Below are 72,089 nucleotides of genomic sequence, written 5' to 3'. Positions count from 1 at the left end.
AATAGAGGATAAATGTGAAAAATGTAAAAATAGAATCAACAAGGTATGGAAACTGATTAGCCATGAGACTGGTGGTAAGGGATAGTAGCTTTGCTCAATTAATGTCTTTAAGAACAGGCTAGATGATTAGCCCTTATGGTATTAAGATTTTTTTTTTGTTCATGTTCAGGTTAGACTATATCAATGGTCTGCAAAGTGGAGGGACCGCCTTGGTGGTGGTAAAATGATCCCAACAGAAATATGGTTTAACCCATAGAAGTTATATGATCAACCAGTCAGTAGGCAGGAAGTTAGGTCTTATTCCATCCAGCTAAAGCTTGTCTCAAACATAAATCCTTTACCATCTTCAGCATTTTCCCACTTTACTCCCAGCCACTTTCTTCTTTTTGTAGCTGACCTGAATGTATTTACTTCTTTCCATCACTCTACAATTACCAAGTGTGATTACTTAGGGAGTCTCAAACACCTATACTTCCCTGAAAGCTCCTGTAGTATCTCTACCCCTATATCCTGATCACACAGCAGCCAATGGATAAGTCACTCTTTGAATACTTCTCCTCTTCTCCAACACACACACACACACACACACACACACACACACATACACACACACATGCACACACACACACACATACACACACATTTTTTTCTCATGAAAAAGAGCAAGCAGAACATGATGAACAGGTGTAGATGGTATCTGTAGGTTAGAGCTGATTCAAGCTGTCTTCTACTTTAGAGCCATGTTAGGATGAAAAGAGAGACAAAGGGTTTTTTTAATAGTTAAAAAAAGAGAGATATAGTAGCCAAAGTAAAGGGCCAGGATATTTAGCAAGGACACAATACAACTTCCTTGCCTTGGTCATGCAGGTCTGTTGGTCACAAGTCAGAGGGAGAAGCTTTTCATTTCCCATTCTCTGGCTTTTGTACTTAGGCTGCCACAAAGCTACATCAATAGTTCATGCCTTTGTCTTTTGGACCAATTAAATCTCAAAGATGATTTCTATTTCCTTTGTGACAGGGGACAAGACATTTGATATTGCTTCCATCATAGATGATCCCTTAATTATCTTTTCCCACAAAACTACCATCCTGCAAGTTTTTGTTGAGGGTGCCATTAATTTTCCAATCATGAAACCTTTGCATGGCAACTTTAACGCTCTTCTTTCCATCATCTTATAATCACCAAATTTTGTTTTTATTTTTGAAACATCTCTTGTATCTGGACTACTATTCTTTCCACTCACATAGCTGCTATACCAGTTCAGATCCTCATCTTCTTTCCCCTGTATCATTATAATGGCTTTCTAATTGGATGTTCTTAACTCAAGTCTTTACCCTCCCCAATTTATACCCCACACAGCTACTTAAGTCATTTTATTACAATATGGTATAACTACAACACTTCCGTTTGCAGAGGTTGCCTCTAAATTGACTCTAGAATGAAATATTATTTCATCTTTTTTCTTATAATTTTTATTTCTATTTTGTGTCAGTTTCATAAGGTACTATATTGTTAATACAGTGATATATGTAATTTATATATAAGTACTGCTAAAAAGTTTTTAACTGATGCAAATGTATGATAAAAAAATTGAGACCAAAAAAAAAACCAACCAATTAATTAATGATTTTTGTAATCTCTCCTAAATTTAAAATTCTGTGTAGTGACTGTGTAGTGAAGTGTAGTGACTTAAGGCAAATAATTTAGACCTTAGTTTCTTCATCTATATAATAAGAGGGTTCAATTAGATTGTGTTTATAATCCTTTTCATCTCTAAATTTGATGAATCTATGGACTAGATATGTTTAAACAGGAGAACTCTAAAGTTAGAAATTATCTTTTATAATTGTTATCTTAAAAATAGGTACTTTAAGAATTCATCTTAGAATCAGAGAACTAATTCAACAGAACAGACATTTATAAAATGTCTACTATGTGTTAAATTCCTGAAATGTAAAGAGAAAAATAAAACCACTGAGTATGAGAGTTAGAAAGGATCTCAGAAATGATCTGGCCTAAAGTCTTCATTTTACAGTTAGAGAAAGTAAGGCACAGAAACTGGGGTGAACTGCCTAAAGCAACATTAGTGAGTGCCAGAAGCTATATTAGAACACAAGCTTCCTGACTCTTAATTTTTGGGCTTTTTATTCTGCATCTTGAAGTATGTGCAACCTTCCAGAGTACAGATTCAGAACCAGTGCAAGGAAATTAAAAGAAACAGATTTTTGGTTCAATCAAAAAAAAGTTAAAAAAACAATTAGATATGTGAATCAAGGATACAACTGCTTTTGTGAGTAAAAAGTTCTTTTTAGATATAAGGATTCAAGCAGAAACTCAATGACACTTCTTCAGATATCATAGTTTCTTCATAGACAGTTGGACTAGATTAATTTATTGATTGATTCATTTACCCATTCACTCATTCTAACATATATATATATATATATACATATATATATATATGTATATATATATATATATATCTCAACAAAGTTTAGCATTATGCCTATTTATAGAGTAAATGGATGAAAATATGAATAAAAGTATCCTAATATTATAAATCACTTGATGTGTCTTTTAAAGTTAACAAAATATTTTGAAGTTGTTTATAACTAATAGAATTAAATTACATAAATATTAATTCATGTTGAAAATGGTGTGATTCATTTTCAAGAAGTCAGCCACAAATATACAAGTATAGTTTGATGGCTGCAAATCATGCTTAGTCTAAAGTCGTTGTCAGAAGGAGAAATACTGTGGTCTATACCTCATCATCTTGGCCTTAATGTTGATCCTGGCTCCACCAGGCCTTCCTCAGCCTGAGATTATTTAACAAATATCTGGAAATCAGTTTCCATGACCCTGAGTTCAGAATTTCCAATGTTAGGTTTATAGATAAAGAGTTGTAATAGACCAAAGGGGCTAGCTAACTCTTTTATTTTCCAGTTGGAGAAAGTGAATCCCAAGGTTATTTGTTCAAGATCACACAGAGAGTTGGAGGCAATAACGTAATTAATAAATATTTATTAATCAAACACTATGTGCAAGGTCTATTACTCAGTGAAAGGAATTCTTTGTATGGAAATTCCATCCACCAATGGAGAGTAGCAATTCATCTATACTCTATAGTTTCAGAGATTAATAGACTTGCCCTTTATGATACAATTAGTATGTGTCAGAGGCAGGGTTTTAAATTAGATTTTCTTGAATCCAAGTCCAACCTTTTATTAAGTGGTCATGTTGAACATCCTTATAAGAGATAAAAATCAATGTTAATCTTCCTTCAAAGGAAGTACAGTTTAGGTGAGTAGCTCAGATATATACAAGACTGGATTTGATAGATGCTCTTTAAATATTACAGCTGATGCTACAAGAAGGAACAATATCTTTCTTTTCCATTCTTTGTTTAACACCTTTCCTTTTCATTCATTTTTTAAGCCTCTTGTTCCTTTCTTCTCATTTTGTTAGAGACATATCTGTGACTTCATCAGTGTGGTTACTCTATCCACAGGTTGGATCTTTTAATATTTCCTTTTCCCACAAAATTGACTGAATACATTCAGTAATATTTTATTCATAGTAAATATGTAGACAAAACATGTCCTAATTGGCTCTTATTTAGTGAGATATTCTATAGTTAATTCTCAGCATATTCACAGAGGTTTAATTTTATAGTGATCAACAACATGAGAGGCTATCAGTTAGTGTTTCCACAGAGTAGAGTTTTCTAGTGTCCTAGTATCAACACTGAAGCAAACCATAATAAAGTCCAACTTTTCTACACTGAAAATATATGTTGAATGGGGAAAAAGTGTATCCTAAGAGAGTTTTTGAAATATATAGTTTGGCTCCAAAAAATCTCTCATCACTTTAGTATAGTATATATAGTATATATATTTATATTTAGTATAGTATAGTAAATGTAAGTAGGACTTGTAGAAAGAAGTTTGTGCAACTATATTTTTATACAGATGTCAATTATATTGAAACTTCCCAAAAGGGGCACTAACTTTATTATTGACATAGTAATAGGAGTTAGCCAACTACTATAATTAGCAATCAATTTTACTGTTAGATACATTTGTAGGCCAACCAAGAAGACACAAGACTGTACTTTTGAGCTATATTTTAGCTTTTCTGCTAGACAAATTCATAAGGTGAAAAAAAGAAAACTTTTAAAGGCATAAAAAGCCCTTAAAATCAATTTATTATTTAAGAGCATATATATATGGAAATTTTATTACAAATGGCATATTACCAAATGAATTCATATTCTATCGGTTAAAAGTGAAAAAAATTGAGTTGATGGACAGGAGGAAGAGAGGAAAAAAAGTATCTATTTTCCTGTTTTTTCTCTATTCTCTGAAAGATAAGGTTAGAAAATTATTTTCCAGAGACTTGTCATCATTTCTGAATATTATCTAGACAAGCCAAACAAATGCAATGTAAATGAGGAAATTTCAAATCATACAGATCCTGGGGAAATCAGGACTCTGATTGTCCAGTTTCCTTTCCATATTCTGGATGTATATAATTAGGTTTATTTTAAAAGAGGGAGTATGGTGGAGTGCTAAAGTTTTCAATATTAACAGTTTACATCACATGGCACTTTAATGATTCTGAATCAATTTTACATAAATATCTTCTTTGAATTTCATGATAACCTTGGGAAGTAGTTACTATAGATATTATTATTTCCATTTTACAGATAAGGAATTTGAGTCCTGGAAAGGTTATGGTACTTTCACTAGGTAATTTTACCTAGAATATTTATTCAGAGATTAGAAAGAGAAGTTTACTGCCTCTGGGAATCCTTGCCTTTATTTAAGGTTCAGATTAAGAGCTACTTCTAACACTAAATCTTGGGAGTCCCAGATTTCTACTTCCCTCATTACTATGTACTTGAAATGGCTAGATAGCATAATGAGTAAGTGTCCTAGACTTTGTGTCAGGAAGTTCTGAGTTAGAATCTTGTGTTAGACCCTTAATAGTTATGTAATCCAAGGCAAATCACTTAATCTCAGTTTTCTCATCTGCAAAATTGTTACTGGGTTGTTGTGGGATCAAGTGAGATAATATGTTTAGAACTATGCAGCTAGGTAAGCTAGGTGGCACCATACTGTATAGAGTGTTGGGCCTGAAATCAAGATTCATGTTCCCAAGTTCAAATCTGGCCTCAGACACTTCCTAGCTGTGTGACCCTGTGAAAGTCACTTAACCCTGTTTGACTCAGTTTCCTTTTCTGCAAAATGAACTGAAAAAGGAAATGGCAGACCATTCCAGCAATCCAAATAGGGTCACTAAAAGTCAGATATAACTGAACAATAATAATGCTCTCCATATCTTAAAGTGCTATGTAAATGTTAATAACTATTACTATTACTGCTGGTGGGGCTACTACTATACTACTGCTGCTGCTGCTGCTGCTGCTGCTGCTGCTATTACTACTATGATATCCTCCTTTTCTCCTCCTTTCCTGCACCGTTCTGGTACTACTTCCAATAAGCCTTCTTTCCTGATTTCCCAGTTATTAACTATGTCTTTTTGTATATTGACTTGTGTTGATATTGTATGACTCAATAGAACAGGAGCTCTTTGAAGAGAGGGAATATATATATATTTAAAGTATACATATATATATAGAAATATATATATATATATGTATATATACATATATATACATATATATATATATATATATATTCTTTAAATCTCCAGAGTCTGGTACATTGAAAGTACTTTAAAAATGTCTATTGAAATTCTTCCTGACTCTATTTATATAATGTTGACATTTTAGCTCAGCTCTCTATCACCTTTAATTGATGACTTAAGGATTAATTTGGTTTGTAAAGTGCTTTGAAGTTTATAACTAGCTTTTCATTCATTATCTTATTTTTCTCCTCACAATAACCCTGTAAAGCAGACAATGTATACCCTCATTTTAGGCATGAAAAAATTTAATGAGAGTGCTAGATGATGTTTGGTGGATTTGAAATCAAGTCTTCTCTGAGTCCAGCTTTAATGTTTTGTTTTATTTTTTTCCCTGTTATTCTATGCTATTCTCTAGCCAACACTGTGAAATCCATTAAAATTTACAAAATATTTTGATGCATTATCTTATTTAATACTTATAACAATTTTGTGTAGTAGACACTATAGGCATTAACCACATTTTATAAATAAGGAAGTTAAAGGTCAGGGATTTAGAATCATTCAATTCAATTAAAATTGAATTTTTTGATTTTATACAAATTGATTATTTATATTAAAAGTGTCATATTGGGACAAGCACTGGCTCTGACATCAGTGAGTATAGGTTCAAATCCTAAGTTTGTCACCTACTTGTGTGACTTTGGGCAAATTAACTTCATGTATCTCAGGTTAGTTTTTTAATAAAATTCATAAATTTTAAGAGGGTCTCCAAGATGCTTTCCCTTTTGTAAATCTATGCATCTAGGAATTCAATTAAAATATTTAATAAGCATTGCTATAGTTAGTTGTCCTTTCTATCAACATTCTTTCAGGTACCTAGGGTCATACATAGCTTCAGAGTTAAGCTTTATTCTTTCACTATCATTCACTGTTCAAACAGTTGCCAAATCTTGTTAATTTCTACAAAATATTTCATAATCAACTATTTCTTCCTATCATACTCACATTACTATTTCAAATCCTCATTATCCATTTCCTAGACCATTACAATGGCTTCCTAGTCTTCACTCTATCCTCTACACAGCTTCCAAAATAATTTTCCTTATGTATATATTTGACGATGTCACTCCCTTATGCAATTCTCCTATAGATCTCTATTGCCTCTAGGAAACACTCTTTCTGTCTCTGTCTCTGCCTCTCTCTCTTTCTGTCTCTGTCTCTCTCTGTGTGTGTGTCTTCTCTGTCTCTGTTTCTCTCTCTCCTCTCTCTTTTATTTTTTTCTCTTTCAATTTCCCTACTCCTCTATATACACCCATATAAAGTATATATCTATATGTGTGCATATATACATTTGTGTGTACATATATGTATGTAAGAAAAGAGAGGAAAGACAGAGAGACAGAGACAGGAGGGGGAGGGAGAGAGAGAGAAAGAAAGTGAGTGAGACAGACACAGATTGACATACATAGAGAAAGAGAGACAGAGAGATAGGAGACTGGATTTTAAAAACCATTCACAACATGGTCCCAATCTATCCTATTAATATCATTTTATATTACTTCCTTTTCTACATTCTACAATCCAGGCAAACTCATCTTTATTATGTTTTTTCCCTCCCCCCACATTACTCTTATTTCCTGTTTTTAGGCCCACTTTTGTCTTGTAGGCCCACCTTATTTTTTCTTCAGAGACTCTTTCTTTAAGACGGAGCTCAAGCTTCTACATCAGACCTTTTCTGATCTTCCTAGTTGTTTGTGTTGTACCTTCTTAATTATATTATATTTATTTTACATTTCTTCGGTTTATATTTCTTCTGTACATATTTGTATATGAATATATTGTCCCCCTTAAGAGAATATAATCTTGAGAGTAAAGATTGCTTTTTTTTTTGTATTTGCAATCTTTAAGCAAAGTGTCTGCACATAGCAGATGCTTGGTAAATCCTCATTGATTGTTCAGTATACTGGGGCTAGGAACTCATAGGCAAGGCCTAAAATAAGAATTTAATTTTATGTTATAATTTTACTCTAAAAATCTACTCACAATTCTTTTCTATAGCAGGGATTTCATATGAGACAAAGAATTTTTTTTTTTTCTGTTCTCATTTAGTTGAGAATGAGTACAAAAGGGAGTAACTGAAGATAGCAATTGAAAGGTTAGCTTATAAGATTTTTTTGTTGTAACACTTGGGGTACATTATGAATGCTATAATAGAAGACTTATTAATTATTAGCTAATTCTGGTGGGAGGATAGCATAATATTGTAACTCATGACACAATTTGATTACCACTGGAAATTTGAAAAATAGACTTGATAGTATGCATGATCTAAATGAAAGACTAGTCTTGACTTGGTAGGTAATACTTTGGAATATTTCATATCTAAACATTATTGAAGTTGCTCATAAGGGACAGATAATTTAATATTGACATAACCTTAAATAAATTGAAAAAGCATAAATCAGAGTAATGAGATTCATAACCCTGTTAATATTAATGGGGCAACCTTTTGGGAAGCATGGTAGAAAATCAAAGAAACTAAGAACTCTAGATGTAAATGATGAGATGAGTTAATGAATAAAAGATTGAGTATTTTGTTTCAGTCTCTTCCTAAGTTAGAGCTACTATTAGAAATTGTGCTTATATCAAATCAGAAAATAGAACATAAAATTCTAAGGAAAAAATTACAATTTCCTGCTCAAAACATCATGACCTGATCTCTTTAGTCTTTGTATAGAGGAATAGAATTCTTTTTAAATTAATCTTTGTGTTCATCTCAAGTGACAAGGTTAGAAATCTTTATTTTCAAAGACTCCTGTATCGCAGAAGCTGTTCTATTGCAATGATTAAAAATCCCTTTAACAATTGGTAGCATTTATGTGTACATGTTATTTCATTTGATCCTCACAACTTGATGAAATGACTGTTATTATTATCCCATGACTTGCCCACTGTCACACATCTAGTAGATGTCTGAGTTAGAATTTGAACTCAGATCTACTGAATTTTCATATTCTATCCACTGTGCTACCCGGATAAATCATTATCAATTGCTTTATCAGTCTATAATTTTACCAATAATGTAATGGCCATCATTTTAGCCTATAAAATGTTGAAGATCAAGGAATGAAAAAAGAAAGGAGGGGATGTTTCATCAATATCGATATAAAGAAAAATTTCCTTGTAGCAAACATTGATGAGGATGGGAACAAATTGCTGAGCAAAAATACCCAATTCCTCCCTCAGATAAGCCTGAAAAGGCTCTTAGCTAAATGGGTCTACTTAGGAATAAATGGTTCTTTGCTTTCTAGATTCAAGGAACATTCCTATAGAAAGTTCCATTAGTATGAGGCCCAAAGAACTATTTATAAGATCAATTGGATATTAAAAAGGTAGTTGGGTTTGGCCAGTTGGGCAATTTGAAAAGTAACTGTTTATCACACCATTTTCTTTACCATTTTTTTTTCTTTTACCATCTTGGTTTTCAAACTGATTTGTTTGTCCACCATTTATTGGAGCTGGATTTTTTAAAAGTCAGAATTTGAAAAGGTTTTCTTTCATTTTATAGACTCATACCAAGATAAAACATTAAGTTCTTACTATGCCTCAAGTGATATGCTAAACATGGTGGGGTTGGGGAGGTGAGTAAGTGTTATGGGCCAGAACTCTGAACTTGAAACAAGGAGTTAAGTCAGTGGAATTGAGGAGACAATGTAACCATCTAGTTTAGCATGGTTCAGTATGATAGATTTAATCTTACACCAAATAATGGTTTCCTAGTGATATAATGATTGGCTTATACTCAGTGTAGAGCATATAAACTAGAATCCTCAGCTAGATAGATTTAGAGAGATTCAGAGGACAGAGAAGAGAGGTGAGAGCTCAAACTCTTGTAAACAAGGAGAGAGATAGGCCTCCAAGAAAGCTAACCACCTCCAGGAAAGGAAACAAGATTTTGAAAGAAATAATAAAGGATTTGGACTTTAACCCCTGGCTACTTGTGTGGTAATTACTGAACTGAACCAAAGGCTGCTCCCAGAGACCCCAGGAAAACTGAAAAAGAGAACATTACAGGTGGGGGAATGTACATAAACAAGTAAACAGGATAGTCTTCATTCTCAAGGATTTTATGTTTCAATGGAGGAAAACAACACAAGAAGGAGGGCTGTTTGTATAGTCTATAAATTAATGATCTCTTAAGTATTTCCCTGCTCTAAATCTGGGATCATGAAGTGGTGACTATCCAGAGGAGGAGCAGGGGATAAACACAGTTATATTTATGTGATCCTGGACTATTCATTAAAGTATATAAAACTTATGAATTCAAGCCAGGTGAGGGAGTAGGATAAGAGATACTATTCCTCAAAAGATGGAAGAGAAGGTGATGATGTGTTAGTTATTGGATGGTCTTGAATCCTGGGTTTAGCTATAGGCTAAAGAATATGGCCATATGAAGAATTATTCCCAGATAATGAATGGCTATGTGTTAGGAATTTGAATATCCTGCAATTACCAGGTGTGTAGGAATGGTCATGTTGTATAAGGAAGAAGAAATAGAGAAATAAGAGGTAGCTCTAACAGCAATTGCTAGATAATATGATAATAATCTCTGATATTTTTGTGTTGTACTTTTCAGCGAGGTAGTTCAGTGGATAGACTTCCTGGCCTGGAGTCAGGAAGATCCATCTTTTTTTATTTCAAATCCATCCTTAGACACTTAACAACCATATAACTCTGAACCTCATTTGCCTCAGTTTCCTCATATGTAAAACAAACTGGAAAAGGAAATGGCAAAATATTCAGTATCTTTGCCAAGAAAACTCCTAATAGGGTCAAAAAGAGTTGGACATGACTGAAAACAACTGAGCAGCAACATGTTTTGTCATATCCATTTTACAGTTGAAGAAACTGAGACTCATAGAGACAAGATGTCAGAGTTAAGTGACTGTCACTTTTTGCCTCCATATCTGGAGTATCCACTTTCCTTCTCTCTTCCTTAGAGAGTCCCTCTCTTTCTTTAAGGAACAGCTCTGTGTGAAACTTTTCCTGACTTTTCCTCCCCAGTTGCTAGAGCCCTCCCTTCACAACTACCTTGTATTTAACTATTTTGCATAGATTTTTAGTCATTAAATTTGTATTCATATTAAAGATATGTTTTCATATGTTTGTTTTCCTGGTTAGAATGGGAACTCATCAAGAACAGGGATTGTTTCATTCTCTATACTTATATCACTGGATGCCTAGCACACCAATTCCTGATGCATAGTAGGTGCTTAAGAAGTACTTCTTATCCAAGATTAAAGGATTTCTAATTCTAAATCCATTTCTCTTTCCATTATAACCTCACTCCCTCTTGACAAGAAACACAGAGGATTCCTATAGGAATATTATGCCTAGCACATTGGTAGATGCTTCTAAATATATTGATGGCTTCTTCAATTCCTTTTTCTAAAAGGTTATTTAAGTTTTTTATTTCTTTTTTCTGTTAATATGAGTAATTTATATTTTTGTAGATATTCATCCATTTCCTTGAGATTGTCAAATTTATAGACACATAATAAGACAAAATAGTTCCTAATAATTGTCTTAATTGCTCCTTTATTCATGGTGAATTGATCCCCTTCATTTTTGATAATAACAATTTGTTTTTTCTCTTATAAATGAAATTAATTAATGATCTATTTTATTGTTTTCCTCTTACAAAATCAGCTTCTAATTTTATTTATTAGTTCAATGGCTTTCTTACTTTTAATTTTATTTTCTCCTTTAATTTTCAGTGTTTTCATTTTGATGTTTAATTGGGGATTTTTAATTTGTTCTTTTTCTAGTTTTTTTTGTAGTTGCATGACCAATGCATTGATTTACCTTTTCTCTATTTTATTGATAAAAGCAATTAGAGATATAAATTTCCCCCTAAATACCACACTGATGGCATTCCATAAAATTTGGCATGTTTTCTCATTGTTTTCATTTTCTTGATTTGTTTTCTTAATTTGTTCTTTGACTCACTTTTTAAAGAATTAAATTATTTAAATTCCAATTAATTTTTAATTTCCATTTCCATTTTCCATTATTGAATGTCATTTTTTATTGCATTATGATCTGAAAAGGGTATGTTTATTATTTCTGATTTCTGCATTTGGTTATAGGATTTTAAGTCTTAATTTTCATGTAGGTGTCATGAACTACTAAAGCAAAAGGTTATTATTTTCTATTCCAATTCAGTTTTCTACAAAGATCTATCATATCTAATTTTTCTAGAATTTTATTCACCTCCTTAATTTCTTTCTTGTTTATTTTTGGTTAGATTTGTCTAATTCGGAGAGGGGAAAGTTGAAGTCTCCCAGTAGCATTGCTTTATCATCTATTTCTTTCTGTAATTCATTCAATTTTTCATTCAAAATTTTAGATATCATATCATTTGGTACATATGTGTTTAGGATTGATATAACTTTATTGTTTCTGGTAGCTTTCAGCAAGACATAATTTCCTTATCTATTTTAGTTAGTTCTATTTTTGCTTTTGCTTTGTCTGAGATCATGAGTGCCACTCTGCTTTCTTTGCTTCAATTGAAGCATAATAGATTCTGCTCCAATCCCTTATCATTCCTTTGTGTGTATCTCTCTGCTTCAAATGTGTTTTTTATAAACAACATATTGTAGGATTCTGATTTTTAAATTATTCTGCTATTCTCTTCTGTTTTATGAATGAACTCATCCCATTCACAATTATAGTTATGATCATTAATTGTATTTCCCTCTCTGATATTTTTTACTTGCTTATTCCCCATTTCGTATCCTGTCCAATTCTCACAAGTATGCTTTTATTCATTGCTTCTATCTCTGATCATATAAATTTCAATCCCTTCAAATGTCCGTATAGATAAATAATATGAAATTGGTTATCTTGATCATAACAAAGCTTTCTTAATGAAATCCACCATTATTTTTAATGGGTTGATCTAATCAGCCAGACTGAATTAACAAAGAGAATGAAAGATGCATACTTTCAAGTAATGACAATCAGTCATTTGGATTTGGAGGGTTTTTTTCTTTCTCCTTTCATTCCTTTCTCTCTTTTTCTCTGAACTCACTTCCTCTCACATATACACACATACATGCCCTGCAAATATGCATGAATATGTTGGCAAATTCTACACAATGATTGGCACAAAGTTGAATACAATTAGAAAATGAAAGCAGGTTGCACTTGGAAAATTCTGCTTCTGACTTATGTAAAAGCCCATCTCTTTTATACTAACATTCTCCTGCTTATTTCTTGATGACTTTATATCATGGAAAAATACCATTTTGGAGACAAATTTCAGATTATCCAAGCATAGTAGAAAGATAAATACTGACTATTACTATCCTGTAGAACATTACCAATGATGAGGAATGAAATCTGAGAATCTGAGAAATGGAACAAAAGATTTATCTCTAAGGACTATAAAAGGAGATATAATTAATAATCAAGTAGTAAGATAGAGAAAATGTAAAAAGTGGAATTCTGCCTGAGACATTAAAATATCTGGATAAAAGTCTCCTGTATGTTGGGCAGATCAATGAAAATGGTTGGAGAGAGAATTAAATGGCATAAAAATTGATCTAGGTGCTTTTGATCTAGATGCAGGAAGGTAGTATCATACCTAGGAAATCAAAATAGATGAAAATATAAAAATAAAGATTTACATATTTACTCAGAAGACTACATGCTGGCATATTCACATATATAGACATAAAAGCAAAAAGAGACAGGACAGAAAGACTCTTAGAGGAGGAGAAAGAAAAGAAGATGAAGATAAAGGAAGGGAGGAGGAATATGAGAGAAGAAGAAAAAGAGAATTTTTCTGCACAAGGAAACTTCATACTTTTTAAGGAATAACTTCATCAACACCAAAATCACCTTGAAAGGAGAGCATTGGAAGTATAGAAGTGGAGAGTTGGTATTCATAACATTAAGGGTGATAATGAATTTTAAAATTTGCTCGCTAAAGACCATCCATTTTATTTTACACAATTGATTTTTTACGTAAGAATGGGTGTACTTTTTATAATGAAATTCATTTTGCCAATATATTTACTAAAATTTATTAAGAAATAAAGCAACAGGACTACTTCTTTTTTTCAATTTTAAAATTGTTTAGTAGTACTAATAGCAACCTTTATTAAATACTTACTGTAAAGGGAAGAATGTTTTGAACAATGAAGGCTTTGAATTTTGTAGATATTTGGATAGCCTTGATTGATGAATGAGAGTTAAAAGAACCAGAAAAGATTTAAAGGCTTAAGAATTCATATATAAACAGAAAAAAATAAATGATCACAACTTTATCAATATAGTTTTGCCTACACTAGTGAATTTGTTTCTTATAACTACCCTGTGAGATAGCCTTTGATTAAAAAAAAAAAAACTATAAGGAAGGAAGGAAAGAAACAGATATTTATGAAAATATTATTTTGTGCCAGGCATTATGATGAATTCTGGAAATTACATATACATATGTATATATGTATATACATATATATTTATTTATTAGACAAGACAACATGCAAAAGCTGGAGGACAGAGGGGAAGACACCCAGCATTGAGGCATAATTTCAAAATCTAAGAACCAGGAACAGGAACAGAAGATTAACGGGCTTGACTTCACCACAATATCAAGGATCCAAAAGGAACTCGCTATTGGGAAGAGGGGGCAGACCTTACAGAGGGGTGTTTTAGGAGAGAAGTCATTGGGTGGTTGGATGTTTCAGGACTAAGAGGATTTGGTTGCAAAGCTATAATAATAAAATAGTTTAAATAGGACAGAAAGAACATAGTCAGGCTCCTTCCTAATTCCACAAATAATCCCTTGATCCTAAAGGATCTTAGATATGCTGAATATTGAATTTGGATCTGAAGACAAAAACATTCTTTCTTTAAAACATTGGGTAAATAATCTAGAAAGTATTTTTATAGTTTTTTTTTTCTGCAAATAAAACAAGAAACAAAGACAATACTTACAGTAACTTGATTTTTTAAATACAAACTTTCTGTTTGGTCCAGGATTGAATTTCTGGCAATAATATACTCTGTAGCATGCTGGACTTAAATTCTGTCTAAGAAGTCTCTTTACTGCTTAGAACATCTGCAAAAATAATTGTATTTGTAATGAACTGGGAAGGGATTTGCCCCACCCCTTGTTGAAGGATGAGGGCTTTGACAGGGGTAAATTTCTTTGCCAGATTTTTCGTTGGTTTGGGAATTTGCCTTCATGTCACTAGAGAATGCTTCACCACTGTGGGAAGTCCTGAATTCCAGATTCTTGTGGATTGGGATTGGAACTTTATAATCTAATCCTTGAAAAGTCTGACTGTACAAAAAAGAGCATTTTGAGAGGCAGTAGGGAAAGATGAAATGTGATAAAGCAAACATTTGAGGAGGGACCTGGAATTCCTCCCTGTTTGAAAATTTGATTACTACAGCTGATGTTCCTGAAGGATACCTCTTCTCAAGATTGTTATTTGACTTGGAAGTCATTCTCCTATTATCTTATAATATCAAAGAAAGAAATGAATTTAGAAATGTAAATAGGGAAGAAAATTTTCTGAAGATGTTCCTAATTAATGGGCTAATGTTGCCAAAAAAAACCAAAAAACAAAAAACAAAAAAAAAACCCTGTGAGGGGAATAAACACATGTTATGGAACCCTGAAGGAGGGCCCTGGGGAGAATGTCAAATCTTGTCAGAGAACCTGGTTTCAATTTTTTGGGTTAGTCACTTATGATCTTGGGCAAATCTTCTAAGATATCTTCCAGCTCTGAATCTTTGATTCACTGATATAAGTACTCTCTGTCTCTATCTGTCTCAGCCTGCCTGTCTATTTGTGTGTTTCTCTCATACATATACACACAATACATGTGTATGTACATCACACAAATACTATTCATGAAGAATAAAATTTAGAATTGTCATCTTATTGAAACATTTTTTCTCCTCTCAGTTTGATGTGATTATTGTATAGTATATCATCAGATCTACTTAGTTTCTTTTATTGCATGTTCCTAAAGACTTATATTTGAACTTATAACTTAGGTTTCTAGAATGTGTTGCCTTGAATCCTAGAGGTAACCTATAGGTCTACACTTTTAATACAGTAATTCATGAGTCCTTACATCTATCTTGAATAAAACTAGCTCTTAGCAAAGGCATTTATTTAAGTAACATGCAATAGTAGTAATTACCAAGCCCTTCTCCATACATAAATGTGGGGTGTGATGTCCCACAAATGCATCTAGGAAGAATGACATCAAACTTGGAGTATAATGGTAGTGAGTATACCATGTAGACTGTATTTGTGGCAAAGGCACATGTTCTGGTATAGCAGAGCCAAGAATTCATTTCTTCTTTATAGAATCTTTTTTTTTTAATTAAAGCTTTTTATTTTCAAAACATATGCACGGATAATTTTAACATTGAGTATTGCAAAACCTTGTGTTCCAAATCTCCCCCCCCCCCCTTTTCTCCTCCCCTTCTCCTAGATGGTTTTATAGAATCTTTTCCCCATGTTCCTAAAATCTTTATCTGGTTTGACTGTAGTGGTTATATCTCTTCATGGCCTAATGGTCAGTACTTCCCTTTCAAAAATACATAACGTGGTAGACAGACAGAGAACGAGACATTTCTGCCTCTTTCCCTTTTAGGAGTCTCCCTCCTCCTAACCCAACATATACCTTGCAGTATTTTACTACACAATTGCTTTAAGTTTTGATTGTTTTGACCTTCTCAGAGTTTAATTACTTAAAGCCCCAGAGTCTCGGATAATTTGCTTTTGCAGTCAATCATATTGTTTCCATCTTAAGTCAATCAGAGAGGTGTTATACTTTCATAAAGGAATAGATGCATCATTTATAGTTCATTTAGCATTTCATTAATATCTTGTGATTACATTCTAAACCTTCTGTGACTACATCAATTAAGAGGTGTGTGTATGTGTGTGTGTGCATTTTGTACATGATGGTGGTGGGACCTCCCCTTTACTAGTTTAAAATACAATGCCATGTGAGGTCCAATGGGGGAGTTCAGGGAAGGCTGCATGGATATAATTGAATGCAATTTTTTTTTATATATGGTTTAATTGTCTGCAACCATGTACAGTGGTTTCAATAAAAAAAATTAGGAATTAATTCTTAACAATATATACTATTTAAATATTTGGTTTAAAAACACACATATTAACTTCTTTTATTTGCTTTTATTTAATTATAAAAAAATCCAAAGACAAATATTTCCTTTCTTTCTGAACAGATGAGAATAAAGACATGATTTGCAATGATTTAAGCAGAAAGCTATCCACTTTCAATATGGAATGATGGATCCAGGAAGGAGTAAATAGGGGGGAGCTCTTCTTTAGTCAAGCTTTCACAGTAGAGCTTTATTGTTTTATTTGGAAAGAGTTCTCAAAATATAAGCTGTATCCATATTCAAAAGTAAATACAAAAATACATTTCAAGAATAAATACAAATTAATTTTGGAGTTCTTTACCACTTTTATTATATAAGAAGGATTATTTATGGAGTTCAAATATGTCATAAAAACGTGACATATATAAAATTGGAGAGACAGTTTTTGGGTAATTAATCATTTTATTAATTATTACTAGTGGATAATTAATTAAAGGGGTCAATGGCATTCTTGAATGCCAAAGAACGCCCGTGGAACTCACTCAATGTTTACATGCTCTTAGAAAAATGGGTGTTCCTGAGAATGACATTTAGTTCTGATTGGTTAACCATTAATGAAAAAAAATGAATATTATAATGAGAGGTGGGCCAATTCTAATGAAGTGCTTGTCTACAGACTCTGATCACTGTCTCCTAAACCATCCCCAGCTTTGGGCAATCTAGACAATTGATCTATTTCTACCCAGAACAGAATATAATGGGCTTTCCTACTTGGGTAGCATCTAAACAAGATTGAGGAAAAAAGTAAATCAATCTCATTATCAGCTATGTCTTTCAGATGCTAGTTTAACCTAGAAAAGAATGCAAATCTAGGAAGGGAAAAAAAACAAACCTGAATCTCCCCAATAATTGGCCATTTAATAATTATTTCTTTCAGTTCCAAATTCTTTCTTTGTCATTTACTAACTGTGCTAATAAAACTGAGGCTCAGTTTCCTATATGTAAAATGGGGACAATAATAGTTGAGGTGCTTATATCACATGATTATTGTGAGCATAGAGTACTTTGTAAACATCTAAAATACCATGGAAATATATTTTATTATTACAAATAAATAAATGATTTAAGTGTAAAATAAACTATAAGAAGTAATAAATAAGTTGGTAGATCTTAAAACAGGACACGATAAAATATATGATCAATATCTAAGCATTTGCAAATCTCTCTTAAGTTCCATGTCTTACCTCATTCAGTTCTCAGCCTTGTTGGACAATTTTTTTTGAAAGAATCAAAGGTACACAGTGGAATGAGGAATAGTCAAAGGTATCATCCAATTCACTTTTAGATTTCTCTCAAGAATGAAGATGTGCAATAAGGGGAGAAGAAATCTTTGGCAAGACCAGTGAAGGAATTATACCACTATAGGAGCTCAAAGGGATGAGCTATACATCTGGTTCTGGAACAGATAAGAGAGATCAAGCTAAACACAAAAAAAGAGAATTAAATTTCAGGGCTTGCTCTACCTTGTATTGAGTTCAAATGGGAAATGGTAATCATTTTGTAATCACAAAACATTATATAAAGTACAATATTAGATTCTAAAATCAAGTGAACAAGCATTTATTAAGCACTTACCATGTGCTAGGTATTGTACTAAGTGCTAGGGATAGAAAGAAAAGCAAAAACTAGTCCTTGTTCTCAAGGTATTAATAATCTAGTTGGGAAAGCAATATTCAAAAAACAAAACAAAACACAACAACAAAACTATATAAAAATATATAAAGGATAAATTAGAGGTTAGCTCAGAAGGAAGGCACTTAGATTAAGGAGAATTGAAAATGATCTTATAGAAAGTAAAATATTAGCTGAAATTTGAGGAAAATTAGGGAGATCAAGAGATCGAGATGAAAGTAGAGGGAGATTCAAGTAGCAGGGTGGGGAGTGGGGGGAGTTCAGTGAAAATACTCAGAAATATATTAATAGATTTGCACGAAGATGGCATTTTGTAGACATATATACATGGGCAGGGAAGTAAATATTATAGAATGTTTTTCAATGATTTTGACTGGGATAGATTTATACATGTATAATCAAGACTAGCCAAATATTTATGCTGCTAAAGAAAGTATATAATTATGCTGACAAGTCTCCCCAATACACAGTGACATGTGAGAAATGAATCTAAGATTTGTACTTTAGAAATACTGACATCTTAACTTGTCTCCCAGATTGTTATGGGGAAAGTGTTTTATAAATCTTAAAATGCAGCAGACATATGAACAATTACTGATATTGATATTATAAACACAACTAATTATTTTAATTAAAACATTCAGCACAAAGTTTAGGCCAACTACTAAAATATCCAAATACATGTTAGTTATAAATTTTGAATAAGTACATATAAACTACATGAAAGCACTGTTGTTAAAAAAAAAAAAAGATCTCCTTATGAACCACAAAAAACAAATTGAACTTTAACATAATAGTGAAAATTGTAGATATCCACATTTTTATTCAGTCTTTAAAAAATCCCATAGTTAATTCTTATTCATGTGTAACTGACTACTGTACATCAATAGTATTTTCAATTCTCAAATCAATAGCCTAGATGTTTTCAGAAAAAAACTAATTAGTCTCACTGAGGGGTTACTGTGTTAGGCAGGGGAAAAACCCACTGCTACTGATGTATTGACTGCATAGTCAACTGGATGGAAGCAATTTTTATCCTCCCCCTAAGAGGTCAATTTAAGTGCTCTGGGCAATACATGAGAGGTATAGCAGCTTTAAGGACTATGTCTTCTGTTGTTATGCTTACTGCTGTTAATAGCACTTGGTTTAGATTTAGGAAAATTACATATTTTATTTTGGATGCAGATTTTGCCAAAATGCAGTGGGATTGTTCAAAAGTTAGGATATGTCTGTGGATTATATCATACAACCTTAAAATAGATCCCAAGCTATTAATGCTTCTTTAGAGCCCATAATAGAACATTCCCACTGAAATTAGAATAGGTGGGCAGATTAGATACAATTCCCACCTTAAATGTATTGAACACAGTTTGTCTCCTTTGATTCAAATATCAGGGCAACAGAATACATATCCACAAGTGTAGCAAAATGAAAGTTAAGTAAGCTCTTAGAGTCATATGACCAATGAATGTGTCAAACCCTTATTAAATACAATGATTTTAATGTTTGTGTGATTAATATTCATTTCTATTGGCAGCCAGACAACTAGTTCAATTTTTACTTATTTATTTTAGAATTTATTTCTAGTCAGACATAGCAAGTGATAGTATGATTAAAGATCATTGACTTTTGAGCTAGAAAGAAACTTGGAAGCCATTGGAAAGCCACTTTTCATTTTAAAGATGAAAAAGAGACTTGCCCAAGGTCACAGTTATTAGATGTCTGGGGTAGGATTTGAACCTAGATCTTTTTTACTTTAAATCCCTCTTTATTCACTAATCCCTGATCCCTCTTATCATGAAAGCCTAGAATAATTGCAACATGTAAATAGTAAATCTGAATCCAAATCAATGGATTAATTCATTTGAAAATAACAAAAACTTGTTATTCAGTTGTTTCAGTCATGCCTGATTCTTTGTTACTCCATTTGGAGTTTTCTTGGCAGAGACATTGGAATGGTTTGCCATTTTCTTCTTCAGCTCATTTTACAGATAAGGAAATTGAGGCAAATGGGATTAAGTGACTTGCCCAAGGATCACACAACTAGTAAGTGATGCTTTTGGGTTATTGAAATTCTGATTTAGAGCTGCAGTAAGAGGTAGAAGAAAGTCCTAGATAAAATCAGAACAACTGATGAGATTTGGCTCTTTCATTTATTAACTATGTAACTAAAGGAAACTCGCTGAACTTTTCTGAAGTTCATTTTCCCCATCTTTAAAATGAGGATAAAATATTTTTATAATTTACATCATAAAATTATTAGAAACAATTGATTTAACATTTATTTGATAAATTGCTCTCCAAATGTAGGCTATTGTCGACACGAGTCTATTTTGACCTATTTTGAACTATATTAAATATATGGCACCTTCAATGCTTTTGGAAGTAAATGGAATGCAAAATTATCGAATCATGCTGTTAAGCATCTTGTACTCCAAATTCATTTGTTAGTTCTAAGTTGATAAATGAGCTAATAAATAAAATGTTATTTTCAAAGATATGTACAATATTTATGTATACATATATATGACATATTTACTAATATATGTACAGAGATACATGCATATGCACACAGACATAAAGATACACATACATGCATCCATGCATAAAATTGCTACAACAATAAAAGAGGTTGTAAGATTATAAGATTCAAAACCAAGTAACATCATTGGTAGATTAATGCTATTAAAACAATGTTTGTGTACATAAGTGCTTGGGATCATGAACTGTGTTGTTTATCAAATACAAGCCAGAATCCTCTCTCCTCCTATTTAGAGACTAGACAAAGATGATATTGGAGTCCCAATGTCCATTGTTCAACTGTTGTCATACTTTTTAGCTGTGTGGTTCTGAGATACTGCTTTAATATCACTGATTACCTACTTATATATCCATAAAATGAGGATACATGTAGCAAAATTTACAAGATAGTTGTAATGATCAAATTACTTGTACATATAGAGTGCCTTGCAAAATTTAAAGCAATAGTCAATAATGATAAACATTCATAAAGTGCTTGTTATGTGTCAAGGATTATACTAAGACATGGGGATACAAAGAAAAAGTGAAAACACCACAGGGTGCTTCTATTCTAATGAGAGAGAAAAATGTAAGCAACTATGTACATATAAGATATGTACAATACAAATGGAAAGTAGTTCTTGTTTATCCTTCATTTTCAAAGAGGACCATAACATTAGAGAAGTGATATCATGACATAAAGTGAATTGGATTTCAATGAGGGAGGGCTGTGCAAAGTCACCTGCCTCACTTTCCCCTGCAGAGCTACCTGGGTTCAGTGGCCAGATATAGATCAGGATGACTGGGGATGGCCCTGGATACAATGGAAGACTTAAGTCTTTTTAAGTTAAAATCTTTAATAGATCTCAATTTAACTGAGGCAAATGCACATTTTGTGATTAAGTCTAAGTAAGAAAAGAGGCAAAGGATGTCTTTTTTATTAAAAACAAAAACAAAAACAAAACCTCAAAATAAAAAAAGAAACCTAGTAAAAAAAATCAGTCTGGGAGGGGAAGATCCTTAGGGTTTCTGGCCAAACAGAAACAACTGCCATTTACATTCATTATGAAGAAATCATCAATGGAAGACAGTCAGAGTAAATGGATTTAAGTCCTGGTCCTTAAGTAAGAAATCTAGATGTCTTCCAGAGGATTCAGAGAGCAAAATTTACATTCCTTTGGGCAGAGACCTGCAAAAAGGGAAAGGAAAGAAAAAGAAAAGAAAGGAAGGAAGAAAAAAAAAAGAGATATAGAAACACTTTAAGAGGGAAAGCACTGGACTGATGGTGATGGTGATAGGTGGAGGAGAAGGTAGGATTTTAGTTGAGTCTTAAAGGAAGCCTAGAAAAGGAAAAGATGACACAAAATATATAAATAGAGTTGCTGGAAAGAAAAATAAGTACAAGGCATTATCTGAGTGAGGGGAGGTGGGATGTGCATAAGGAAAAACTTTCTTTAAAAGATAAACTTTGAACTGAGTCTTGAAGGTTGCCAGGAAAAACAGGAGGTGAAAGTGAATAAAAGCAATTTAGGCTTGGAGATGGGGCAGGCAATAGAAAGACCTGGAGGCATGGAGATAATAGCCATAATTTCACTGATTAAATAATTGCTTTATTCTTGCAGATGATGACCAGTTCATGCCTTCTCATTCTGTTTAATTCTTATTAGTGACTTCCAATATTTTCAATACTTTCCTTTGGACTTTTTTTGTAATTTTTTAGGTATTAACACAAGACTTTGTCTCTGTTATAATTCACTCACACTAGCATAGAGTCTGCCATTTCCCATATAATTAGGCCATCTGATGAGTATGAACTAGTGTTTATATGTAAGACCTTCAGAATCAAGATATAAAGTTCAGTATATGAATAACTTTCATCCTTTTCCAGAAATGTATTTCCTTTATGCCTTTTCTTATATGTAGGTGATTGGTGGTATTATGCTATAGATCACTTATTCTCATCATATTTCTCTCATAAAATTCCATGATTCCTGGAAGATTTTTGTTATTAGAAAGCTAGATTTGTGTCCATTAACTTTGGAATCATGGGACAGATTGTGTAGTTTCTTTTTTCTTCTTAGTGAGTCTAGATATTCATAGATAATCATCTCCAGTTTTCTTGGAATTTTTGTTTTGTTTTGTTTGGTTTTATTATTAACTCTTTTGAGAAAGTGGGGATTCTGTATTTTATAATAATTTTTATTATAATTCTATGTAGAGAATTCAGAAATAGGAGAAAGAAATCTTATGTTAGATCCAGAGATGAAAGAAGATATGGGAAATTCTCTGAGATTCTTGATAGTAAGGATTATTTCATTAATTGTATGTGTATTCTCAGTGCCCTCCATAGTGTCTGGTATGTAGTAGGTGCTTAACAAATATGTGTTGGTGAGTTGATTTCTGGCATGATGTTAAACAGAATTCTCTATTAACCAGCACTTGTGACCATTTAGAGTTGTGTTGGATGCTTATAATGGTAATAAAGAGACACTTAGAGATTCTGAATTAAGAACTCTAAGAATGTGAGAACTTAAAGGGACCCCAGAAATCATTTCAACCACCTTGTTTTTGACCAGGAACCCCCTCTACAATATCCTTGACAAATGGTCATTCCTTTTCATTCTAAAGATGGTAAGTTCAGTTATTTCTGAGGCTGTCCTTCTACTTTTGGAGAACACTAACTGGGACATGTCAAGCTCAAAATTTCTCTCCTGTCCTTTCCTCTCTTCTGTTCTTATTAGCTCAGTTCTCTGGGGCAAAGCAAAATAAGTATAATCTTCTTTCATATGATTGTCCTTCCTTTAGCTGGGGAATAGTTATCACTCTCTGCCCAAGTCTATCCTCTATAAAGGCTAAAAATCCTTAATGTCATTAATAATTCTATGTCCAATTTTTCCACCATGCCATCAACTTTCCTAAGGGCACATTTTGCTTTCTAGATTACCTTTCTAAAATGTCTCCCTCCAAAATGAATATAACATTCCAGTATAATTCAACTGAGGACTAATAAAGTGGAACAGTTATTTGACTCTTACATAATATTATAGAGTTAAAACTGGAAGGGACCTGAAAGGTGACTGAGTCCAACCCTTTCACTCCTTCATTACTCTCTGGGCTTCTCTGAACTTCTTTGTCCACCATTCCCTAACAAGCTTCTCACCCTCGGTTCATCAGTCATTTTTTCAGTCATACTCAACTCTTTGTGACCCTGATTGGGCACAATGTGCCGAAACTCACAAAATATACTTGGATTTCAAGACTGTCTAATACAATTTAACAAATGTTGGGGAGTGAAGTAGAATCCCCAAAATTTGAGTTGAGTTTTAAAGTAAGTTGTTGTAAGGTATCTCAAAAGAATTTGTAGGCTTAGACCATCTTCAAATCAAGATGCAAAGATTTATTATTATGTCATTGACTGGTAGACTGAGTTCTAAAAAGGGAATTTTAGCCACTAACATTGAGCTAAGTTACCTAGAAGAATTCACCATTAACAAGGGGGAACATGCCATTTAAGTCAGGCTGGAGTTCCTAATGAATTAGCTATTGTGCTGCTTAGTAAGCAATTATCTTATCTTTAAAATGAGGGTCAGATCTGGGTAGCACAATGGGTAGAGGGCTAGTCTTGAAGTGAGAAATATCTAAATTCCAGTCCTGTTTCAGAAAATAAGTAGCTATGTGATCCTAGACAAGTCACAACCGCTTAGTAATTTTCTAAACTAGAATTCAAATCAATTTTTATTCTGCCTCCAGTTTGTATCAACTTACCAACCTCTCTCAGACATTGAAATGAATTTTGCTTTCTAAAAATTCGAGAATGGAAATTTAGTCTAGAGATGAAATAGGAAGGAGATGATGGCAAGAGCTAGTCCTGACCCTGGCTTATAATAATGGTATATGGAGTTACTTTAATTATAAGGGTCTCATCAGGCATAGGGAGGCACATAGGTGACTCAGTGGATAGAACTTGGGCCTATAGTCAGGATGACCAGAGTTCAAATTGGGCCTCAGATACTTATCAGCTGTTGGATCCTTGGAAAATCACATACCCTCTGGAAAAGGAAATGGCAAACCACTCTAATATTTTTGCTAAGAAAACTTCATTGACAGCATAATCCACAGGATCAGGAAAAGTTGGACACAGGTGAATGCCCAAACAACAACATTAGGCAAATGGCAGACTAAGATACTAATGGAAGTAAGGGGTATAGAAATAAATGGCCAGTTGACAAAGATATTATCGATTAGACAGGTTGGTAGAAATTCATGTGATTATAGAATCCAGGTGAATATGGTGCTTAGTAATACATTAGACAAGTTATGGGTAACTTGAGCAGTTAGGATTAAGGCCTAGATTTCAGGCCATATGACATAAGGGTCAAGGCCTCAGTCATTGGTTCATGTGGATAGGAACTTAATAGGAAAGACAATCTTTTTATCAAGGTTAGGGTCCTCTGTACCTGGAGGGCTAAGTAGACTGGAATCTCATCTGTTTAAGTAATATATTAAAAACAGAAACCCTCTTAGGGGAACACAAGAACTCACATTGTAATGACTGAGGAACCAGGACACAGGGTCAGAACCAGATTGACTTGATATTGAGCAAGAGAACTACTGAATTATGATTCTTTCTCTCTCTCCTTACTAGTCTTAAAGCAAGACTAGGTCTTCAGGTGAGGGCTCAGCATATATCCTTGTCAGGTTTAGAGACACACAGAATAGCTCAAGAATCAAATTAGAAAATATGATATAAACCCATCATTACCCTTTGCAAGACAACTTAGCGCTTCCTGATGATAGGTCAATTCCATTCTATGTAGTTAAAAGAATGACCTCCATGCTAGATATTTATCTGCTAAAGGAGCAGAAAGAGATCTCAAAAAGTTCCTTATCTGGGATAATGTAGCAAGGCAATACAAACTAAAATTCAATAAGCTTCTGAGGATGTTGCTTTTTGTACAAAATCCATAATGGCTTAGATTTTTAAAAATTCCTTTGCCATCAGCTCTTTACCTGCCCATTAAGAGCACCTGTCCCTGTGGATTTTCCACACTGTAAAAGTTTCCCCATTATTCTTTAATCAGCATGTAGCAGCTAAAAACTTATTAGTTTTGTCTTTTTCCAGATACAATGGGGATGAATTCTCTTCTGGGCATCCCTGAAGTGAATCACAGTACGTAAACATCCTATAGATATTGATATATTGATTAAATAACGGTCTACTTCATATGACTTTGATCTTTTTCTTCTTTTTTAAAAACAACTCATTGTTTCAAAGGTTAAACTGGTGTAAAGAATATCAGTGCCAAAAATTTAAATAGTGATTTATATAAAAGAGATTAAGTATATTTCTGAATATTCTCAGAAAATAATTATGAAGATATTTTTAACACAATCAAGCAAAATATAAAACCTTCATATCCTACTATCCTAGAATACATATAGCAATGTGATATACCATATATATGTGTGTATCCATTTTATATTGCATATGTATATGCAAAAAGCCCAAAAGTTGTCCTAATATTCCTATGCAAAAAATTTCATAGATAATTTTTGAGAATACTCTTCATAGTTGACTAATAATAATATGATAATTCCTTTTTAATGGAACAAAATCAAGGAATTATAAAGGTGTAAGTTCTGTTTGAAGACATGGAAGTCATTTCTTTTTTGAACTATCCTGGTCATCATGTTGTTTTTATACAGGAAAATATAATTTGCAAAGAAATTATAGTTACATGCCACTCCATCAGAAAAAAAATTATGAAGAGGATTAAGAGAATAAAATCAACAACAACAACAAAACCAAATATGAACATCTGAGACTTTAAAAAAATTTTTTCTTAGCATATTGACAATGAGTTATAGATATTGATAGGTTGCCTTTCTGGAGAGTGATGAGAACTAATGCATTGGCTTAAGCAAGGTATGTACCAGAGTAATGTATTTACAATCAAGAAAATTTGAGTTCAAATCTTTCCTCAAACAATCAATAGATGTGTGAGACTCCTAGCAAATCAGTTAATCTCTCTCAGCCTCAATATCCCCATCTACAAAAGGGGAATAATAATAATAGGATTGTTGTGAGAATAAAAAATGAGATAATAAATATAAAGTGCTTTGTAATCCTAAAAGCACAATAAATACCAGCTGTTTTATCCTTTCTATTTTATTTGTTGGTGAAGCAATTGGGATTAAGAGAGTTGCAAGGTCACACAGCTAGTAAGTGTTAAGTGCCTGAAGTCAGACTTGGATGCAAATTCTCCTGACTTCAGGGCCAGTGCTCTAACTATTCAGCTACCTACCTATGCTTCTCCTCTTTTCCCCTCCTCCATTATTTTTTCTAAAGGAAATAGTGATTACCTTCTTCTTTGGAACATCATTATGGATTATTTTTAACTTTTATAAAAACACAAGAATTTCATAAAATGAATGTTTTCTTGATAGCACAAGAGAGAGCTTGACAACTTTTAATAGTTTTTGAAACCCAGTTTGATGTTTGACAGCATGATAATGAAATATCTATCACTGGTTGGTCTTTATTGACAATTTTTAGAAATAAAAGAGTCATTTAAAATAAGAGACAAAACAAATAATGGCTGGGAAAGTTATGCTATTCATTTTGGGGACAGGAGTGTGGAACCTACAAGCGTCTGTAATGCCCTATCCAACAGAAAATGATAGATGTTGATGGCGATCAGTGATAGACATGGACATGGCTTGGATCACTATTACAGCACATGTGAAACTTCAGGGTGTCCTCTTTGATGTAGCCCCATGGGGAAGGCCTACCTCTCGTACCAATAATGTAGTGATGATCTGCTAATAGGGAAAACATGTAACCCAATATGTCTATGTGGGAGCATTGGAAGAACTCTAGATGGAATTTAGAACATGACCTTTATAGTCAAGAAGTTAAATGAGCTAGTATGCATATTAATTTTAATTATCATTAAGTCTTAATCCTTTTAGTGTGTTAATAATTTCCCATTCTTAATTGTGAATGGATGGAGAAAGAGAAGATTTAAATAAAAAACTTTCCTTGGGCTTAAGGATGGAGTAAGAACTGATAATTTTAGTCCCTTGGTTGATTGTTTTGTCTATATCTGTATGTTTCAAGTAGGGCCTGTGGACCCCCATTGATTTACTGAAATTCTGCAGGTGTTTCTCAGGCTGGCAGGGGCCTGGGAAAAGGAGGTCAACATTCAGCTGGGTGGTCCTAGCAAGGGATAGTCAGAAGCAATAGATTTGGCTGGTGTGGAGAGGATTGTATGTGTAATTATGTGTGTGTTTGTGATGTCTAGGTATCTGTGTTGTACCTATAAATTTTTAGACATATTGTATGTGCCCACACTGGAAAAAACTGACCTCTGTCTTACTTTTCATTATGCTCCCATTAATCTAGTGAGAGGATGGGGGTATAGAGTAGTGTGTGAATGCCAATAAGTTGGGAGTGGATTCACAAGTATATATATTTTTTGAAATAAAGTCACCGTTTTCATGTTTTCACTGAATACTTGAAGCCCACTCACTGACTAACTATATTGTTCCATGGAGTATTAGAAAACCAAGAATCTTCTCTTTCACCTGGTCAAAAAAAATCTAAATAAATAAATTGCTACCTGGCTTTAATCATTGAATGGGTATCACTTCAGTCAAATGGAGAACTTTTGAAGACTTTAGCTTAAAAAGCCCAAGGTCTCCCTCTGTATCCAGGGCTATCTCCAGTTATCCTAGTTTATATTTGGCCACTGGTCCCAGGTGGCTCTGGAGGGGAAAGTGAGACAGGTGACCTTGCATAGCCTCCCTCACTGATGCATATCATGGCATCACCTCCCTAATACCACGGGACAAAAATAACAACAATGAAAAACAAAGACATATTACACTAAATATCAGGAGATCTATATTCTGGTCCTATCTATGCAGTAACCAGCTCTATGACCTTGAGCAAATGACTTCATCTTTCTAAACCTCATTTTCCAAATCTTATAAAAGGAAGGTTGTGGATTAATTTGTCTATATAGTCCTTTTAACTTTTTTCTTCTAATAGTCTAATTATCTGCAATCTCAAAAAAGTTTGAGAAACTTGAGATCTGTGTGATTCCAAGAAATTATTTCATTGGGAAATTATAGATACTGGTTATATCCATAAAGCTTCACTGCAATTATTATTAAAAACTTAAACAATCTCCACCACAAAACATCTGTAAGTACTGGAAACAAATATCTTTCCATCAAATTGCATTTCCTTTTTATTCCCAACTTGTTCTATTAACCAGCAAATAATTGAGAATTCAGTTAAGCCTAATAGTAAAATAAAAAACAAGAGGACAATCAATTCCCTTCCATTCATTTCCAGCAAATATTTATTAAGTGTTTATTATGCACCCTTTGCACTAATGGAGTACTGAGGATACACTGGCAAAAAATGAAATACCTCTGTTCTTAGGGAACTTTCATTCCATTAGGGAGATACAGCAAGTTTACAACTAAGGTGGAAGGAAATGACAGATGTTGATGGTGATCAGTGATAGACATGTTTCAGATCACTATTGAGGAACATCTGAAACTTCAGGGTGGCCTCTTTGATGTGGCCCCAAGGGGAGGGCTATGTGAGACAAAATGGTGAAGGAGGGCTAACAACTAGGATAACCAAGAAAGGCTTCACAGTAAAAAATTATATCTTGAAAAGGAAAGATGGTTTCTAGAAGCATGCATAAATGCTGGAAAAGGCTTCAAATGCAGGGCTTCTTAAAATTTTTCCATTTGTGACCCCTTTTATCTAAGAAATTTTTATGTATGGCCCTAGGCAGGTATATAAAAAAGTATATAAATTGAACATTTACTGATAATAAATCATTATTTTGAGACCTCCACATTCAGTTAAAACTTCTCAGATGGGGTCTCAAACCATAATTTAAGAGGCTTTAATCTAATCTAATCTCTCTGTTTTATAGATGAAGAACCTGAAGTCCAAATCTGACCTGGCCAGGGTCACAGCTGGAATTCTGACTCCAGACTAAATAATCTTTTGACTATATCACTGTTTCCCAAGACTGAAAGTCCAACCTGTAATGGGGTATGTACCATTTTTGTAAATGAATGGAGGAGGGGGCTATAACTCAGAGAATGAGCAGAAGCAGGTAAGGAAGGGGCTGGAAAAGTAGTGAAGAGCCAAAAGGAAGGCCTTAAATGGCAATCTGAAGTATTTAACTTATATTTGAGAGGCAATATAGAGCCCCCTGAGGATTTTGAGTAGAGGGGTGACATGATTACATCTATGTTTTATGAAGATTATGACACTGGTTTAGAGAGAAAATAATATTTATAAAGTACTTTGCAAATCTTAAGGAACTATACGAATGCTAGTATATTGTTGTTGTAGACTGGATCATAGATGGGACACACTGGAAGCAGGGAGACCAATTAGGAGACTACTACCCAAGGAAGGAGAGAAGTGATGATTGTCTGAAAGGGTAGAGGCTGTGTTAGTAGAGAGGAGGGATGTATCTGACAGGTTTCATGGAGGTAGAATCAATAAGACTTAACATCTGATTAGATATAGTAAGTGAGGGAGAAGGGAAAAAGAAGATGACTCTGAAGGTTTGAATCTGTGTGGTTGGGAAAATGATGATGCACTGAATGAAATAGAGAAGGTGGGAAAAGATGTACAGTTAGGGAGGGTCATCGCAACCTGGAAAATAAGCTTCTGAATGGTCACATAACTGGTTTTGTTGTCTTTGTTAGATTGGCTGAGACCAATAAAAATATTTTAAAAACTGGATTGAGTTGTTATCCTGTTGGCAGATTATTCTGATAATACCAGATACTAAGAACAATGATAATGACTCATATTTATGAAGTGCATTTAAAGCTCTTTCAAATAGAGTATCTCATTTAATCTTTATAACTATCTGAGCAGTAGGTATTATCACCCTATTTTATAGATGAACAAAATGACACTCAAAAGATGAAATGACTAGCTTAGGGTTACATAGTTAATTGGTAGCCCAGCTTTGACAGCGATTTAGCTCTTTGGACATAAAGTTCAGTGTTCTGTTATCATATTCCTCAAGAAGGCTGTAGGAAGTGTCCCAAAAGTCTGACCATAGTGTCACTATGAGCCACTAGAGCTAATTATTGTAATTATTAAAACTACTTAAACTATTAAAGCTTAAAACTACCCTAAGATTTTGGGGACATTCTATATTTCAAGCCATGTCAAATTCTGATTTTATTTGCACAAGGTAAATAGGGTGGATATATGAAGATCTCAATTACTATTCTTCTTTTATGTCTTTTTAACTTTGTAGTAGACACATATTCTCTCTATATCTATTTATATACAAATATTTATAGATACACACACACACACACACACACACACACACACACACACATATATATATATATATATATATATATATATATATATATATGTAGAGAGAGGGAGAGAGAAAAAGAGAGCCAGAGAAAGATACAGAGAGAGAATGAGAGGAGAGAGACAGAGAAAGAAAAGAGAGACAAAGAGAGACAGAGAAATAGAGAGAAAGAGAGATAGAAAAAGAAAGAGATAGAGAGAAAGGAAGAGAGACAGAGACAGAAATAGAGAGAAAGAGAGAGACACACAGAGAAAATATACATAGAGAGACAGAGATACCGAGGGTGTGTGTGTGTGTGTGTATGTGTGTGTATATGTTTGTGCATATGTGCAGATATCTCCTTCTAGTTTTGTGTTTTAGGTGTTTCTGGCTTCATGACATTTATCAATTGTGATTTTGTTTTGTCTACTAATTCTTTCTACTTCACTTATTGAATTAAGACTTTGTTTTAAGGCCAAACTTAGTGTACTTTGGAGGATGATTTTAGGGACTTGTTTAGTTTTTATGGATCAAGGAATGATGCAGTTAGTGCAACAAGAATCTTAGGGACAACTCAGTCCTGGACTTGTAAACTTTCTGTGAGACTTCAGATATCTGATCTGGGTTGTGATCTGATTGCTGCTCTTTCAGCCTTCACTTGGTAGAATCTTGACCCTATCATTAGTCCCAGTAATACAACTAGAGACTTGAGCCTGGTTGGAACTCTCATAGAGATTTGGTGATCCCAGTTTTTGGTCAGTTGGTGGGAGTCTACAGGTTCAAAGTGGGACCCTTATGCTTGCTTTGGGGTTGAAATAACACATTAGCAAGCTCTTCCCTGGTCTATATTCACTAGGCCATTGCATAGCTGTGGACCACCGGTCCCACCCTTGATGTGTGTGAAGGGTCCAAAATGTACCACAAAGTTATTTCTGTTTTTGTTCTTTGCCCTGTGACACAGTTGCTAGTTCCAGCCCTTTTAGAATTCTAGGAGGACCTTCTTCAGGTCTTTTTGCCTAGACCCATTGCCCAGTAACTGTAGGCCTTTGGTTGTTTCTCTGTGATGAGCTGGGCCATAAAAAATGGCCTAGTGGGATTTATTCTTCCATTTCAAAAAAACAAACAAACAAAAAAAAAACCCCAAACCACTCAGTGTGGTGTTCTTCTTTCATCTTTTTGAGACTAATTGTAAGAGAACTGGTTATACTATTTCTTCTTCCTCTGCCATCTTTTACAATCACTAGTAGATAGTTCATGAGAGTCCCTGTGACCAAAAATTCATCTCTCTGCAACTAATATGGTGGTGAGCCTCTCCAAGTTTTAGCTTGTCTTTGATTAACAGATATAGTCTATGACTTGGCCTATAACTAAAGTTTTCCTGCTTGGTAGAATCAGCAAGAGCTTAAATTCAGCTGACTGTGGTATAGTCATTAAGAACCTGGAGCCATCCCCATGATACAATGGGCCTTTAATTTGAGCAAAACTCCTGCTTCTTAAAATACCACCTTGGAAAGGTCATAAAAATGAATGACAAAATTGAATCCAGTAACTTCTGAGTACTTTGAAAAGGCAAAAGTTGTGAAAATAGGTTGCTTTCAGATAGACATTTGCAAAGACAATTTTTTAACGTTAAACTTCATGAACTCTCTGTGATACAGCAATATAAACTCTACATTACACAGGCTGTTGGTGGTAGGTAAACCTACCAGAGGTCAAATATTACCTTTAAGATGTTCAAAAGTAAAGGAGAGTTTACTGTGGGTTTCCTCTACCATAGCCTTACCAGCCTTTTTCACTTATTGGAACAATCATATAAATTGTTCTATTTTCCATAACCAATTTTCAGTAGGATCTGAAAAAAATATGATCTTTCCACAGATTCAGGGTGACAAATATTACATAGAAGCTATGTTTTGGTTAAGAAAGGTGTTGATGAGATGATTCAGGCCAGTTTGAATGGTCTTGTGATGAAGAAAGCCATCTGTACCCAGAGAGAAGACAAGGAGAATTGAATGTGGACCACAACATAGTATTTTCACTCTTTTTTTGTTGTTTGCTTGGATTTTGTTTTCTTTCTTATTTTTTTCCTTTTTGATCTGATTTTTCTTGTGCAGTACAATAATTGTAGAAATATGTATAGAAAAATTGCATGTTTAATACATATTGGATCACTTGTTATCTAGGGAGAAGTCAGGGGAAGGGAGGGAAAAAATTAGAACACAAGGTTTTGTAAGGGTGAATGTTGAAAATTATCCATGTATATATTTTGAAAAATAAAAAAGCTTTAATTAAAAAAATATTGTTGTTCAACCATTCAGTCTTGTTGATACTTCATGACCTCATGTACCAAAGAATGGCAGTCTGTTCTAGCCTTCATTATTTCCAAAACTCTATGCAAGCTCATATTCATTTCCTCTGTGACACTATCTATCAATTCCATCCTTTGCTGTAACTTCTCCTTTTGTCTTCAATCTTTCCCAACATCAGGATCTTTCCAATGAATTCTGTCTTCTCATTATGTAGTCAAAGCATTTAAAATTCAGCTTTACTATTTGTTCTTCCAATGAAGAGTCAGTTAATTTCTTTAGGTATGAACCAATTTAATCTCTTTGCTATCCAAAGGACTCTAAAAATCTCCCTCACCACAATTTGAAAGCAGTGAGAATAGGACATAGAAAAGAACTTGCTTGACAGATCAGTAAGGGTTTGAAGTTGGAGAAGGAGAATGAGCCAATTGTTGAAATCTGAGGTGAAAACCTGAATGGGTGAATTAGAATTATTTGGGGCGCTTATCATTTTCCCCTTAGGCTATTACAATGGTTCAGTAATGGGACTTCCTGCTGCAAAACTTTCTGTACTCCAATCAATACTCCACAGAATATACAAAGTGATTGAATCTCTCTTAAATACAGAAAGTACTCAAAAAACTCCATGGCTACCTCTTGGCTCTTAAGAAAAAAAAAAAAATAAACCACTCTATTTGCCTTCTAAAATCCTTTACAACTTGGGCCCTCATATTTTTACACCATTCCTTCAGTCTGTCTTCTAGCCAGAAAGACAACTCTCTTCATGACCCATAGCATTCCTGCTCCATCTCTGTGGTTCTGCAATGGCTATCTCCTATACTTGGAATACTTTCCCTCCTTACATGCCTCCTTGTAGAGAGCTTTTGTTCTTTCAAGATATACACAATTTTTTACAAAAGATTTTCCTTGATCTCTTCAACTTCCAGTGCCCTTCCCTTTCTAAAAGAGGCTAAATTTATGATTTCTTTGGTATAAGGAACTTCTGAGTGAGCCTTCTTCTTCTGTCAATGGAGGTCAGAATGACCAGAAACCCTGAGGGTTTTCCCCTTCTAGATTAAATTTTTTAGGGTGACCCTAGGTAAAAGAGATCCTTTTTGCCTGACTTCTTACCTATCCTTAGTCACTGATTGGGTATTGCTTCAGTTAGACTGAAACATGTTGAAGGCCTAGCTTAAAGAGGCAAAGGATTCCCACTATATCTGGGGCCATTTCCAGTTTTCCTGATCTACATCTTGCCATCTGGATTCAGATGGCTCTGAAGGAGAAAGGTGACTTTACACAGCCTTCCCTCACTTAAATCTAATTCATTTATATGTCATAGCATTATTTTATTATGTCATTATTATATCATTATTATGTCATGGTCCTCTTAGAGAATGAAAGACAAACAATAATAATTACAAGAAGATCAGTACCTGCTCTGCAACTTGTAGCTATAGAATGTTGTCTAGGTTAATGAGAGGTTAAGTGACTTGCCCAGTGTTACACAGTCGCTACTATATAGGAAAGTCTTCTTGATTTTTTTTTTAATTTTTTTTTATTTAATAGCCTTTTATTTACAGGATATATGCATGGGTAACTTTACAGCATTAACAATTGCCAAACCTCTTGTTCCAATTTTTCACCTCTTACCCCCCCACCCCCTCCCCTAGATGGCAGGATGACCAGTAGATGTTAAATATATTAAAATATAACTTAGATACACAATAAGTATACATGACCAAAACGTTATTTTGCTGTACAAAAAGAATCAGACTCTGAAATATTGTACAATTAGCTTGTGAAGGAAATCAAAAATGCAGGTGGGCATAAATATAGGGATTGGGAATTCAATGTAATGGTTTTTAGTCATCTCCCAGAGTTCTTTTTCTGGGCATAGCTGGTTCAGTTCATTACTGCTCCATTGGAAATGATTTGGTTGATCTCGTTGCTGAGGATGGCCTGGTCCATCAGAACTGGTCATCATATAGTATTGTTGTTGAAGTATATAATGATCTCCTGGTCCTGCTCATTTCACTCAGCATCAGTTCGTGTAAGTCTCTCCAGGCCTTTCTGAAATCATCCTGTTGGTCATTTCTTACAGAACAGTAATATTCCATAATATTCATATACCACAATTTATTCAGCCATTCTCCAACTGATGGACATCCATTCAGTTTCCAGTTTCTAGCCACTACAAAAAGGGCTGCCACAAACATTCGTGCACATACAGGTCCCTTTCCCTTCTTTATAATCTCTTTGGGATATAATCCCAGTAGTAACACTGCTGGATCAAAGGGTATGCACAGTTTGATAACTTTTTGAGCATAGTTCCAAACTACTCTCCAAAATGGTTGGATTCGTTCACAACTCCACCAACAATGCATCAATGTCCCAGTTTTCCCGCATCCCCTCCAACAATCATCATTATTTTTTCCTGTCATCTTAGCCAATCTGACAGGTGTGTAGTGGTATCTTAGAGTTGTCTTAATTTGCATTTCTCTGATTAATAATGACTTGGAGCATCTTTTCATATGACTAGAAATAGTTTCAATTTCTTCATCTGAGAATTGTCTGTTCATATCCTTTGACCATTTTTCAATTGGAGAATGGCTTGATTTTTTATAAATTAGAGTTAATTCTCTATATATTTTGGAAATGAGGCCTTTATCAGAACCTTTGACTGTAAAAATATTTTCCCAGTTTATTGCTTCCCTTCTAATCTTGTTCTGCATTAGTTTTGTGCAAGTCTTTCTTTTCCTCCTTAATTACTCTGTATTTAGTTAGCTTTTCATTATTTTATATCTGTTATTTGGATTTACCATATAGAATATGATATAAAATTATAAAATAATAATATAACAAAATAAGATATATCATATTATAATGAAATAATATTTATGTAATATTTTAAGGTTTGTGAAATACTAAACAATTATGATCTCATTTTATCCTCAATAACAAGACTGGGAGGTAGGTGCTAGTATTAGCTTCATTTTCCAGGTGAGGAAATTGAGCAACAAAGAGCTTAAGTGACTTGCTCAGGTTCACATAGCTAGTAACTGTATATATGCTTAAGTATGTGCATATTTAACTTCCCTTTTAGAAAAAGCTCCTCCAAGCCAAGAGTTGTTTCATTCTTTGTAGCAGTATCCCCATCTCTTAGCACCAGCGCCTGGTACATAAGAAAGTACTTAATAAATGTTCGTTGGTTTTTTGATTGATTGATCATGCTGCTTCTTCTTCATAGGAAGTTCCAGGAATTCCGGCTTCTGGTCCAATTGGGACCAGCCAACATAGACCTTAATCTCATAATCATACCATCCCATCTGAATAACTGCTCCCACCACAAAAATTACTTTCATCATCTGGAAAGACATTTTCTCTTTCTTGCTTTAGTGACAATGAACTGCGTTTGAGTGTGGAGATGGGAAAACTCTTGGAGTGGTCAAAACATATTGAGGGTCATTTTAATTATGGTTGATTGTTAAGAGGCATCAAGCCTTGTGTTAAAAAAGAAAAGGAAAAAAAAACTCATTAGAATTTGAGATAAAGCTGATTATAGATGAATGCACAGAATTGAATGTTAAGAAGATTAAGAGGAGCCCTGGCCAAGTGTTGTTATATTCCATTGGGACTACCCTAATGCGGACACCATCCCAATCAGTGGTACCCAAAGGCAATTTTTACCTCTGTGTATCTATCCTGCTGGAGAGTAAACTCTGAGTTTGGCCAAAGGTAACAATAAATATTAAAACCTTTATTATCAATGTTTGATAGAACCATGAAACATTTATCATTATGTACTGTTTCATTTTCGGCAAAGAAGCAGGTGATTTTTTTTTAAAAAAGATTTTATCATTAGGTTATTTAAAAAAGATCTAATTATCTTTCTACCAATTTCTCTTTGTTATCTTTTTCTATAGCAGGGTAAACAAAGAAATACTACCTTGGAAGGAAATAACACTTATTCACAGTAAAATAGTTTGTTCAAAATCAAGGTCGGTTGTAGAGAGTCTGTTGTGTTTTGACTCTTTTTAAATTTTCTGTTTAACCCCCTTCACTGTGTAGCTCTGAACAAGCTTTCAGTGGCTTAGAAACAAATGCATTCAGACATTTTTGCAGTCACAAAAGCCCAGTTTCCAGTGATAGGAAGAATTAACAAGAAAATTTCTTCAGCAGGCACTTAGTAACCTTATTACCTGGGGTGGTGGAGATGGTAGTGGGAATGTCTTTCTGTGAAATTAAAAAGAAAAAAAAAAACCCTTGAGCATTCTGAATGTAACTGCATATCTATTTGTTCCATTTTGTGTGGTCATATAAAGCAAGTAACATAATAAGTTGTGTTTATAAAATTCGATTAAGGTGAAATTTCTTAAAATATCTTTTACAATTAACCTTTAGAAAATTATTTTTACAAAAGTTGATGATGAACAGTTGGCCTTGGTCTTCCTTATGTGAAGAGAATGAAACACACGTTTTCTATACATGTATTTATTTTGATAAGCCACTTATTAAAAAGGTTCTGCATTACTCCAGCAAGTGTGGAATTTACTCTGTTTTTATTGGAATGTGTGAAGCTCAGGATAGATTGTAAGACCTCACAGAAAAATAGAATGTCAGTGATGGGAGATGTTAGCTGAAGTTCATTGGTTCTATGTAGGGGAGGTAGAATTGAAAAGGTGTCTACTACTTAACACAGGGGTTTGCACAGAAGTCTCTGCCCTGGACCCTCTTTTCTTCTTCCTTTATATAATTTCACTTGCTCTCATCAGCTCCCTTGGATTTGGTTATCATATCCATGCAGATGATTCTCATATCTACTTATCTGGCCCTAGTCTTACATGTCCAACTGCCCATTAAACATCTTGAATTGGGTGTCCTGTAGCTACATTAAACTTAATATCTAAAACTGAGTTCATTATCTTTTCCCCAACTTCCCCCTCTCACTTTCAAACCTCTATATTACTATTGGAGGACCATCATCCATCCTCCCCATCCCCTAGGCTCATGTTCTAGGTATTATCATCCTGATTCCTTCCTTTCACTATTTATATTCAATTTCTTGTCAAGGCTTGTTGCTTTTTCATTTGTAAAATACTCCCTTCTATCTTGTGATATTGAGATTTTAACTTTATTGATTAGTTGTTTTTCTTTCATGCCTGATTCTTTGTGATCCCATTTAATGTTTCCTTGGCAAGGATACTATAATGATATGCTATTTCTTTTTCCAGCTCATTTTAGAAATAAGGAAATTGAGGCAAATAGGGTTAAGTGGCTTGCCCAAGATCATATAGCTAGAAAGTTTCTGAGGCTGAATTTGAATTCAGGAAATTGAATCTTCCTAACTCTAAGCCTGTCATTCTATCCATTGTGCTGCTTAGCTGCCCTCTTTGTTGCTATTACTTCTGCACAATTCCTCATTTCATTGCAACTGAACTATTGATAGAATCCACTGGTTGGTCTGTCTGCCACAAGTTTCTCACCATTTTAATCCATTTTTCATTCAGCTGCTAAAGTGATTTTCCTAAATGCAGTTCAACTATATCACCCTCTTCAAAAAACTTCAGTAGCTTCCTATTGTCTCCAGGATTAAATATAAAATTCTCTGTTGATCATTAATGTCCTTGATAACTCCCCTCTCTGTCTCCCTCCTTCCATTATACAACACACATACTCTTCGAATCATTGACACTGAATACTATTCCATGAAGAAGACTCCATCATTTTCACTGGCTGTTCTTCATACCTGGAATCTCTTCCCTTCATATCTCCACCTTTAGATTTCCTTCAAGTCCCAGCTAAAAATCCATTTTCTATACGAAACATTTTTCTGATCTCTTTTCATACAAATTCTTTCCCTCTGTTGGTTATTTCCCCGTTTCCCTATATATAATTTGTTTGCATGTAGTTGTTAGGATATTTGTTGTCTTTTAGGTAGTGAGCATCATGGGGAAACAAAGAAAGGCAAAAAATAGTTCTTGCCATTGTTTTCCCAGCAATTAGCCTGATAGAGAATAAGGGACTTAAATGTTATTTGATTGACAAAATATGGTTTAGATTTAGTGAATATTGGTTCTTTTTTACATCATGCTTGATTTGCTGTTCCTCTATCATTTTGATTAGAATGCTGACCCTTCCCTTCCCACCTCATTCCCAGCCACAAGGATCTGGCAGGGCCATGACACAAGAAGTTTAGAGATCATTTAGCCCAATTACCCATATGTATGGGACATAACTAGGTAGTACAGTAGAGAGATGCTTGGCTTGGAATCAGGAAGACTCATCTTCATGAGTTCAAATCTGCCCTCAGATACTTTCTAGCTGGGTAACCTGATTAAATCATGTAACCCTATTTTCCTAGTTTCCTCATCTATAAAATGAGCTGGAGGAAGAAATGGCAAATCACTCAGCATCTTTGCAAAGGAAATCTCAAATAAGATCAGGAAGAATCAGATACAACAACAAAGAAAAAGAGAGGAGGAATGATTTACAATCATATGACCAGGGAATAGAAAAACCACAAAAAACAAAACTAAATAGAAAAACTTAGGTACCCAGACTTCACTTCCTAATCTCATTCCATTACACAAAGTAATGTAACAATATTAGCCAATAAATCCTCTTTAACCAGATTTTGTTGTATGAGACTTTTAAGCTTAATTGAAATAAAATCAACACAGTACACAAAATTATTTTAGTTAAACATTATCATTGTCATAATTATAATAATAATAGCTAGCACTTATCTAGCACCTACTATATACCAAATTAGCATTTATATAGCACTTATTATGTAGTAAACTGTTTATAATATTCTCTCATTTGACCTTCATAACAATACTGCAGGTGTAATTATTCTCCCTTTTACAGTTGAAGAAAACAGAAGCTAGTTGACTTGTCCAAGTTCACTCAGCTAGTAAGTCACTGAAGACAGATTTAAACTCAGTTCTTTTTGTCTCCAAACCTAGTTATCTACTCACTGGGCCACTTTCTGGCTCACTGGAGGAGGCAACATGGCTTCTTAGATAGAATGCTATCATTGTTATCAGAAAGAACTGGATTTGAAACTTGCTTAGATATTTACTTAGCTCTGTGATCTAGGACAAGTGACAAACTGTGGTTATTAGACTTTCATTTGTAAAATAAGGGAATGATAGGACTCTAAGGTCTTCTCTCGTCATTGGAAAATATGAATGAAGTATGAGTGCAGGCATATTACATCAATCATGAAGCATTGTCATAGCAAACAGTACCAAATAGTACATAGCAATTGCTCAATAAATGTGTGCTAATTTAATTATATAAGTCCTGCTAAAAGCAGGAAGAAAAGCATGGAAAAACAATCTAATGGAGAGGAGGGATTGTTGCATGTTTTTGTTTTACTCTTCCTGGCATTGAGCAAGTGATGGGCAAATGTTTGTTGAATTAATTCTACAACATAAAGGATACTATGATAAACCAGACTAGACCAGTAAAAAAATGAGAAGTGATTTAACATTGATCCTGATTCTCTGGATTGAGATGGAAAGAGATGATGCAGGTTTACATTAGGGCAGAACATGTCTTGATTCTTGAGAAAGATATTTTATTATCACCTGCCTGACTAGGTATTGTGCTTAGCTCCAAAGCCATAAACTTATTTGAGGTCATATTACTCCAGTGGAGTCAGATTGTTTTGAATTCTTTGCTATCTTAAGAAAATCTGTGGTGACTATGGACCAATAATTGCCTCCAAGGCAGTGAAGTATAACTGGATGCGTTGGAGAATCCATAGTAAATAGGAGAGGAGGAAGAAGGAAGGATACTCTTCTTCCCTTTATGATTTAGAAGACCTTGTTACAGTGCCCTCCTGAACTGAATGAAGAGAATTAAATATATTATTCTGCTATTTTATTTGGAAAATGTTATAAAAATGAAAATGGAAAGCAATTTCCTACCAAATATGAGCTGATGGTCCCTCCAAATGACACTGGTATTGGAAGACAATAGGATATGGTGGGATGATTTCTGAACTTGGGGTCAGAAAACAGGAATTTAAATTATTCTCTGATGCCTACAGGCTGTATGACCTTGGGCAAGTCACTTAAGGCTTAACTACCTAACATAATTCTTCAAGACCATTGAGTAGCACAGAAGGGGCTGACCTATATTGGTAAAAGAAGTTCCTGTTTGGGAGCTCCTGAAGAGCAGATGAAATCATAGATCTGTATAGAATAAAATAAAATGGCGTTGATTATGCTTATCCCATTTACAGAAGTGTGAGAATCAAATCAAATGGAGTTAATTCAATTCAATTAAGAAAGCACTCAAAATGTTTACACTTGCTGGGTATGGAATTATAAAAACAACACTAAAATAGTCCCCACTTTCAAAAAATTTCATTCTATTGCAATGTATTTTATTCTATTGGAATATATTCAAAATGATTTTAGCAGGATGGGAGTCTAAGGGAATCAGGCATGTTCCTTCTCAAGAGGTGGCTCTTGAATTGAGTTTTGAAGGTGTTTCAAGAGGTAAAGGTGGGAGACAGAGAATTCCAGATATGGGGCACAAACATAGGGCAAAGACACAGAAATGAGAGAGAGAATGTCACATAAGGGGAATGGTAATTAACTAGAACATTGAGAAAATGAGGGGAAATAATGTGTAATCAGCTTGGAAATATGTTACAGTCAAACTGTGAAGGACTGGAAGGACTTTATATTTTATTTCAAAGACAATAAAAAAGAAAAAAAAAAGAATATCATTTCAGCAACTGTGCGGAAGTTGAAATCATCTTCCATTGTCCCAGGGAGGCTTCAGGGTATAGATTTGATGACAGATTAATCCAAGCATATGTGAAAATCATTAGATTTATCTGAATTAATATGTGTATGTCTACGTATACAATATAATAAATTAGAACTCTCTATGTAACCATATATAAAACATAACATATTTTATGTATGCGAATATATATATACATATATATATATATATATATATATATATACACTTCAAATGCCAAACAGAAAATTTTATTTTATTGTAGGAGTTTTTTGATCAGAGAGGGACATGATTAGCTCCTTACTTTTGGATTAAAATTGGTTAGCTGCAAATATATATATATATATATATATATATATATATATATATATATATATAATATATATATATATATAATATATATATAATATATATACATACACACACATATGTATAATATGTATATATCTCTGTATATACATCTATAGGTGTACTCAAGTTACCTATCTGTCTATCTATTTATATATCTATCTTACTAGCTATGTATACATTTAAAGAACTGCCCAAATACTAGCAAGGCAGGTTGATGATGGTGTAGTGGATAGAACAACACGCTTGGAGTCAGAAGGATTTGGGTTCAAATCCAGATTCAGACCCTGGGCAAGTCACTTAACCTTGTTTGCCTGAGTTTCCTCATATTTAAAATGAGCTAGAGAGGGAAATGGCAAATCATTCCAGTTTCTTGTCAAGAAAACCCCAAGTACAATCATGAAGAGTTAGACATAATTGAAATGATTTGATGACAACTCAAATGCCACTTGTTATTATTTTGACTTTATATATCAAATGCAACATGAGAAAGTTAATAGAACCTTGAACGAGGTGTCAGAAGGCTTAAGGACTATTCAGTCAACAAGTATTTATTATTTTTGTGCCAAGCACTGTGCTAAATGATGAGGATAAAAAGAAAGGAGGAAAGAGACTTTGACCTCTAGGAGTTCACTTTCTAAAGGAGGAGATAACAAAGAGATAATAGATAAATACCAAGTAGATGCTAGATAATCTTGGAAGGCATTCCTTCACTCATTAATTATATGTCTTTAGGAAAATTATATTACTGCTTTGAGCTTCAGTGTTGTCACCCATAAAATGAAAGTCTTTGTTAGAATTCCTAAAAGTTTTTATAGTAGTATAACCTTTTGCTTCATAAAGAAAAATTTGGGGGAATCCTTGTAGTAAAATAGATTAAATGATTTAAAATCTATTACAAAATGTCCCAAATTGTATACATACATACAGACATACATATATATGTATATGATTTTAAAATCTTATCTTTCAGATCAATTTTATTTCAAATTTAACAAGATTACAGATTTACTTGGGGCTGTATATTGACACAGAAAAGCACAAATTAACATTATGTTGCATTGTATTTTTATTTTGTTAAACATTTTCCATTTCCATTTTATTTTGAGGAGCAAGTTTAACACTTAAATACAGGGGCATAAAAATTTAAAAAAATTCCTCAAAAGAGGAGGAGATATGTTCAATCAGGGAGATAATATGCAAATATGAAAGCATACATAGAATAAATATAAAATATAATGGTACCTTCACACTAGTCTGATTTGAAATTCATAGAATTTGGTATCCAATCCATTTTGATGAGGAAAAAAAATGCTTCAGCACTTAATGTTTGCTTGATACTTGTCTTGGTTGAACAATAAGCATATGAGGTTGCTCTGATGTACTGCCCAGTCCCCATTGCCCTCAGCCATGGACTACCTCAATGAAGGTAGTGGACAGGACTGCCAGGTTGGAGCCCATGATGCTGGGTTGTGCACAACGGCCTGCAGGTTATAGGGCAAATCCTGTAGAATGATGTGGCTGCTGCATATGGTCTCGGGGCTCTAAAAACAACTGGAAGGGGCACAGAACAGCCAGAATGCTCAGCAGAAGGAGAAGCAGCAGGAGCAGGAGTAGCTGGGGTCGAGTGAGCAGAAGCTGTGTAATCCAGAGTTAGGCAGTCCCTAGACTTAGTTGGCAACCAGAGTTCTGGGCAGGGGTGGTTGGAGGACCATAGCTTCTGACTCTAGGTTGCTCCCTTTTCCCCCAAGAACCTTGGACAGTATTGGATGGGGGGAGGGGGGGGCGGAGTATAAAGGTCATGGTTCCTCTCAAAAAAGTGAGTTGGTCCAAGAAGGGAGGAACCTGGCTGGTCTGAGCTGTCTTGTTTCTCTGCAGGTGGAAGCTTCATTTGCACCTTTGGGGAATTGGGTCAGCAGGGATGGTTAGACTATGGACTGGAGAGTTGCTCTTTATGGAAATGATCCAAGTACTTTTGGAATAAGAATAAGAGGTACAAATATAAATTGTTAAATATAAGTTTGTTAGAGAAGGAGCCACTAAGTGTTGGAGGGGATCAGGATAATTCATGTAGAAGGTGGCTTTTAACGTCACTTCTATGACGTGGCTGGGAGGAGATTATGCATTCTACACATGTCAGAGATTTAGGAACTGGGTACAAGGAACAATGTAAGCAAAGGAATGATGAAAAATGAGGCTGGAAAAATAGATCGGGCCAGGTTGAGAAGGATTTATAATGATATATAATGAAGATTATATAATGAAGGGTAAGTTTGGGCAACTGAATGGATTCAATTGAGGGTGCAATCTTTTGGAGAAGATAGGAGAGAATGGGATAGAGGACATATATCTTGTACAATTATTCCTTCCACATATTCAGGGTTAGAGATCACAGTACCATGATCTGGAAAAGCTGCATAATTTTTTTTGGTATTTTTGGGGGCGTCTGAATAATAATATAGTACCTTATTATAAAATTTGGGTTGATACTATAAAATACTCTACATATATTTAAAAAAGTTTTTCTGTCATCTGCTGGCCTTCACCTGTTGTTTGAGGTTTCCACAAAACTTTCCCAAAATTCTCATTTAATTTCTCATGCTGATCTGTGATACTTAGATCTGGAAAGTCAAAATGTGGAAGGGACAGCTGTAGTGGACCTTCACAAAAAGAGAGAGAGGGAGGGAGGTATGGAGGGAAGAAAAGACAGAGAGGGAAGGAGGAAGAGACAAACACAGACAGAGAGACAATGTCACAGAAACAGAGAGAGGGAGCGTGAAGGAGAGAGAGCTCTGAGGAGATGAAGGAAGGCTTCATGGAGGAGATGGCACCTTGAAAGAAGCTAAAAATTTAAAGAGATGGAAATGAGGAAGAAGCACTTCCAGGTATAAGAGATTTCATATTTGAAAATGAAGACATAAGGAATGCAATTCTGAGTTCAGGAACTAGGTCAATTTGACTGTAATATAGAAAATGTGATGGAAAATAATCTCTAAGAATCAAAATAGCAGGTTATCAAGTGTGAAGTAGAGACTATAACATTACTAATAATATAAACTATTTTCTTAAAGATTTTATGACAAAAAAAGGAAGTGAGTTGGCTAGTTGCATTGATATCTAAGCAATTTAGGTGGCATAAAGGATAAAACAGTGGACTTAGATTCAGGAAAACCTGACTGAAACCTTTTTCAGATAATCCTTTTTTACTGGCTATATGATCTTGGGGAAATAAATAAAGTTCTGTTTGCCTCATCTGTAAAATGAAGATAATAATAACATCTACTTTCCATAGTTCTTGTGAGGGTAATATAAAAATATTTGTAAATCTTTAAGCACTATATAAATATTGTTATTATTATAAATTATAATTAATGTTATTGGTGTTGTCTATATAATGTTAAAAGATCTTGAGTTGGAACCATAGTATATTGGATGGACCTTCTAAAAAGAACTTATAAGATGATACAGACATAAGTTAGAGAGAGCATGCTGTCATGGATAAACTGCTGGATTTGAAGTAAAAAAGGATCTGGGTTCAAATCATGACACAATATGTATGTGACTCTGGGAAAATCACCTATATCCCTTTCTGAGCCTTAGTATGCTTTGTAAGACTATAAATCACAGGTGCATTGCAATCTGTATTAGTGAATGTAGTTCCTAAATTAGTGTAAACATGTTCTTGACATGCTGACATATTGCCATGTTACCAATGATGAGGAAGTGTTCATGGATGGTAGTCTACACTAAAGAGATTACAGATTAAATGCTAAATAAAAGAAGTCATGTTTTGTTTTAAACTTTTAAAATTCACTATATTGTATAGTAATTTTTCAAATCCCATAGAAAGATTTTTTCCCAAGTTTGGTGATATTGAATATCCACCTGGATATCAGGTTCACTAGATATAAAATGCCAGTATTTAATAGCTATACAGAAATAATTAAATTGAAGCTGATTATTTTCTCTTTGTGTTTCTTCCAGAGGTGATATTTGGTTTTTAAACTAGGTGTATGGAATTAAAAACAAATAAATTTTATATTTAAAAAATCACTTCCATCTTAAAAAGTTACTGAAAATGAGCCTTGCTTCCCCATCCCAAAATTTGTCACCAAAAATGTTTAAGAATCTAAAAGGGACACTTGTCTCTGCATTCTATTGATTCATTCTGGCAATCAACAAATGGCACATGTTGTTATGCAAATTTGATGATTGACTCTGGATACATAAAGAATTCCTTTCTCAATCAGGTGATTTATTTCAATTAACTTTTGATTCCATATCATATCATTGATAATTGAAACAGACCTCAAAGTAGATTGGTTTATTGTGGGCATTTATTACATTAAAGCATTACAACTTTTTTTTTTTTTTATAGAACTTCTTGGACTGTTTTAATAGTATATCAGCATTTCACAGAACATAGCATAAGAAAAAACTATTCTCTGAATTTTCTTTCAAATATAAGATACTATTATATATCTATTTTATATTGCTCTCCTTGAAAACTCATGATTCATTCACATGGAAAATTTCATTCATCTCCTTTACATTTCTGTGAACTAAGGTCACAGATGATCATCCTCATTCTACAGATGAAGCAAGAATGAAGTCCAGTCAGAAGCATCATCAAAATTAACTAATGTAGCTCAGGTTTAAGCCACCTGTCCACTGTACTAAACTTTTCTGAATTATCCTTTTCTGGAAAATGATATAGAAAGATTGTCAATTTTGAAACAATTATATGAAGACCTCTGGTGAAAGACATCTGTGTCTTCATTTATTTTATGGTGTCATGAAGAATAATTTTTCTAGAAGGATGAAAAACTATTCCAATGTTTATGGAATCTTCAGTTGTCACAGATTCTTATCTTAAAAATGAATAATTTGATTGCAAAGGTAGCTTGTGATGAGATTATAAAATTCATTATGATAGAATAGTACAGATTTGTATGATCAGATGTGTGTGACCTTTAAAAAGCTAAGGCATTTCTTTTCTGCTGGCCACAGAACTGAGTATTCAGAGTGAAATGACTCTTCTCCCTGCTTTAATTTATCAAAGATTAATGGTACTGTTATGATACAAACAAAAATGGAGAGACAAAAAGGAAAATGGAGAACACCTGTTTTTGAGGTGATAGAAATTTCTCATTTCCCCCCTGGAGAAGTTATTCTTTGACATCAATCGCAGTTACCTAGTCTTATAAGAATTGATATTGTATCAAACCAGTTTCTTTTGGAGGAAGCTTTGCAATATCAGTCTGAGGGCAACAGGTCTTGATATTCAGTTATGGGAATGAAGGACAAGAATATTCTAATTTAATTTGGACCACAAAGAGAAAGTTAATTCCTGAAACTGCAGTTCTTCCAAAACTTTAAATTTCCTAGGACTCTGTGTGGTATGATTTCTCATAAATAAACCATTCAAAGAACTTTTAACACCCCTACTATAAAAATTCAGTCAACCCATGAATGCAAAATAGCTTTTTGCACATATTTAGATTAAAAAAATGCAAAATGCAAAATCTTATTCTTCTCCTACCCCCATAATACATCAAAGTGATGGGTAAGTGTCCAGTGGGATTCAGCAACTTGTTGAGGAAAGACAATCTTCATTCTCCCCTATCCCACTCTGTTCTCCTTCCCTGAAGGTGGGTAAATTCCTTAGTAGTGTTTACAATTGCTTCTTTGGTCATTAGTAGTTATCTCAATTTCACTGGTTTCCCAAGCTTTTGGATGAACTCATTGCAAATATTCTTGTCTTTAATTTTTTTTTAAACATGTTAGCTTGGTGGTTTGACATGTTAGAAAGAAATTTTGCCACTCTTCCAACTGTAAGAGAAGAAAGAGTCAGAAATTAACCGGGTGACCTAGAAAAAAATAGCCAGTGACACTGTAAATTAAGGGGTTCTGAGAAATTCTTTCTTAAGGAATTAGACAAGTATGTCAAAGGTTCCCCATAATTTTGAGTCTTCATGCCCCAAGATTTTCAATAAATCTTCCTAAACTCTATTCAATAGTAAAGAAAATAACTTCTAGAGTTTGCTATGTGTATGAACACAAGAAATAAAATGAAGACATTTTTATAAATTGAATTAAAGCCTTGTGAGCATATTTAGTAAGAAATGGTTATGATTTAGGAAAAATTGAATTATGTAAGTAAATTAAAACCAAATCAAAATTTCTCTTGCACTGCTTTCACAATCCTCTTGTTCCTGTGCAAACACATATACCCCAAGTTGGGAACCATTGAAATTGTTTTTGTTTTTCTAAGTTTCTTTCCATCTCTAAATCTCATGAGAGTCCATCAAATAGTCAACAAATGATTAGTTAAGTATATTTCAAATACTGTTATTTGTAGGTTAAAAAAAAAAGCCCCAAAGCCCCAAACAAACATGGTGTCCACCTTAAAGGAGCTCACATTCTGATGGGGAGGCAACATGTAAATAATTAAGAATACACACAACACACATAAAGTGTGGATGGAAGGTGATCTCAGTAGAAAGGCATCAGCAGATGTATACATCCCCCCACATTGTGGGGGATGTTGAGGAGATGAGAGAGATTTCATGTAGAGAGCGGGGTTTGAGTTTAGTCTTCTGGGAAGAAACCTTGAGGGAGAGGTGAGGAGAGAGTTCCAAGTATAGGGGATACTCAGTGCAAACACATAGGAAATGAATGTTGTGTGGAAGAACAGTAAGCAGACCACTGTTGCTAGATCATAAAATGTATAGAGGGAAGTATCTTGTAATAAAGCTTAGAAAGGTAGGAAGGAGCTAGATTATAAAGGGCTTTAAATGCTAGGTGATTTTATATTTGATTCTGTAGATGATAAGAAGCTCTCATGATATTCCTTGAGTTTTCTCTTCTATAGATTCAATATTCTTAGTTCCTTCAAAGGGGCTAGGTGGTTCCGTGGATAGAACTGAGCCTGGACTGAGGAAGACACATTTTTTTTTTTTTTTTTTTAGTTTAAATTTGACCTCTGACACTTACTAACCGAATGACTCTGCACAAGTTATTTAACCTTATTTTCCTCAATTTTCTCATCTATAAAAGGAGCTAGAGAAGGAACTGGTAAATCACTCCAGTATCTTTGGCACGAAAGTGCCAAAAAGGGTAATGAAGAGTCAGACATGACTGAAAGAACTGAACAGTAAGTTCAAGTCTCTTATCTTATAGGTGAAGAAACAGGTCTAGGGGAATTAGGAGAGTGGTTTGAGATCATTTAAGTAGTGTCAGAAGAAGAATTTGAAACTAGATTCTCTGTTTTCAGTCAAAGTTTTTTTTTTTTTTTCCTTTCATTTTTACCACATATTCAACTGTGGAGTTATATCATATGTTGAATTGAATAAAAACAGAAGTTTTGAATGTTTTAAAAAGGGAATTTTTGGAGAAACCACAGCAAATATTTAATACATTTTTGTTAATTTATCTTGGGTCCTCCAATTTTGAGTCATAGACTTTCAGTTGATTCTGATTGTCAAAAAATGCACGTATTATGTCTAAATAAGTGGGTCAGCATAAACTAAGGCTTAGTTCAACTAAACATCCTGATATGTGTTAATTTGATTAGGATAATGTTTCTCCCTTACTGGACCAGGGCTTACACTCTATTGAAATAAAACTAAGTCTTAAAGGTAGCAAGGTTTTAGCTCATATTATTTATAATGGCTTAAAAATACTATATTAATAGAAGCTTTAGGATTTAAAAAAAAATTGCCTTCACCTTTAAAAAGGCATCAGCACTAGCATACACTGTGCCTTCCTGGAATGCTCCACCATAAAGTTTCTGCAAATGTCCACAGTGTCCTTAGTGGAGAACAAATCTATTTGAATAAAACCAGTAATCTGAAGGTAATTAAAGTAGTTTGGTAAGGTGCAATAAACATCCATTGTTGGGTCTACAGTGCATTAGTTTATGCTATTGTAAAGAAGATGTCTTTTTAGGCTATGAGCTGTTTTGAAAAAAAAATGCAGAGACCACAAATCTAAAAAAAAAAAAAAAAAAAAAAAAAAAAAAAAAAACAAGGACAAGATAATGACTGGAGACACAATTAATCCCTACGCTTCTACATAGGACAAACTGTTACAACAATCAGGAGAAAAAAAAAAACTGTACAGAGGTTATAGGAAGCTAATGCATAATCTTAAAAAAGGTAAGATGAAAGCTTAAATGCTTAAATAGATGATAATGACCATGACAGAGAAATGAAAAATGTAGCTTAAGAAGAAACATTGAGTTTTAAGGAAAGGCAGGAAAAATGAGAATGTTAGTTGAAAACACGAAATAAAATTTGTGGGGATGTGCATTGAATATGAGATAGATTTTGTGTAAATAACTATATTTCTTCAGTAGTGACCTCAATGGTTATGTAGGCAAGGCTTGAACAGTACTGGGTAATGTCATGCATTCCCTGAGCAGAACTCAACAGCTTTCTACCTTGGGGATGTACATCACCATGTATCCTAAAAAAAGATTGCTTGCTTATTTGCTGAAGGTCAGTATTAAGTTTTGATTGGGGATTTGATTTGTATTTCTCTGACTCTTTCTCAAGCTCCCTTCAAAGGGATCTTTCTGCAAAGCCAGGCGAAAATAACCAGAAACCAGACTCTTCTTAGTAAATTGTCTTTTAGATGCAAGGGGGTCTGAAGAAACTCAGGGGTCTAGATGTTATATGTATTGCCTCATTTTAAAAATTCAAAGCACTTCAACACTTCAATTGAATATCACTCTATTTCCCCTTCCTTTGAATTATTTAAATGAGAGATCACAGCTGTTGTTTTTATTTTTTTATTAAGTGGATTCAGGCAGCATTTTAGAAAAAGAAGTAATCAGTCATCATTTCACAAAACACTTTAAAAATGAATATAGTCAATTAATCCCAGTGATCCCTTCCAGATTTGTTTGTTGTTTAGTAGCTTTCAATCCTGTCCAACTCTTGGCCACCCTTTAGGTTTATTTATTTATTGCAAAGATTCTGGAGCACTTTATCCCTTCCTTCTCTAGATTATTTTACAGATGAGGAAACTGATGTGGGGTCTCACAGATAATAAGTGTCTGAGCCTGAATTTAACTCAGGTCTTCCTGATGCCAGATCTGGCACGCTATCCATGGTGTCACCTTCAGATTTAAATATGGGTAATTATATTTGAACAAAATCACTAACTTTAAGAATTTCTTTTCCTGGACAGAAAGAAGATTGTAGACCACCTTCTTATCTCTATTAAAAGTATGTATTGATATACATATCTTGGATCTAGAAGGCTATAGACAGGATCCATGGTCTGTGTTATAAGTTTAATGTCGGGATTCATGTCCTCCTTAGTTGGAGGATTAAAATAAAGATTAAAGGGAATCCTTCTACCCCACATGAAAGAGCTGTAGCAGCCTGGACTACTGGCAAGAAGGAATTGGGTTTAGAAGAGGAGACCCTTGAATTAATCAAGTCTTTTCTACCTCTGACACAGAATGGCTTTGCCTAGTTTTGCAGAGTGGGAGCTTAAAAGGGCCAGAGAATTACAAATCTAAACCCCAATCAAAACTTAATATTGACCTTCAGCAAATAAGCAATCTCTTAGTTTCTCCTACAGAACATTCTATGACTAGACTGAAGAGATGGTGCTGAGATTCTATAGAGAACCTGTTCTCTCTCCAGAGGATGTCCATTCAGATGACATGATAGGTCCACTTCTTATATTGGAAAGCCATGGAAAGCTTTCAGGCCCCTTGACAAATTTAAGATTATAAATATAGAGTTAGACAGTATCTCAGAAGTCACTTAATCCAAATTCCTCATTTGTAGATAATGAAACAGAGGCCTAAGGAGATTAAGGGACTTGTATAAGATCTAGGTAGTAAGTATCAGAGATAAGATTTGAATTCAGCTTATTTGTCTCTAGACCCAGAGCTTTTTTCCTCCCACTGTAAAATTCTCCTCTTGAGATAATAGGGAGGAAATTGGCTTGCAATAACAGTAGGACAATGTAATTCCTCCACTTCATTCAGTTGTGATATCAATACATTGATCCACATTGAGTATTTCTTTCTTATTCTCACTGGTCATTAAAATTCTATACCCAAAGATGCCTTCATTGATTAAAATCACCCAGGGGCATCTTTCCTGCCCTATCTGCAGCATGATCAGGGAGGAATCTCAATACTCTTTTGCCCTAGGGGTGATGAATGATGGCACTTCTGCAAAATTAAGCTTCAGCTGGAAAAGGAAAGATGACATAGTTTGTCAACCTAAGCTTTGAAAACGCCATACTGGAATAGAACATGGATACTTTTTGTAGTCATGACAGGATGTGACACTTTTTACTGTGGAGGAAGCAGTTGTGATAAGTATTTTTAAAAAAATTCAATGATCCTCCTTATATCCTTGTGTCCTTGTTTTGAGCATTTCACAGGTTAGGTAACTGAAATGAAAAGATCCGAAATGTTATTCTTGCTCATTTGATAGAAATGATAACAATGGCTCAAATGTATAACTTATTTTAAGGTTTATAAGGTACTTTGAATATTTATTTTATTTGGCATTTTTGTGTTTTTCAGGGAGGACCAATCCTAGAAATTATCTGAAATGGAAATGTAAGAACTTTTCACTGAGTTTTCTCCATTAAATCATCAGTATGGTACACATCTATGCTTTTCCTACATTCTCCTTTCAAAAACATTACCAACAAAATTGTAATAAAGTCATTTACAATTAGGTAATATCGGAAAAGGCTATTTCACTTTAAAATAATTTTAATTTTAACCCAAAGGTGGATTACAAAAGGTACACTTTTCATCAGTAATATTTAAAGTATACATTTTTGGAGGGGGGGGGGCGGTTAAGGGGTTCTCTTGAATCATATACACCTTACACAAAGAAATTAATTTGGCTCTTAGAGGGTGCTTTTAAGATATACTATTGAGACAGATATTAAGAAATCCCTTAGTTGTCTTAGCTGTCTCTAGATAATTTGCTTTCTTCTTTCCCTTCTTACTATTTTTCAACCTATTCTTGACACCAGGTCCTAAAGTATCCATGTGGCTCTAGGATGAATTTGGTCTCTTTTGAGCACTGTCTGACACTTATAGAAAACCAAGTTGGATTTCAATAAAAGGGATCAGGTGAGAAGGAAGAAGGAAAGTTTTTCTGCCTAATACTTTTTTTCAGAATCAGAGTCCAAAATGTTATGTCCTCAAGGGTTCATTGTGTATCGTTATGGATAGGTCAACATGTCAAAGCATGTTGAATCAGCATTAATATATATGTGAGGATATAGGAAATAGATGCTGACATGGGGATTTCTATGTTAAAGTGGTCCAGATCAGAAGAAAGTCCCATGATATTTGGTGATATGGTATATTACTAGAGGATTCAGTTTAATGTAATATAAGGGACCAGGAATCAAGAAGATTATCATTCAATTTCTGCCCCAGACATTTACTGGCAGTGTGACCCTGTACAAGTCATTTAAATTCTATTTTCTTCAGTTTCTTCATCTGTAAAATGGGGAGTTGGATTTGAACATTTCTAAAGATCACTTCCAACTCCAAATTTATAATCCTAATATAATAATATCCTTCTTACAAATAGACTTGTTAAAAATGATTGAGACACTCAGTGTAATATAGCAGATAGAGGTCAGCCTTGGATAACTTGGTTCTTCTAATCTTGCTTCTGACATACTAAGTGACATCACCTAACCTGCCTCTGCCCCCTCCCTCAAATAAGCTCAAAGACTGAAAGATGGAAGAGTATGACAGTTTCTTAGGGGGAAAAGTTGATTATTTCAATCAAAATCAGGCAGCAATTGAACAAGGATTTCAGTATCTTCTTCTGAAACTAGGTAACTGCTGACCCTAGTATCTTTAACCTCTTGAGAAATGAAATATTTATATATTGTGGATTTAAAAATTTTTGGGGGGGAAATGGGTCTTAATAATTCAATTAATTTTTTAATGGTTTAAAGAGTGCATGTTAAGTACTTGATGGATTGATCAATCCATGGGTGGACATCTTCTCTACATATGGAAATTTGACAGATGTACTGAAATTCTTTACAGGATGGGATATTTTTTTATGACATTTCCTTGTGCACTGCATTTCAGGGAAGAAATGTGTGTGTGCACTTTATAGTGAGTCATTAACTATGAAAACAAACTTATTCACAAACTTGCTTTGATCTGGATTTCCTGTGATTTATCTTTGCTGTCTAAGCATGCACTGAATTCCTGATTGTTATTAACTCCCCAAATATTTATATCACTCCAGATAATCAATGCTTATCGCAGTCAATACAGATGTTACAAGTTTCTAGAAGAAAGGCAGTGTCAGCATAATAACAATTTAATTATCATAGCATGTGTGTTGAACGGCATCTTTTGTTTACAGTATCAATTAAAGGCAGCTACTGTATATGTCTAATTAATAGATGGTATTAAAAGTGATGGTACATGTAAATTATAGCTTTTCCCACCAAAGATTTGAAGCAATAATGCAACGTCTTCGAGGTATTAATGTTCATTTAATTAATTTAAATCGAGGCTATATTTTCACTCCCTGTTCCCTTGTGTTTCAGCTCTCTACAGGGTTAATCAACTGCTGGGTAAAACAAATTTGCTTGTGAGGCTTTTAATGATGCAACATACCTGACTTGAACTACTCTAACAATTCTACAAGTGGATTCACACACTGCAGAAAAGGAGCTCATCTTCTCTATTGTTTTTATTTGGAAGAACTGCTTTATTTGCGTTATATGTTGAATTCACTCAATATGAGACCAACATGAGATTCTGCAGAACCTGAGACATACTGACTTTCCAAGGTCTTCTCAGAATCTGGACAACTCCTGGATCTTCTGAGGTTAACACTGGGTCCTTAGTGAACCATCAAAAATGACCTGGGCTTTTGCGGGAAAGGTTTCTGCCAATAGAAATTTAGTTTCTCCAGGGAAGAGACTATTTTTCTTTCTTTCTTTTTTTTTTCTTTTTTGTCCTTTTTTACTCTCAGCACCTTTCCCAGAACCAGGCTTCTAGTAGTCACTCAATAAATGTTTGCTGAATTAGAATTTTTGAATTTGAATTGGACTACCTCCTTCTCAGTTTTCTTTGAAGGCTTTAATTTTGCTATTGGGTGTCCATACCCTAAAAATCAATTTCAATGATTGTTTGGAATGTATTTACATCTCAGAACATATCATCTTGCCTTTAAGTAAACAGCAGATTCCTGTGTGTGAAATATTTCTAGAGAAAATCTTGGTACATTTAGCAGTACAGTAACCCGCTACTGAAGCAATGGTGAACCTGGTTTAACAACACACATCTAGAATATTATGAAACACCAAAGACAGAGATCTGGTGAATGTTAATGGACAAAAGTTGTCTCCCCAGAGAGAATGTAAGTATTTTGAGTGCAGGAAATGTTTTTATAAAGCTATTTTTCTCCTCATGCTAACACTGTTTCTAATACATAATAGGTACTTAATAAATATTTGTTGATATTTTGATTGAATTTCTTGATAACAACAAAAAACCCAATCAAAAATGCCAATTTGTCTCTCATTCCTTCCATGTACATATAAATGTGAATACTTATATATCTGTATATGCATATGTGCACAATATGTTCAGATACTCATGCTTACACATGTCCACACATATAAACATATATATATATATATATATATATAGTATATATATATATAATCCACAACATATGCATGTGTATAGATAAACACATGAGTATAAACATGATTATGTGTGTGTGTAGTAGTAGTAGTAGTAGTAGTAGCAGTAATAGGGATAGTAGGCTATTAATTAAATAATTATTGACTGACTCATCGACTGGACTTATTTCATTTGTATAGGGAAATCCCAAGTTAGCAGTTTGACAGCGATTTGGCATATTCTTTGAAACTTATAGTTTTAAGGAGTTTTTATAATCCCTTAGGAGTTAGGAGGTGCTCTCTCTCTCTCTCTCTCTCTCTCTCTCTCTCTCTGTCTCTCTCTCTCTTTCCTCCTTCCCTGTTTCCCTTCCTTTCTCTTTCTCTCCTTCCCTCTCCCTTCTCTCTTTCCATAAATCTCTCTGTGTCACTGTTTCTTTCTGTCTCTGTCCTTCTGCCTCTATCTTTATCTGTTTATTTCTCCCATCTTTTTTCCTTCCCTCTTTCTCTGTTTCTCTAGTCTGTCTCACTTCTCTTTCTGTCTCTATCTCTCTGAATCTCTGTATCTCTGTCTCTGTTTCGCTGTATCTCTCTCTGTCTCTTTCTGTCTCTGTCTCTCTGTCTCTCTTTCTCCTTCCCTCCCCTGGGATCATTATGATAATCACTACTCCATCTATTTTTGCAGAGATTCTGATACAGTTAGGAAACCTTGGGACTCTATTTCAACTTCTTTTGTTATCTTGGGCAAATTTTTTCATCTAGGAAAAGTGATATCCACCTTGGCATTTGGCCATGGAAGCTCTGACTGGCTTAGGGATTCACTGATCCCAAGGTCCACTGCACCAAGTGGTACTGAGGTGAATTTTCCCTTTATTGGTAACTCTCTTTTAATTCAAAAGTGGTAGCAGTGATGGTATAGGGATTCATTCCAGTTGACTAGAAGGCTATTAAAAATACTGTCATAAATTATTAATTTGTCTTTCTGTTTCCTAAGCTGTAATATGATTCTATATATACAATATGCATATATCATAATACAGAATATGCACATTATATTTTCATATGCATGTATCATGAAATGTTATACAAATATGTAGTTTACATTTAATATACATGTGTATATATTTTGTGTAATGTTTGAGTGCAGTGAGATATCATTGGATTTTAATAAGGAAGTAGCTCCAAAAGATTTTTTGGCCCTAAGTCAACTCAACTATTGCTGAAAGAAGTGAATGGAACTTTTTAGTGAAAGACTTTTTTTTGGAAGTACAAATTATAAGTAATAAATAAAATAAATTTTATTTACATATAAATTTAATTTGAAAAAAAATTGAAATTCTCCACACGAGGAACTTCTTTTAGATATCTTAGATAAGTTTTTGACTATTGCCTTTAATCCAATTTTTTATTCTCCTGACTTGAGTACGAAGCTTGTATCTTCTTCCAATAGGTTACACTCAACTTTATGAATATTTTCAGAATTGCCACCTGAAGCTATGTTGAAAAACTATTGAAATATAGTAATGACTGTCAGAAATTACATACATTGTTTGAAGTTTAGAGGAAAAATGAAATTCAATCTTGCATTGCATTGTAAGAAATGAAAAAAATCATTCTAATTAATAAGATCATATGATATTTTATTATGGTATGCCATTTAAATAATCTATTCAATTCCTCAATCTGCAAATATATGGCAAGTCAACAAGCATTTATTAAGCACTTACTGTGTACCAGTATAAGAATACAAATACAAACAAAATATTTACCACCAATTTCATTCCTCAGATTCTACTCTATCATCATTCTCTCAGGACAAGTTCTTCACCAGGAAACTCATTATCTAAGATTGCATTGGTTTTGATACTTACATCTTATCTGTATCCTCTGCTTCTCTAATAAGTAGGCAAGAGGGTAGAGCAAAAAACAAAAAACCCAATAACTAAACAAAAAAAAAAATGCTTCTGAAAGTCTCTATATAAAGAAGACTCAAAGGACTTGCCATTCCCATTAAATTCTCTATCCTACTCCGCCCTCACCTTCTTCATCTCTAGACCCTCACCTCATATTATTTTTATATTGTTTTCTCCAGTTAGAGTGTAAGTTCCTTGAAGTCAGGACTTTTTTTTCCCCTTCTTATTTTTATTCACAGTGCATAGCAAAGTGCCAGAAATGGACTAGTTGCTTTATGTGTTTATCAAATTGAATTAAATGAAGGAACACAGATGTCAGCCAAGAAATGAATGAAAACAAAGATGGCCTGGGACACCAATAAAGAAGCACCAACGAGAGGGAGGGATCATATGAAAAGTTAGCCAATCAGAATCTGGCCAATCAGATAAAAGGGGCATCTTTTCAACATGTAAAATCCAGGGCTAGTGTGAGTTTCCAGAATGGTGAGTTTCTGGAACATTGTATATGAAGTCCTAAAGAGTCAGAACTGTAGCCTGGAGAGGAATAAGAAAGACCAAATAAAGTACATGATTTAGAAATTACTAGTGAAAATTGAACTGGATGGATGTACTCTTAAAACTCGGGCAACTTATACCGGAAGTCCATTTCGTCTCTCAATGTATATCGTATATCTATACAATTATAATGCAGAATCATGGATTCCATAAATTAGAATGCAATCTTAGAGATAATCAACCTCATCTGAACAGGAACACTGATGATTTATGAATGGGGTTGTCTTTTTTTTTTTTTTTTTTTTTTTTTTTTTTAGTGTGACTACTGATTTACTGCAACAATCACCCTTCCAGAAAAACATTTGTTGCTAAGTTGTAGAGAAAAGCAAGTGTCTGTTCTCAAATTCGATGACTTTCTTTTGATTAGAAATTCTAGAATTTTACCTAGAAATGACATCAGGTTCATGGGTTTGTAGTTAGCAGACTCCTTTCAAAAAAGGGTGGAGGCATTAACTCTCTATAAAGCACCTTGCTCTTCACAACCTTTTAAACATCATTGACAGTGGCTCAGCCATCACATATGGCACTTCTTGCACTTCTTTATTTCCCCCTTTTGAATACACTTACTAACTGTGTGACCCTGAACAAGTTTTTAATCCCTATTTGTCTCACTTTCAAAATCTGTAAAAAGGAGATAATAGTAGATTCTATTGCACCTGATTCTTAGGGTTATTATGAGGAACAAATGAGATCCTTTGTATTGTAAGTATTCCTTGTAATCCTTGTAAAGTATTTTATAAAACAAAGAACTATATAAGGGGCCAGAGACAAGACGGCAGAGAAAAAGTAGCTACTCACCTGAACTCTCCCCCGAATCTCTCAAAACACCTTTAAATAATGTCATAAAACAATTTTTAGAGCAGAAAAACCCAGCAAAAGTTGGGGACAAAAAATTTTCTAGCCAAAGACAAATAGAAGGTCTGTGTCTCTTGGGTGAGAGTATAGTCCACCACATGCAGTATTAGTACAGATCCAGATCCAATAAACCAGGAACATACCTTGGGATGCACAGAATAAGCAATAGGCAGCAGCTACTTCCCATGCTTTTAGCTCACAGACAGAAAAGGGGTTGAGAAATTGATTAGAGATTATTTGCTATCACTGAGCCAGGGTTCTGTTGCTTTGCTATAGTCTGGACCCCAGAACTTTTAGCCAAAATGAAACAGGGACCTTTTATCATAGTTCTAGGGTAGAAAAGAGTACTTTAAGTCACTCAAAGAGCAGAGGAGACCGCTTCCCCTAAAATTATGCTACCTTAGAAGAAATGAAAGTTTATAACTCTCTAAAAGTATCTTAAAACAGCTACCCTAAATTCCTGAAGCTTGGGACAGGGTGCCTTCCACGCTGGAAACAGAGCATTACTTTAACAAAGTTAAGAGATAAGAAATAAGCTGGAAAAATGAGTACACAATAGAAAAAATGTCTGATCACAAAAAGTTATTATAGTAACAAGAAAGATCAAAATACATACTCAGAAGATGACAAAATCAACAATCCAATACTCAAAGCCTTCAAAAAATGAATTGATCTTCGGCCATGGAAGAACTCAAAAAGAAGGTGAAAACCAAGTAAGAGAGTTAGAGGAAAAATTGAGAAGAGAAATAAGAGTGATGCAAAAAAATCATGAAAAATGAGTCAACAAAGGAAAAGATAATGATGAATGTTGGAGGGAATGTGGGAAAAGTGGGATGCTAATCCATTGTGGATGGAGTTGTGAACTGATACAACCAATTCTGGAGAGCAATATGGAACCATGCACAAAGGACTATCAAACTATGCATTTCTTTGATCCAATCTCTACTGGGTCTATATGCTAAAGAGACAATAAAAAAATGGAAAACGACCCATATGTGCAAAAATGTTTGCATTTTTATAATATATAAACCCTTTTTATAGTGGCAAAGAAATGGAAACTGAATGGATGCCCATCAATTGGAAATGGCTGAATAAGTTATAGTATATGAATGAAAGTGAATATTATTGTACTAAAAGAAATAATCTGCAGGATGATTTCAGAGAAGCCTGGAAAGACTGACATGAACTGATGCTGAGTGAAGTGAGTAGAACTAAGAGAACATTGTACAGGGTAACAACAAGATTATGTGATGATCAACTATGAGGGATGTGGCTCTTTTCAACAAAGAAATGATTCAGGCCAGTTACAATGGTACTGTGATGGAGAGAGCCATCTGCGCCCAGAGATAGGGTGGTGAAGACTGAGTGTGAATCACAACATAATATTTTCATTTATTTTGTTGTTGTTTGCTTGCTTTTTGTTTTATTTCTCAATTTTCCCTTTTTGATCTGATTTTTCTTGTGCAGCATGATAATTGTAGAAATATATATAGAAGAATTTCACATGTTTAATATATATTGGATTATTTGCTATCTAGGGAAGGGATGGGGAGAAGAGAGGGAAAAAATTTGGAACTTGAGATTTTGCAAAGATGAATGTTGAAAATTATCTTGCATATATTTTGAAAATAAACAAAGAAAACAAAGAAAAATAAAATTATTAATTAAGAAAGAAAAATGAGTCAACAGCTTGGTAAAGGGAACACAAAAAATAACAAAAATATAATACCTTAAAAAGTAAACTAGACCAAATGGTAAAAGAGGTACAAAAGGCCAATGAGAAGAAGAATGCCTTAAAAAAACCAGAATTGACTAATTAGAAAAAGAGAGACAAAAATTCACTGAAGAAAAAAAATCCTTAAAAGTAGGATTGACTAAATGATAAAGAAGGTACAAAATTTGACTGAAGAAAATAATTCCTTAAAATTAAAATTAAACAACTAGAAGCTAATGACTTTATGAAAAACCAAGAAAAATCAAACAAAAACAAAACTCTGAGGAATATTATAGCTAAATTCCAGAGCTCCCAGCTCAAAGAAAAAATATTCCAAGCAGCAGAGAGGAACAATTCAAGTATTGTGGAGCCACAGTCAGTATACACAAGGTTTAGCAGCTTCTATATTAAATGATCAGGGGGCTTGGAATATGATATGCTAGAGGGCAAAGGAGATGGGATTATATTCCATAAAATAGCATTCTTTCAAACATTGATAAAAAAACCAGAGCTGAATAAAAAAAAAATTGACTTTCAAATCCAAGACTCAAGAGAAGCATGGAAAGATAAGCAGGAAAAGAAAATAATGAGGGATTTAATAAAATTAAACTATTTACATTCTTACTTGGGAAGATTATACTTGTAACATAAGAATTTCTTCACTATTGGGGCAGTTAAAAAGAATATCTATCTATCTATCTATCTATCTAACTATCTATCTATCTAAACACAGCCAGAGGGTATAGATGTGAGTTAAATGTGAAGGGATGATATCTAAAAAACAAAATTAAGAGGTGAGAGAGGAATGTACTGGGATAAAGGGAAAGGTAGACATATAATGAGGTAAAAAATCTTACAAAAAAGAATCAAGATAAAGCTTTTACAATGCAGAGGAAAGTGGGAAAGTGAGGGAGAATGAATGAATCTAACTCTTCAGAATTGGCTGTATAAGGGAATACATACATTCAATTGGGTATAGAAAACTATCTTTACCTACAAGAAAGTAGGAGGGGAAGGAAAAAAGATAAGAGAGTGGTTGATAGAAGAAAAAGCAGATTGTAGAGGGGATTAGTCAGAAGCAAAATCTTTTTAGGAGAGTCAGGATAAAAGGAGAGAGAAAATAGAATAAAAAGTGGGCAGGGAGGGAATAGGATAGAAGGAGATACAATGAGTAATAACAACTGTGAAAAAAATTTGAAGCAAGTTTCTGTGACAAAGGCCTCATTTCTCTATAGAGAAGTAAATCAAATTTATAAAAATAAAAGTCATTTCCAATTGATAAATGATCAAAAGATATGAACAGTTTTCAAATGAAATAATTAAAACTATTAGCCATATGAAAAATTGCCTTAACTCACTATTGATTGAAAAAAATGCAAATTATATAAATTCTGAGTTATTATCTCATACTTATTAGGCTAATAAAATGGAAAAAGAAAATACCCAAAATTAGAGAGGATGTGGGAAAAATGAAACACTAATGAATTGTTGATGGAGTTGTGAACTGTTTCAACAATTTCCTTAGAGCAATTTGGAACTTTTATAGCCAAAGGGCTATAAAGCTATGCATATCCTTTGACCTAGCAATATGACTACTAGATCTGTATCCCAAAAGAGATAAAAAACAAAAGGGAAAAGGCCATATATGTACAAAAATATTTATAGCACTTCTTTCCTTAGGGCAAAGAATTGGAAACTGAGGGGATGCCCTTCAACTGGGGAATGGTTGAACAAATTGTGTTATATGATTGTGATGGAATACTATTGTGCCACAAGAAGTGATGAGCAGTATACTCTACAAAAACCTGACAAGGTTTCTGTGAGCTGATGCAAAGTGAAATGTACTATGTCCAAAGTAGCAGCAATTTGTGAGATGAAAAGCTATGAATGACATCCATTCTTAGCAATACAAAATTGAAGACAACTCTAAAAGACCTATAATGAAAAATGCTATCAATCACCAGAAAATGAGCTGATGGTATCTGAATACAGATTGAAGCCTACTTTTTTAAACTTTATTTTTCTTGAAGTTTGTTTTGTTTGTTTTTTGGTATGTTTTCTTTCACAACATGACCAATATGAAAATATTTCACATGACTACACATGTATATCAAACTGCTTTCCTTCTTAATGAAGGGGTTTGGGGAGGGAGAAGGAGAGAATTTGGATTTTAAAGTTTTACAAAGGAATCATCAAAAATTGCTTCTACATCTAACTTGGAGAAAAGAAAATACTAAAAAATACTAAAAAATTTTCATAAAATTCTTTGAGCTGGGAGCTCTGGAATTTAGCTATAATATTCCTCAGAGTTTTGTTTTTGTTTGATTTTTCTTGGTTTTTCATAAAGTCATTAGCTTCTAGTTGTTTAATTTCAATTTTAAGGAATTATTTTCTTCAGTCAAATTTTGTACCTTCTTTATCATTTAGTCAATCCTACTTTTAAGGATTTTTTTTCTTCAGTGAATTTTTGTCTCTCTTTTTCCAATTAGTCAATTCTGGTTTTTTTTAAGGCATTCTTCTTCTCATTGGCCTTTTGTACCTCTTTTACCATTTGGTCTAGTTTACTTTTTAAGATATTATGAATACCTTACTAATACTAAATACTAAAAAATTTCCTCTGCATTTTTCAAACAAAAAGTGTATAAATCACTATTACTGTTATCATTATAACTATCATCATCATCATCCCCCCATCCACTCTGGGCAGTAGCCCCATCCTTTGGTAATTTCATTGGTATAGCAATAGATTACTATGTTAACTTAAGAAGCATTGTTATTTTAATAATATTGGTGCATTCTAGAATTAACATCAAATATCTGTCTAATTATTTTGTAGGCATGTGTACCTTAGGTTAAATCCCAGATATTAATACATTGTGTAATTTTAAATGAATTTTTTTTCTATATATTTTGACTTTTCTTAATGAAAAACTAAGATGTGGACTTTTTTGATGAATTTGTAATTAAATTGCCACTTTACTGAAGCTACTGTGTATGTATGTGTATATGTGTGTGTTATTCCTTGGGAATTTTTTTGCAAATGATTATATTATTGGCAAATAGAGATAATTTATAATCATTTTTCCCATGTTTATTCTCTTAATTTCTCTTTTTCTTTCCTTCTCTTCTTCCTTTTTTACCTTCCTTCCTTCTTTCCTTCCTTCCTCCCTTCCTTCCTCCCTTCCTTCCTTCCTTCCTTCCTTCCTTCCTTCCTTCCTTCCTTCCTTCCTTCCTTCTTTTTTTTTTCTGCCTCTGTCTGATTCTATTAAATAGTTCTACTATCATGTTATAAAATCACGAGCTTGCATCTTAGAAAGTATCTTAGAGGTCATCTAACGTAAAATTCTCAAAAATGAGAAACTATGTCCTAAAATTGATCATTGTCACACAGGTTGAAAGTGGTAAGACAGGATTTAAACTGAGTTCTGACTCCACATCTGGCATTTTCCAATAAATCACACTGCTTCCCTAAAGTGGAGACAGTAGGTGTCCTTGCTTCATCACTGATCTTATTGGGAAAATTTCTAGTATTTTTCCTTTGCAAATAATACTAGCTCTTAATTTGGGGTTAATGCTTTTCATCATATTTCATCATGCATATTTTCATAAAGATCCTTATAATTTTACATTTTGTATAGGTTTTTAAAAACATAAATGAGTGCCATATTATTCAAAGGCTCTTTCTGTATCTATTAATTAATCACATGTCCTGATACTATTCTTATATGACTGGAATTGTTCTTACAAGACTACACCATGCTTCTATATTCATTGCTACTTGTTTTGGCTTCCATGGGTTATATATCTTTTAAAAAATTTAATTACTTGATGAGTTCCCCATGAATCCACAGTGATGTCAATAACAACTTCCCCTTCTCTTGTCAATAGAACTGATTATCTTTATGTCTTGAGAATTCATCCTTAAGAATTTTCTATCTCTTGAAATCAGTTCTATTGTAGAACTTTAATCCACAGCTCTCTCCCTATCATTTCCTTGAACCTTTTGGAATCTCATCTCTGATTACAAAATGTATGTTAGCAAACAGACTGCTTGATGGAGTGGATAGAGAAGATGTCTCAATTAGAAAGACCTGGATTCGAATTCTTCCTCTGTGACCCTGGTAAATCATTACCCTAGAACCATATTGCTTTTTCTGAGACAGAAAGGGTGGAGGAGAATGAAAATGAAAGATATAGAGGGATCTTAAAGCTACCTTTCTCATGATTCTGCCCGTCTCCATGACAGGTGCATTGAAAAATGACTTCTAGGCTGTTGATAGTCAAGTTCCATCCTCACTTACCACCCTAAAAATCATACCCTGGAGAAGCATCAGGCTTGGTCCTTGCTTTTCTGTTTCTGTGATTGCCTTTCCTTGAACGATTTCAAGAAAACCTTGACTTTACTTTTCAGGCAATTTTCTAACCAGTGATCTTGCCTCAGCTCCCATTTCTTTCCCTCCACCCCATGATCAAATTAACTGCTCCACTGCTCCTGGATAAGGTGTGTCAAGTTATACCTCTGTAGCCCAACTTAACATCCCTGTAACTTTCTGGACCAAAATAGCTTTCCAAAATCCCCTCTGAGTGTTTTATTATATCCATTAGAATGCAAACTGAATTAGGGTACTGCCTTTTAAAAAAATTTACATCCCTAGCACTTGACACATAGTAAATACTTAATAGAAGTTTTTTCCCATTCATTCATTCACTCATTTGTTTGTTGCAGAGAAGGTACTGATGTGCATTAGTAAAGGGATCATCCTTACCTTGGTATTTCTTATTTTAATAAAATCATAGTTTCCTATCCTATTTCCTCTTCCTATATCAGATAATTCACTCCTCTTCTGAACATTCCTATTAGTGAAAACCATCCATCCATCCATTGAGACTTACAGCTTTTATGTCCTCCTCAACTTTTTTTCTTTCACTCCTTCCAAATATTCAATTTATTGCCAAGTCTTGGTGTTACACTTTAACAACATTTCTTATACACATTCTTTTTACACCATTCACATAATGACAGGTATCAGCTGCCATTATCTCATGCCTGGACTGTTCCAGGAACCTAGTTGTTGGCTTCTCAGCAGCTGTCTCTCCTTCCATTCTAATGTGTCTTCCAATTTAATTATCTTTCATTTTTATTAAAGCCTAAAGCTAACCATGCTTTGCCCTTATTTAATAAACTCTAGTGGTTCCCTATTGCCTCAAGGACCAAATATAAAATTCTGTTTGGTATTTTTAAAGCCTCTTAACTCTCTTTCAAATATTCTTACATTTGATTCCCATTCAAATCCTCTAAGATCTACATAGGAGCTATTTGGCATAGTGGATAGAATGCTGAGCCTGAGTCAGAAAGCTCTGAATTCAAATGTGACCTCAGACACTTACTAGTTGTGTGACCTTGCACATCACCTTATCTGTAAAAAAAATTAGCTAGAGAGAGAAATGGCAAATTGCTAAGTATCATTGCCAAGAAAACTTCAAATGGGGTAACAAAGAGTCTGAAATGACTGAACAAGATTATGACATTGGTCTTCTTTGGGTTTCTCACCCATGACAGTCTGTCACTCAAATCTGTACCTTTTCATTGGCTTTCCCTTATGTGTAGAATATTCTCTTTCACCTCAGCTTCCTGACTTCTGTGATTTCCTTTGGAACTCAGCTGAAATTTCACTTTTTGCAGGAGTTCTTTTTGAGTCTCTTCCCTCCCCTAGTGCCTTCCCTCTGAATTCCAGTGAATATTTATCTTGTATGTACATAGTCACTAGCATGTTGCCTCTCCCATTAATATGTGAGCTCCTTGAGTAAGATACTGTACTTTTTTTTTTTTTTTTTGCCATCATCTTAGTTTAGACTCTTGTCTCCTTCCTATTGCAATGGTCTCGAGGTCTTGATCTCTTTAGTCTACTTGCTTCAAACTTGTCCCCATTTCAATCTGTTCTCCATTTGGTTGCCAGAATAATTTTCCTAAAACAAAGGTCTGATAGTTTTTGGCCCCCTGCAAAATAAGTTCCAATTGTTTCTTGATGTTTCTGGGATAAAATACAAATTCTTGTGTTATTACAATCTCTTCAAAACCTGATCTCTCCGTACTTTTTTCTTTCTCATGATTCTGTCCTTATGCAGAATGCATTCTTATGCATTATTCCTTTCCTAACAAGCACCATCCAAGCACACTGGACTACCTGTTCTTCTCATATGACGTTCCATCTTCCTCTTTAGGCTTTCACACTAGTTGTCCCCATGCCTGGGATGCTATTCCTCTTGGAATCCTTGTGTTTCTCCCCTTCCCTGCCATAACTCTGGCTACTAGAACCTTTCTCTCTAAGGTTATTGTCCATTTTTTGTATATCTATTTACATATGCAAAATGTTCTTAGTCTCTCATGTCGTAGACCTCTTTGTCAATCTGGTGTTGTCTCCTTAGAATAATATTTTAAAATAAATGACAGAAGACTTGATTTTGAATAAATATTAGTGAAAAATAGATGGAATTTTATTTCACATTCAAGTTTAAGGACTCCTTGGGGAGTCTATCCCTATATCCCTTGGGGAGGATCTGTGACCCCAGCTTAAGAACCCCTGATATATATTCCCATGAGAATGTAAATTCTTAGAGGGCAGAGGAGATTTAATTTTTGTTCTTGTAGCCCTAGAACATGGAGATACAAAACTCAGGTAGTGTGCTGGTGCAGAGTAAGTCCTGTCATTTTGCTCGTTCTTTCAACTTTTGAAGGAAAACATCATTAAGTCAAATCAAGAAATTATTTGTTCTTGGGCAGACTTAGAACTCTAGCAGATGTGTGTATAATTTGAAACTTTCCATCATTACAATATTATGTTCCTCATCCTGGTTGTGATTTGTTTCCCAGACCCATCATTTATTTCCTTTGTCTCTTCAGAAGGTCATCAGGTCTTGACTCCCTTGATGATATTGACTTAAATCCTTCTTTTATTGACCTTTATCCAAATTGATATACATGATGCTTCTCCTTTTTGATTCCTACATTTCCTCACAGAAGTATATCTCTTTTATTTATTTATTTAATTTTTTTTATTATAGCTTTTTATTGACAAAACATAAGCATGGGTAATTTTTCAACATTGATCCCTGCAAAAACTTCTATTCCAACTTTTCCCCTCCTTTCGTTCACCTCCTCCCCTAGATGGCAGGCAGTCCCATACATGTTAAACATGTTAAAGTATATGTTAAATACAATATATGTGTACATATTAATACAGTTATCTTGTTGCAAAAAAAAAAAATCAGAGTTAGAAAGAAGATAAAAATAACCTGGGAAGAAAAACAAAAATGCAAGCAAAGAACAACAGAAAGAGTGCAAATACTATGTTGTGGTCCATTTCCCAGTGTTCTTTCACTGGGTGTAGCTGGTTCTGTTCATCTCTGATCAACTGGAACTGAATTGGATCCTCTCATTGCCAAAGAGAGTCACTTCCATCAGAATTGATCCTCATATAGTACTGCTGTTGAAGTGTTGATAATGATCTCCTGGTTCTGCTCATTTCACTCAACATCAGTTCCTGTAAGTCTTTCTAAGCCTCTATTCATCCTGCTGGTCATTTCTTACAAAACAATAATATTCCATAACATTCATATACCACAATTTACCCAACCATTCTCCAATTGATGGGCATCCATTCAATGTCCAGTTTCTAGCCACTACAAAAAGGGCTGCCACAAACATTTTTGCACATACGGGTTCCCTTCTTTAATATCAATTTGGGATATAAGTTCAGTAGTAATAAGAAGTATATCTTTTTAATATAATAATGATAGATGATATAATTTATATAGCATTTAAAAATTTGTGAAATGATTTTCATACATACATTTTTTGAGACTTATAATGTTCTTATGAGGTAGACACTAAAATATAATTACTGTTTTGGGGTAGATAAGAAAACTAAGACACAAAAGAGGTTAAGAATTGTCAAATGTATTAGCTAAGTGTTTATTATAAAAACAAACACTATATTATGTATATATACTCCACAATGTATATGTATATTTATAAATGCTATGAATACATATTTATATACAAATATATATTAAATATTTATATATGCTAGGAAAAATGATCAAGATTTAATAAAACTATTATTTTCAGCCTATTAACTTTGAATTAATGATAATTTACTTAGGGCATGCCTAATGCCCTTTTTATCAAGAGGAAAATGCTTTACTACAAACGGAACGAACATTAATAATACTATGAGAAACACATTTAGCTACTTAAGAGTAATATAAAAGAAGAATATTTATAATCTTTCAAGAATTTTGGATGCTGAAATACTACTGCATTGTAAGAAATGAGCTGATTGATTTAAAAAAAAAACAAGGAAAGACTTGCATGAAGTAATGAAGAATGAAATGAGCAAAACAGTAATAGCAATATTGTTGTAAGAACAACTTTGAACAGCCAAGTCATTTTTGATATTATAAATAGCCAAATCAACTACAAAGAACTTATGAAGGAAGATGCTATTTACATTCAGAGGAAGAACTGATAAATAAAAGTATGTGGAGTATGATTGTACACATCTCTACCTACATATATGGGTGTGTATGTATTTGTATACATTTACATTTACATATACATATACAGTTTGTATCTAATGATAGACTTCTTTATAGAATGGGGTGGGGAGGGAGGGAGAGAAAAAAGTGAATGGCAGAGGACAAAAGAAAATTTTGAAGCACAGAGAAGTAAAGTAGCTGTAAAAATAATGTATACTGCTTATTACATAGCTTTTCAAAATAAAAAGTAAACTGGAATGGAAATTCATGGTTTTATATTAAATCCTCTTTTTATGTTGTCCTGTGTACATGAAAATGTTCTTTTTTTGGTCTTTTTGTACTGAAATTCAAAATGAAAAAAAAAATGGAATTTAGAAGCACCCATCTATAAAATAACAAAAAAAGTTCCATTAACAAACAATCATTTTCAATTACTAAAATCTCAAAACCCAACATTAATTTAATTTGAATAACTGATATACATTGGAAGAAAAAATAATTTCTTCAAAAGTTTTAATTTCAAATTAAGTCAAATTAAAAAAAAACCATTAAGTACACACTAGGTTCTAAGTATTCTACTAAGCATTGGGTATAAAAAGAAAGATTAAATGATGGTTCCTACCTTTACATAATTTATATTCCAGTGCAAAATAATTAGGTGCTTAAAACATACACACATATGTCTACATTCATCTATTATATTACAATATAATATATTGATGCAAAGAAAAACAAAAACTTCCTTTGTCCTCAAGGATACCACAATCTATTAAGAGAGACAACATGCAAACAACTATGTACAAATTTGATATATATAGGAAAAATTGGAAATGGTCTCAGAAGGATTGCATTAACAATAAAGAAGGCTGGAAAAAAGCTTCTTGCAGAAGGTGGGATTTTATCTGAGATGTGAAGGAAACCAGGAAAGCCAGTAGGTAGAAGGGAGAAGGAAGAGTATTCCAAAATATGGAATAAACAGTTAAAATATCTAGATTTTGGAAATGAAGTATCTTGTGTGGAATATAGCCAGAAGGTCAGTGTCATTGAATTGTACATGTTATAAAGGGCCTTAAAAGTCAAACATATGTTTATATATTTGATCCTGAAGGTAATAAGAAGCCATTGTAGCTCACTGGGCTATATAATCAGGTTTACATTTTGGAGAATTATTTTGGCAGCAAAGTGGGAAAAGGATTGGACCAGAATGGGACTTGAGGTTAGAAGCTTCTCTCAGGCCTTCTTAACTTTAGTGATTTCTCTCTGTTAATTATTTCATATTTATTATTTATATAGGTTTTTTTTTTGGTACACATTTATTTGTTTGAATGGAGAGAAAGGAAAACACAGTGAAGAAGAATAGATTTGGGGTTAACTTCTCTCTGTTAATTATTTCATATTTATCCTTGATATAGGTTTTTTGTTACATGTTTATTTGCTTGAGTGGAGAGAAAGGAAAACACAATGAAGAAGAATAGATTTGGGGTTTTAAAGCAATGGGAAAGATGGAATGCCAAAAAAATCATGGTCAGCTAAAGAAATTTTGGAGTACAATAGAAGGGATAGATCATGGCAAAATCAATGATATGATTATTTCTGTGTGTAGCTAAGTGGAAGAAATCATGAAAATTAAGTAGAATGAGAAAACAAAAAGTTAAAGTAATTGAAGGATTCATTGATATATATGTCTCCTATTGTGAGGATAGAAGAGAAGGAAGTGAGAAACACTGAGCCAAGCCCTCCACTCTCGGAGGAAAAAATAGGTTCTCAATTAGATGACAAATTGGGATAGCATAAACCTTAAAGAAGGAGAATTTGCTTAGTGTAAAGTAAGAGGAAGAATCTGGAGATGGCAACAAGGAAGGAAGAATATAGTGTCCAATACAGGAAGAGTGGTGAAAGTCTCATCATCAGAAAATTCGTTGGTTGATTGTTCTCCTTCATTCTCGAAGATAATCAAAATGACATTAGGATGATAGAGTCAAGTTATAGACTTGTAATTCATCAGACCAACATGAGGTTGGAATGTTCCATCAAAAATAGGGCACAAGTAATCCAGGT

The 72,089-nt window shown here is 33.8% G+C and overlaps 1 long non-coding RNA gene across 1 annotated transcript; it reads left to right on the top strand.

The window, feature by feature from the left end:
* Window positions 1–23,566: 23,566 nt before the first annotated feature.
* LOC116419082 lies at window positions 23,567–56,305 on the top strand. The gene is made up of 7 exons (XR_004229316.1): window positions 23,567–23,662; window positions 26,154–26,201; window positions 29,992–30,113; window positions 51,993–52,030; window positions 53,356–53,391; window positions 53,820–53,919; window positions 55,374–56,305. It is a non-coding gene; the product is annotated as an uncharacterized LOC116419082 (long non-coding RNA).
* Window positions 56,306–72,089: the final 15,784 nt, after the last annotated feature.

The sequence above is a fragment of the Sarcophilus harrisii genome, chromosome 4 (assembly GCF_902635505.1).
Source record: "Sarcophilus harrisii chromosome 4, mSarHar1.11, whole genome shotgun sequence".
Taxonomy (NCBI): Eukaryota; Metazoa; Chordata; class Mammalia; order Dasyuromorphia; family Dasyuridae; genus Sarcophilus; species Sarcophilus harrisii.
The sequence above is the reverse complement of the archived record's forward strand: the minus strand, read 5'-3'. Positions and strand labels throughout refer to the sequence as shown.